The 60,948-nt window shown below is 42.7% G+C and overlaps 1 protein-coding gene and 2 long non-coding RNA genes across 6 annotated transcripts; 1 reads left to right on the plus strand and 2 right to left on the minus strand.

Moving 5' to 3' along the window:
• Positions 1-11,749: 11,749 nt before the first annotated feature.
• LOC121105388 lies at positions 11,750-20,643 on the minus strand. Its single transcript, XR_005837826.1, has 2 exons — positions 19,566-20,643; positions 11,750-12,442 (listed from the first exon to the last, which is right to left on the minus strand). It is a non-coding gene; the product is annotated as an uncharacterized LOC121105388 (long non-coding RNA).
• Positions 20,644-20,665: 22 nt separating this feature from the next.
• LOC103659741 lies at positions 20,666-34,065 on the plus strand. 3 transcript variants are annotated; one of them, XR_005837824.1, is made up of 3 exons: positions 20,666-21,258; positions 23,439-23,610; positions 34,007-34,065. It is a non-coding gene; the product is annotated as an uncharacterized LOC103659741 (long non-coding RNA). The 3 variants fall into 3 exon arrangements; XR_005837823.1 differs by lacking the exon at positions 34,007-34,065 and adding an exon at positions 24,366-25,820; XR_567610.2 differs by lacking the exons at positions 23,439-23,610; positions 34,007-34,065 and adding an exon at positions 21,928-22,136.
• CASP10 (caspase 10) lies at positions 29,146-59,067 on the minus strand. Of its 2 annotated transcripts, XM_008687345.2 has the most exons (8): positions 58,638-59,024; positions 56,879-57,235; positions 55,504-55,597; positions 49,599-49,734; positions 45,501-45,610; positions 37,942-38,050; positions 35,489-35,981; positions 29,146-33,744 (listed from the first exon to the last, which is right to left on the minus strand). In XM_008687345.2, the coding sequence occupies exons 2-8, from the start codon at positions 57,226-57,228 to the stop codon at positions 33,591-33,593; spliced, it is 1,446 nt and encodes a 481-aa protein (XP_008685567.1). In that variant the 5' UTR covers positions 57,229-57,235; positions 58,638-59,024; the 3' UTR covers positions 29,146-33,590. The 2 variants fall into 2 exon arrangements, with proteins under 2 accessions (XP_008685567.1, XP_040497983.1); XM_040642049.1 differs by lacking the exons at positions 29,146-33,744; positions 35,489-35,981; positions 37,942-38,050 and adding an exon at positions 41,285-41,448 and having other exon boundaries at positions 58,638-59,067.
• Positions 59,068-60,948: the final 1,881 nt, after the last annotated feature.

Genomic DNA, 60,948 nt, shown 5'->3' on the forward strand with positions numbered 1-60,948 from the left:
ATAGATGGAAGAGTTAGAGTCACTGATTTCAATTTATATATTCTATAACGTGCTGGTTGCCAAACCTGCCCCCTCTACTCTCGAAAAGAAACTACTGCAGACAAGAACACATATCACTGATCTAGAAAGGAGGAAATGGTGGTAACTGTTGGGCTGTGATGCCAATATCCATGTAACCAACCTAACTTTTTCCATATTTTCTTGGAGGCCTGAGCATAAACAAGGTGAGGGTCCTCCATGTTCTTGCTTCACTATATGCCCATACCCAAGAAATGGGGCACCCTACAGACAAGTGTCAAGAATCATTTAAAAAATTGTTTTATTATAGTAAAGTATGCATAACATAAAATCTACCATTCTAACCATTTTTAAGCGTACAGTTCAGGGGCACTAAGTACGTTCGCACGGCTATACAACCATCACCACAATCCAAGAGCCACTTTTCATAATATAACAACATATTCATTAGGCACAATGCAGTTTCCTTCATTTTTTGTTAAAGAATTATTTTTTTATTTGAGAGACAGAGAGAGACAGAGAGAGAGAGAGCATGAGTGGGGGGAGGGGGAGAGGGAGAGAGAGCAGATCCCTGCTGAGTGCAGAGTCCAATGCGGAGCTAGATCTCACAACCTTGAGATCATGACCTGAGCCGAAACGGAGTCAGACACTTAACGGACTGAGCCACCCAGGGGCCCAATGCAGTTTCCTTTAAAGTTAAATTTAAATTTCTTTTCATTTAAAGCGTTTTTCTTACTTTATCTCTTTTGATCCTTGTCAATAGCCACACTTTTTAGTCTAACACTGGAAGGGTGGGTGTTACAAAGACATTTAGGAAACCACAGTTCAGAAAGTGTGGTGACCGAGCTGCACAGCTACCGTATCTCCATCCAGCACTAGTGACCATTTCTTTAAAAAGGATGGGTGGATTATTCTCTGAAACAGATATTTTCTCTATTTTAAAAGAAGTCACTCCTCACTTTCTGTAAAGGACATTCATTTTACTCGTTCTCCAGAGAGAAGGATTTCAAGAATGTCTGTAATAGTAACAATTACAAAGCATTCAGTTAAAAATGGGCAATGATTTGATTTCCTCAAAACTATTAGTAAAAATAGTACCATACACACCCTCAGTAGGGCAGCGGGCACGCAGGCACAGGCAAGCCCCAGGGGAGACTGCTAAGAAGGCAAAATGTGTATTTGGTGTTGTCCCCACACAGGACACTGTTTCTTCCCCCAGAGGTGTCCCCTCAGACTCACCGTCCATACCCTCTTGCTTCCAAATCCTGCTCTCGATGGACATTCAACTAAATGACAACCCACCTGCTGTATTAGGAGGGTTAACGCGGTTTCTTATTTATCTTTCTTGAGATAGTCTATACAAAACCAAAAGGAAAACAGATATTTGCATTAACTTTAATTTCTGTGCAAATGATTTGCTTATTTGTATAAAGATGTGCATGTTACAATGTTTTCATCTAACTCCATCTTGTAGCCCTTTCCACACCAGTACTTATGAACCATTTCAATCCTTTATTACTCCGTGCTTCCAGGTTAGAGTTTAACAGTGCATTTAAGTCAGAGTTTCTGTGAACCCGCTTGGGATCCTTAGAACAACCGTGCTGAAGAGTGAAAACGCCGTGTTGACCCTGAGGCTGACCCTGGGAGCCAAGGCTGTTTGATTTCCTCACAGTCAGTGACAGTTGGTTAGTGAGCAAAAGGGCCAGATTTTAGAAATGGGTCTTCTGCCACCGGGGTTGGGCATGTTATGAACTCTCCAAATTAGACTTTTTGTTTTCTTTAAAGTTATTCAGAAGGAGATTAAATGAAAGAGTCCTGATGACAGTCATTCCAAATAACATATTAGAGGTGTGGATAAAATTCATATTCACACATTGTTAAACAAACATTGATCAAGCCCTCGTAATTGCTTATAGTTTCACAAAACAAAGAGAAAAGGTCATGAGTAGGCATTGAAGCTAGGTTATAAAATTAACTCTTTTGTGATTTACCATATTGTTTTACAAACTTCCAGTTTCCGAGAGAATGAGTCATCTCTCACCCAACACAACATCTAGGGGACCAGAAGATGCCACCCCAAAATATACCAGTTTGGCACAAGGATTATTTTGAGCTAGAGGCAAATGAGAATCAACAGATGAAGAAAGAAGCCTTCTGGAGCATCCCTTATCTGACTAAAAGTAGAAACTTCTGAGAAATGAGAACTTCCATAAATTCCTCTCTCAGGGAATTTTTATGGCCATGAAAAAGAAGGAAATTTGGCACCAGCTTAGTTTGCCGCATATAGTTACCTTCCTACAGTTTGCTGCTCTTGGGAGCCTAAAAGCCTTTGCCTTCACTTCTGTACATATTATTCTTTGCAAAAATTCTTTGCAAAAATATTATTCTTTTACAAAAAGTCCTGGTTTTAACCACCCTTTTGAGTTACCAGTCACTGAGGTTTCTCCTACTTGATGTGCTCTGATGCATTAATAAACTGTTCTTCTCTTGTTCGCCTGTCTTTTGTTGGTCTAGTTTTCAGGGCCCCAGACAGAGAACCTAGTAGGGTAGAGGGGGAAATTTTTTCCTTTTCTATAGTGCCAACAATCGTCCCCCTGACAGAGCAGAGGAGAGGCAAAGTATCATGGCCAGGCCTGTTGTCACTCCATCTTCTTTCCTTCTTTTATGCAGGGCAGTAAATGAAGTTTTCCTGGTGGCTCGGACCTTCAGCTAAATATCCACGGGTAAGGACAGTTGTATCCCCAAATACTAGAGCATATGCTAGACACATCCTCATACTAATAATAAAAGACAGTGTACTAGTCATGTCTTTTATTTTGTACTTTTGATGCTTTGACATTTTGAAGCTTTGTTGATTCTGGAGAGATTACCCTCCCAGAGTTAGTTAATTCTTAGAGAGAGCAGATAACTTGCCTGTGAGCATGTTTTTCATAAGCATATCAACTAATCCAGAGTCCATATCCCCAATTACCTCTTTTATGAGATCTCTTACTCCAGGCCACTATTCCTCTGCCCTGCTACTCCAGGCCAGGTACCAGATGCCTAGGGACAGCCCCTACATCCTGAAGGGACAGCCCCTACATCCAGCCCCTACATCCCCTTTCAGTTCACTGAAATTATACAAACTAACCCACCCTAAGCCTGATTACCCCGTTTTGCCCACTCCGTCCAACAAAAGCTCTTGCCCACATTTCCCCCTCACTCCCTCTGCGTCCCGAGCAGGCTGGTGCTTTCCCATGTGGACCTGCATGGTATGCCCCTCCTCTTGGGATCTGTGAATATAAACTCTTTCCTTAAGACAATCATTTCCATGTCTGCATGTCTAACCATACCTGATTAAAACAAACCCCAGGTACCCTTAACATCGACACTGGTTTTTTAACATTTTCGACCCCACTCTGTATAGTCTACAGGAGCAGAAGATGAAATTCCTTGAGAGAGAATCATGGCAGAAGGTATGAAAATTAATAAAAGGAAACCTCATTTAAAACGGAGTCAGGAGGCTGAGGGAGAGCTCTCAGCCTTGCCACTCATTGTCAATTGCAAATCCAACAGGAAGAGAAAAATCTTCACATGGATACTACTTTACTATCCCAAACAGGAGGAAGGAAGGCTTTCCTTCTCCCCCAGCAACAGCCCAGCCAATGAGAGACTGTCACAACTTGGCCAATGAGAAGCCACCATACTCCAAACTCCCAATTTAATCCAATGGATTTTGGTTTATAACAGCCTTCCCAACTCCCCCCCCCCCAACCCTTTCTTCTATAAAAGAGCGTTCCTTTCCTTTGTTCTGTGGACTTGCCTATGGTTTTGCCATAGCTTGCTTGTTATGGATTGCAATTCTCTGCTACTCCCAAATAAACCCATCTTTTGCTGGTAAAATAACTGGCAGTTTCATTTTTAAGGTTAACAAAAGATAACTGAAGTGTGGGTAAGAGGGGGTGCAGTAGAAGAGAAAGGACTTGCACTTGTCCACACTGTCCTAGTGAGGAGGGAGATGGGGGAAAATACTTAGTGTAAAGTTAATGTGAAGTTATGATTTACAATAAATATGTAGGCTGTGAATATATATAAATATATATTCACTGTTCCTGGCTCACAGCTCCCAAAACACTTGAAAGTTCTGATAAGAGTATAAGAGCTTATTTTGTTACAATATTTGGTCTTTTGTAATCTGTTCTGAAATTATTTCAGAACCATGAAGGTGAAATGGGTGTCTTGTTATTCATAACAAGCCCCTTTCAACCACAATTGAGTTTATGTTAATCAGGTGACTTTTGGAAATCCCCTAAGGATGGGGGAGCTGGTGGCCAGGGAAACCAACCATGAATACACGGTTGTAATTTGAGTCCCATCTCTTGACCTCTGAGGAGGGGAGAGACGCTAGAGTTTGGATCAATCACCGATGGTCAGTAATCTAATCACTTATACCTATGTAATGGAGCCGCCATAAAAACATGAAAGGAAGGGGTTAGGAGAGCTGCTGGCTTGGTGAACCAGAATGCATCCAAATGCTAGGCCCCAAACTCCACAGAGGCAGAAGCTCTGGTGTTTAGAACCCTTCTGGACCTCACCCTGTGGGACATTCAGTCAGTATCCACAGGAAGTTGAGTTAATGGCTTGGTGGTCTGGGGGAAAACACACATACACACACATACACAACAGAGCTAGAACTGTCCACAAACTACCCTCACTTCTGACACTAACTGCAAGTTGAGAGGGTTCCCCAAAACACCCTCAGGTTTGATCATTGAAAGCTGTTATACTCATGGTTGTGGTATTATTACATGGCTATGGTTGTGTGTATCTTATAAAAGATACAGATTAAAATTATCCAAGGGAAGAGACAGATGGGGCAGAGTGCAGAAGGGTTCCAAAAACTGAGCCTTCAGTTGCCCCCTCCCTGTGGAGTCATGGAGAGCATTAAATCCTCTCAGCAATGAGGTGTGACAATATACACTGAGTACAGCCAATGAAGGAAGCTCATCTGAGCCTCAATGTCCAGAGTCTTTACTGGAGATCTGAGGCCATCAGCCTGCATGGCTGACCTCAGCCTCTCCCTCTGGGAGGTTGAGCTGATACCCACAGCCCCTACCATAAATCACATTTTTAAACTTTCTGGCTTAGTTCAAGTCCCCCAGGTAGCAAAGACCCCTTATCAAGCAGGACATTCTAAGTCACAGAGATTACCTCCCAGAGGCCAAAGGCAAAGGTCAGCCCTGTCTTTGGGCAAAATTCAATTCTTTATTTTATTACATACTTAAGTTGATCAGGGTGCTTGAAAGAAGGTAAGACTTGCACCTCACTCCCTAGCGGGAGGCTTGATGAACCACAGAAGCTGGGAGGACCATTATAGTAGGTCCATTGAACGGGAATGCTTTGAGGAAATTCTCGGGAGAGTGTTGCTTGCAATCCCTGGTATTTAGGGGCAACGTGAATGTGCAGACTGGGGCCTTCATCCCACTTGGAACATGAAGAAGCTAAGAAACTTATTGACATCACCACTACTCTGCAGAGGGAAGCCAGGGAGGAAATGAGGTACAATTCAGGATTTTCTTATGAGACAAAAGTTGCCTGGCTGAAAACCTCTGGTTGGATCCCAACCGGAATAACTGCTTGCCAGGGCCTCGATACTGTGAAGTTCATCCCTAGGGCTGGGAGCTTGATTGTGATGAGCAGGATTCTGTGTTAACTCTCAAAACTCCACTGTAACTGTGGAAAGTTGGAATTCCTCACACATCTGTGTGTGACATTGTCCGAACTTGGATACCTGTCATGACAATAGACACTGCCTGACAAGAGAGAGCTACAGCTAAGCTGAAGGACTTCTGCCTGTTTACCTTCTCGCCCTGCACCACTCTGGGGGTGCCAGAGACCATAGTGTGGGTGGAGAGTGAGATGACAAAGAAAATAGTCCCCTCCCCAACTGAAGGTGTCCTAGCTAGGATTCCCCCCCCTGAGCTGAGGGTAATGGGATCCTTTGACTTCCACTGAGCTAGAAATCTTGAAGTATCTGAACTAAATTTTTAATGGGTGAAAATGAGTCATAATTACTAAATAATATCCTTATAACCAAAAGAGAACCGAAAGCTGTGGGATCTGCCCAATGTCTAGTCAGGGCTGTCACAGAAGCTATCTCACACCATCACTGAAAGTAACGACGGGAGATGTAACATTGCGTGTCAACTATACTTAGATTATAAATGAATGAATGAATGAATGAATGAATGAATGAAGTGATGGGAGAAAAATAAAGGCAGTTCCTTTTGGTAGGCCAATGAGTTCAGACCAATCAATAAAATAAACATTAGTTTTGGAGGGTAGGGGTTGGTGTAAAAAGATCAGCGTCTGCTAGAGCTTAGGGGAAGGCAGGCGAGTAGATGGAGCACAGGGGATTTTCAGGGCAGTGAAATGGTATGATACTGTGATGCATTTGAATTTGGCATTTGACAAAATCACTCGAAGTGTACATTGAATGCAAAGATTGAACCCTAATGTAAAGTATGGACTTCAGTTAATAATAATAATAATGTGTCAATATTGGTTCATCAGTTGTAACAAATATACCACACTAATGGCAGATGTTGGTAATAGAGGAAAGTGTTGAGAGAGAAAGGCTAGGGAGATATATAGGAACTCCATACTTTCTGCTCAATTTTTCTATAAACTTTAAACTATTTTTTAAAAATAAAGTCTTGTGGGGGGCGCCTGGGTGCCTCAATTGGTTGGGCATCTGCCTTCAGCTCAGGTCATGATCCCAGGGTCCTGGGCTCCTGCATCGGGCTCCCTGCTCAGTGAGGAGCCTGCTTCTCACTCTGCACCCCCCACCCCATTCTCACTCTCCCCCCCAAATAAATAAATAAAATTTAAAATAAATAAATAATAATAAAGTTTTGGGGTGCATGATGGCTTAGTTGGTTAAGTGTCTGACTCTTGATCTCAGCTCAAGTCTTGATCACAGGGTCATGAGTTCAAGCCCCGCATTGGGCTCCATGCTGGATGTGGAGCCTTCTTAAAAAAAAATAAAAACGAAAAAATTAAGTCTTAAAAAAAAAAAAGTCTCACAAGTTTCGTGATCCCCAGATTAATGGATAAAGATGACACCGCAGGGGCGCCTGGGTGGCTCAGTCGTTGAGCGACTGCCTTCGGCTCAGGGCGTGATCCCAGGTCCCTGGGATCGAGCCCCACATCGGGCTCCCTGCTCAGCAGAAGGCCTGCTTCTTCCTCTCCCACTCCCCCTGCTTGCATTCCCTCTCTCACCGCCTCTCTCTCTGTCAAGTAAATAAATAAAATCTTTAAAAAAAAAAAAGATGACACTGCAGTGAAGTGAAAAAAGGATAGTCTTTATAATAAATAAGGACAGATCAACTGGATCCAGTCATATAAAAATAAAACGAGCCTTTATCTCCTACCTACAGAAAACTCACCTCCACGCGGATCATAAATCTTAATATGAAAGGGAAAGCAAGGAAGCTTTTGTAAGAAACCCTAAGAGAAGGTCTTCGTGATACTGAAGAAACAAAGCCTCTTAAATAGGATACAAAAAGTACTAACCATAAAGGAAACCTGACCAGCTGGAGTGTTTTAGAATTAAGAGCTTCTGTTCAGAAGCGTGAAGGTAGGCCAGAGAACCGGGGAAGAAATGTTCAGAGACCGAGGAATCTTCCAGATGCGTTGATAAGTGAAGGGGGTGTTGCAGAGCAGTATTAACTAGAAGAAGAAATATTTACACACAGGGTAGTCACCAGAAAACACATAATGACATCTCCCCGGCATCCCAACCCCTTTGATGTCACAGCTCTAAAGTGAAAAACCTTCAAATGATTTTCTGAGGGGAAATTTGCATCTTGCCTTGAGGTGAATATTAACTGACAGATTCACTCAAGCTGAAAACCTGAACTGAGCGTGTTGCCACTTGTGATCATTGTCACAGCCACCTCAGTAAGCCACGCCCCCATCTGTGAGATAACAGAAAATACACATGTTGTATTCGGCTCCTGGCACAGAGCTCCTAAACCCCTTACAGATCCCCAAGTGCCGTGAGCGCTAGGAGCCTCTTCTGTTCTAATGAGGTGACATTAGGTGGGCTGCTGGGTGAGGGCTGCTCACCAGAAAGACCAAGCCGCGATTAGAAGCTTGGAGTTTTCAGCCTAACCCCCTCCCCCAGCCTCCAGAAAGGGGAGAGGGGTTAGAAATGGAATAACAATTGATCATGCCACGAGGAAGCCTCCATAAAATCCCAATAGCAGGGGTTCTGGGAACTTCCAGGCCAGGAAACACATCCACACCAGGAGGGTGACACACCCCAGTGCCATGAGGACAGAAGCTCTTGTGCTTGGGACCCTCCCAGACCTCACTCTGTATCTCTTCATCTGGCTGTTCATCTTTTATCCTTTATCATCTTCTTTAAAAAACTGGTAAACCAGCAAAAGTGCTTCCCTAAGGTCTGCAAGCCAGTTTAGCAAATTAATCGAGCCCAATTGTTCTAGATATTTGTCTTTATCTTATTAATTATTTAAATAGGGGAAAAGAGAGAAATAAATACCATGACTAAGGAAGTAGGGTATTTGGACCTCAAAAATTGAAGCTGTTAAGAGCAACCCCAGGGGAAGGTAGAGCTGAGGGTAAAGGACAGAGCCAGGAGGAAGGATGTCCAACCTGAAAGCTACAGGGACTCAACTGGGTTCTCAGTTGATTGCAAGAGCAACTTGTAATTTACATATATTCAGTTCAAAAGAAAGTATCATCTGGACGTCCCAGTGGCTACTAACCTAGAAAATTCTAGAATAAATTGGTTCCTTCCTAAAATCCTAAATAAGGGGCACCTGGGTCGCTCAGTCGCTTAAGCATCTGCTTTTGGCTCAGGTCATGATCCCAGGGTCCTAGGATGGAGCCCCTAATCAGGCTCCCTGCTCAGCAGAGAGCCTGCTTCTTCTCCTTCTGCCTGCCACTCCCCTTCCTGGTGCTCTCTCTCTGTCAAATAAATAAATAAAATCTTTTCAAAAGAAAATCCTAAATAAATCTTACCAGACGGCAAAGATAGATGCTTCTTTCTGGGATGTGTTCCAAGAAACGCCTCCAAGAATGTAGTGAAAGTCTAATAAAGAATTTTTGGCTAGTGTTCCCTGTGAACACAACTTCTGGAATTTCTGCAGGCAGAACAGACCCAGCAAGTCAATGGAGAGGGTGAGAATCTGAACTGCACAATTCAGCTCTCAGTCCAAACTCTCTGCCTTCCCAAGTAAGGGGGTTAGGGAGTTAACTAGACAGTCTTGAAGAACACTTTCAGTCCAAACATTTAATGAGTGCATAATAATATGCTTTTTTTTTTTTCATTCAGTGTCTTATTTTTCTTTCAGGACTCATCCCCCCACTCACTTCCCCTCTGGTAACCACCGGTTCTCTACAGTTAAGAGTCTTTTTCTTGGTTTCCTTCTCTCTCTCTCTCTCTTTTTCCTTTGCTCATTTGTTTTGTTTCTTAAATTCCACATATGAGTGAAATCATATGGTATTTGTCTTTCTCTGACTGACTTATTTCACTTAGCCTTATACTCTCTAGAGTGTTATGGATTCATGTCGTTGTTAATGGCAAGATTTCATTCTTTTTATGAATGAGTAATATTCCACTGTGTGTGTGTGTGTGTGTGTGTGTGTGTGTGTATACCACATCTTCTTTAGCTATTCATCAGTCAATGGATACTTGGGCTGCTTCCATAATTTAGCTATTGTAAATAATGCTGCTGTAAACAGGGTGCATCCCTTCGAACTTATGTTTTTGTATCTTTTGGGTAAATACCCAGTAGTGCAATTACTGGATCATAGGGTAGTTCTATTTTTAAGTTTCTGCGGAACCTCCATACTATTTTCTACAGTGGCTGTACCAGTTTGCATTCCCACCACCAGTGCAAGAGGGCTCCCCTTTCTCTACATCCTCGCCAATGCCTGTTGTTTCTTGTTTATTGATTTCAGCCACTCTGACAGGTGTGAGGTGATGTCTCATCGTGGTTTTGATTTGTGTTTCCCTGATGATGTTGGCCATCTAGCTTTGACAGTTACTTTTCAAGTTAGGGACTCTTCCTTCCAACTTAAGCTCCATAGCATTTTTTTTTTTTAATGAGGGAGGTGTGTTAAATTATCAAGAAAAATTTTTTCAGGATGTTTGATGTTGATTATAGGATTTTCCTACCTCAGTTTCCTAAAAATAAATAGCTTGCATTATGCTTATAGATTCAGGGCTATGTGCACCTCACAAAATGAGTTGAGAAAAATCTCTTTCTATAGCCTGTAATTGCTTCAACAACAGAAATTTTCTGGTGTACAACTTGACTGTTCTTCTATTTTTGTCACTTATTAAATGGATGTGAGGTATCAGCTTTGTTAGGCGTATGAATTCTTAACATAGATTTATTAAACTTTTTGTTATCATATATATTTTTCCATTTTTGTTGTTTTCTTTTGCCTTATTTGTGAAAGGGAGAGAGTTTAAATTTTTGGATATTGAAACCTATTTATTTTATCTCTGGTATTGATCTCTAATTGGGCACTCGTGAGGATTTTCAGGTAAAACAAAATGGTTTGTGTTTATGAAATTATATCTTTCTATGCAGGTGCAGAAAACTTTTCCCTTCTTCCCTTCTAGGTTCTTTGGCTGACCTAATAATTGAACTGACATAAGACACATTCACAGTAAAAGAGCACATTTCTTCAAATATGAGACTCCTCGGCAATCAGGTAGTCGAGGGTTATATGTCATCCAGAGCTAAGAACCAGGTAGGGGTCTGGAGCTTCAAAGTGGAGGAAGACCATTAGCAGGAAGATGAGCAGAGCAAATGTCTGGTAAGGAAATGTTGGCTGTGCCATGCAGGTAAGTCCTTCCGATATAAAAAGCTATTTCTGGTATTAGCTCTCTTCTCTACCTAATGGTACAGGCCCCCTATCTAACTTTTTTAGGCAGTTAAGGGGGAGGTAAAAAAAAACAAAAAAAAAAAAACAAAAAAAACAAACTTCTCCTGAGTCTGCTGGGTCACAACTGTCTTCAGCTGGGAATAATCCACATGCCAGAGGGGCACATTTTGCAGTGGGCCACTCCACTCCCCTCACTATATTCCTCTGTCAATTTCTCTGTGTTCAAGCCTAAACAGACCTTACCTACACAGAGATAAGAAATTCAATCAAATTTTTAACTGATTTTTTTCATATGTTTAATTTTTTTTTTTTTTTTTTTTTAGATTTTATTTGTCAGAGGGAGGGGGAGAGGGAGAGAGTGCACACGCACAAGAAGGGGGAGCAGCAGGCAGAGGGTGAAGCAGGCTCCCTGCTCAGCAGGGAGCCTGATGTGGGGCTTGATCCCAGGACCCTGGGATCATAACCTGAGCTGAAGGGAGATGCTTAACCGACTGAGCCACCCAGGTGTCCCTGTATTTTAAATCTAAATATCCAATTCAATGATTTGATTTTGACGTACAATGGGAAGTGAGAGTCTAACTTGACTTTTTGTGCAAGTGGTTAGTCATCCCGTGCCACTGACTTAATATTCCCATACTCACTATTGATTTATGCTACCCCTTGCCTTTATGACACCTTTGCATATTTTAGGGACTATTTCTGGGCTATCTACTCTGTTCCATTTTTCTGTCTATGTATCTTCTCTTAGCCTTTTCATTACTACAAGTCTATATTTTATCTGGTCAGTGGAGGGTATAAGTTTAATTTTTTTCTTTATTTTGTGCTCTTTATTTTGTTTTCCTCTTAGATGGCCAGCATAAGCTGTTTCACAGGGTAAAATAAGACTGAGGACAGGAGGCATTTTATTTCTGCTCTTCTCAGGGAGAATGACTCTGATGTTTCTTTGGAGGTAGAGGGGAAAAGGAAGAAGCAGAAAAGTAACAGAAAATGTGAGATGGTAAACAGGCCTTAAAATTCTCTGTTCTTAAAGGCGATGGGCCTGAAAGAGAAGAGTACCTCTGGGTCAAGTCTGTATTCCTGCATGAGACTGATGAGATATTGCAGGTCTAGGCCTTACCTCCCACATGGTAGAAAGGGGCCTGGCTTCAGTAACATGGGGATTTCGGGAATATCTATGCAATAATTTGAGATCATTTATTTATAGACTCACCTCTCAGGAAGGAAGAGAGACAAATAAACAGGCTAAAAGGGATCAAAAGTCTCCCTGGTGCTCTGAGAGTAGGGGCTCGCTGGTAGTGGGGAAAAAGGCAGAGGAGAGTCCGGTCACGCGCTTGGTTTTTGATAAATGAAATGCTGTACCAGACTGCACCTGAAGCCACCAAGGAGCAAGGTCAAATGCTTCACAAGTCTGCTGCAGCGGGAGCTTCACGAGAGCAAGCTCGGAGACATGGGGCGATGACTGCCCCCTTGTCAGCGACATCCGAACTGCGAGGAGTCTCTTGCTTGAAATGGGTGAAAACTGCGAAGCCCGAAGGGAAGGGAAACAAAAAGATGGGATCACTAAGGGAAAGCAAATAAGCCCAAAGCACAATCTGCCCAAGATACCTGAGATTTAAGGAGAAAACATGATAGAAAAGTAAGCTGATGGTGTCTACGAACTCCTAAAAAGGTCTGTTATTAACCAAAAAATAAAAAGCAATTCAGGTGACAAAATAAAGAAATTAGGTGTAGATACCTAACAGTTGAGGAGAAATGCATTTCAGAAGGCAGAAGAGAATAAAAGTTTAAGTGCGCCTGTGTGGGAGTGGGAGTGACTACTCCCTGAAATTACTTCATAAATAACCCTGGGGAACTTTCAGTGATATCCCACATATTCAAGGCATAGTTTTCAAATAGAGCAAGTTCTCTGCTTGTCCCAAAATGTACCTAAGTCTTCTCAGGGCTCTTTTCTACAGCATCTCAACTCCAGCTCAGCTTTGGCTCCTTGATAATATCATGCTATGCCGCCTACCTTTTCCTCTTTTGTCCCCATTAATTGCTGTCCCAGCTTGCAATACTCTCCATCTGATACTCCAGTGTGTGAATCTTCACAACACTGTTCACTTCCTCCAGGAAGCCCACTCTGACTACTCCAGCTTAGGATCAAGTTCTTCTTGCATGTTTATTCAGAACCCCACAGACTGTTTGATGAGAACAAAATGCCCCTTTCCATTGTTCCCCAGGCTAGCCTTTCAACCCTTGTCATGCCTGACACCTAAGGCTGCTGCATCATCATCACACGAAGCTGGCCCACAGGTGGCACTGGCACAGAACCAAAGACTGTCATTCTCAACTCTTCCATCTTTCTGAGCAGGATGAAGCTAGACAACAGAACTATCCATTGATGCACCAATAAACTAAATGACTTTACAAACCAGCATGCTTTCTTGGGGGATGTTCTGTATTGGTTTGATATGATTTCAAATCCATTTGTTTATGGCAAGGATGAAAAAAAATAAGAGTGAAGTAAGCTGTATCAGGCTATCCTCATCTTATCTGTTGTTGTTGATAAGCACTCAGATAGCTCAGCTCCTGAGGGGTGCTGCTGGGGACTTATCAATAAAAACATTAGAGGAGAGGCACTTGGGTGGCTCAGTTGATTAAGCAACTGATTCTTGATTTTGGCTCAGGTCATGATGAGATCGAGCCCTGAGATGGGCTCTGCACTGAGCATTGAGCCTGCTTAAGATCCTCTCTCTCGGGGCGCCTGGGTGGCACAGCGGTTAAGCGTCTGCCTTTGGCTCAGGGCGTGATCCTGGCGTTATGGGATCGAGCCCCACATCAGGCTCCTCTGCTATGAGCCTGCTTCTTCCTCTCCCACTCCCTCTGCTTGTGTTCCCTCTCTAGCTGGCTGTCTCTATCTCTGTCAAATAAATAAATAAAATCTTTAAAAAAAAAAAAAAAAAAAGATCCTCTCTCTCCCTCTGCCCCTCCCCACCTCACCCTGCACACACTCTGTCTCTTTCTTCTTTTTTTTCCTAAAGATTTATTTATTTATTTATTTATTTATTTATTTATTTATCAGAGAGAGTAAGAGAGCACGAGCAGGGGGAGCAGCAGAGGGAGAGGGAGAAGCAGACTCTTTGTTGGGCAGGGAGCTGGACATGGGACTCGATCCCAGGACCCTTGGATCATGACCTAAGCCGAAGGCAGACGCTTAACTGACTGAGCCACCCAGGCGCTCCTCTGTTTGTCTCTTCTAAAAAAAAAAAAAAAGAAAAAGAAAAAAGAAAAATCAAGTATGGCCAGGGGACATTTAGCCTTTACATACTGAGCGTTTGTGAGGACCGTCTGAGAGTGTTCAGTCTGGGCAAGGCAATTCTGCTAATCTAGATAGCACTCCAAAGACTTTGGGGCATTAGCTCCTGCTACAGTAAAAGCAACACTTCCCTGCAAGGGTGAACCATGCAGCAGTCTTGCCCATCAGTACCAGGGCCAATATTCCCAAGCAATGTGCTCCAGCAACAGGGGACTGTCACCTTTGCCCTGGCAGGAGGATGTCAGCTTGCAGTTGGCTAAGCCATCTCTCCCCATTACCAACTTGCATAAAGGTACACCCCAACTCCATTTGGCCATTCTCTCTTTCATCTCCTCTTGCCTGGAACAATAGTGTGACTGAGCTATCATTAATTTGAAGTATACTATTTCTTTATTGGTTTATTAAGGGATATTATCCTGTATGTATATTGACTTGTAAAAGTCCCGCAGTGAACTTACGTTAAATGAACTATTGGCAAAGACAATGTCAGTCTCTGAGCATTAGTTTGTCCCCCAGACAAAACAGGGGAACGATGTACTTGATCGAAAACGTGAGACTCTAGGTTTGGAGAAGAAACAGTAAGTGGAAAAACAAAACCTGCCTACAAATCAAAATGATTTAAGCTGTACATTTATGACTCATGAGCACCTTCAGTATTTACGGAATATTTCAGTGAAAAGTTTACATTTAAAAAAACCAACGTGATTCATTTCTTGTCTCCTGATTCTCTGTTTTTACTCCTAGGCCTTGCTAGATGTTTTCCTAAAGATACAGAAAAGGATTCTACCAGAGAAAAGAAATTAGACACATTGAAAAGACTCCAAATAGTTAAGAATCTGTTGAAGAAAGGCTATCGAGATATAAGTGGAGACTAGAAATAACTGACACTTTTTCAACTAAGTTCCTTCTTTCATTGAAAAATCATGTCACACCATTCTTCTTATTTGTTTTATATTGGTTTTGTGTTTCAAGTCAGAGGGTAGAATGTGCCCTGAAAGAGATCTAGGCGAGCACGTAGCATTTATTTGTTTTCTTCATTTCCTCACCTCTATTCCCCCTCATTCCACCATTCACTTCTTTTTTTTTTTTCTAACTGAGATATAACTGACTTATAATGTTACGTTAGTTTTAGGTGTGCAACATAATGATTCAACATCTGCATAGATTGTGAAATGATCACAATAAGCCTAGTTAACATCATTCACTTCTTGACAGACATGTCTTACAAAGTAAACCTCAGCAGTTGTTTGTGATATTTTTGCTATGTGAAGGAAAGCTCGGGAGTTGGCAAAAAGCCAAGGCCCACCAGTGTAATTTAGGTTAATTGTAAATAGGCATTCCTCCCTTCCCATCTAGGGGCTTGCTAAATTCATTTATGTTGTCAAGTAATTAAAACTCAGAGGTTTTTGTTCTGCTCCAAATTGCTTGCATTTATGAACCAAATATGCCAGTTCAAAATATAACTCAAAATAGCTAGTTAACTCAGAAAAAAAAAATCTGCCATTTGGTCTGAGGCCTTTTGGCTATGGTATATATTTCTTCTTTGTCCCCCTTACCAAATAAGGGGGGTGGGCAGTCTCCCTCGCTTCCCCTGGATCTCAGCTCCCCATCCATCTGCCTACCCCATATCTGATGCGCCAGTGAAACCAAACACAGTCACTACTCCTGACTGAGAACTGTGTCCAGATTCCTGCCCTTTTCCCACCTGCAGCAGACAATTAAATCTTGAGGACCTCATTCAAAATTCTGATCAGTAAAGGGGTTTTTTTTTCTGATTATAAAAGTAGTATATACTCACCACAGATGATTTTGAAAATGCCCAAAAAAATAAAAATAAAAAATAAAAAGTTCAGCAGCCGTCCCTTTACCCATAGGTATCAACTTTGTGTATATGTATAGATGTGAACTGTAATGGATCATGATGAGCGTAGAGTTTTTGGTCAGCTTCCTCCCTGAATTTCACCCCAACCTCCTTTCTCTCTGCTCTCCTTGAAAGACTGGCCCTGAGCAGAGTCCATTCTCCAAGTTTCTGCCTTCTCTCCTCACCTGCCTGGTCCCCATCTGCTTGACTGGATCACAGACAATTTCTTTTTTTTTTTTTATTATGTTATGTTAGTCACCATACAGTACATCCTTAGTTTTTGATATAATGTTCCATGACTCATTGCTTGCATACAACACCCAGTGCTCCATGCAATATGTGCCCTCCTTAATACCCATCACCAGCCTATCCCAATCCCCCACCCCCCTCCCCTCTGAAGCCCTCAGTTTGTTTCCCAGAGTCCATAGTCTCTCGTGGTTCATTCCCCCTTCTGTTTACCCCCCTTCATTCTTCCCTTCCTTCTCCCACTGATCTCCCTGCTATTTCTTATGTTCCATAAATGAATGAAACCATGTGATAATTGCACAATTTCTGAATGGAATTCTCATGTTGACTTGCTACCCTCTGGTGAGTTTATTAAAGTATTTATCACGAACGCTGAGAAATTCACTCTGGCAATGACCAGTGACGTGAGATACCTATGGTTCTTGGGTATAATTCTCCCTCTGAGGAATAGGATCTCTGACTTCAAGGGCCACGAATTTGTTATTGGCCTGGACAACAGAAAAATACCAGGAAAATTCCCAATATTTGGAAACTAAGTAACATATTTCTAAATAATCCATGGGTCAAAAAAGAAATCTAAAGGAAATTAGATAGTATTTCTGAATTGAATTAATATGATAACAAAATGTATCAAAATTTGTGGGATGCCACTAAAGCAATGCTTAGGGGGGAATCTATAGCACCAACTGCATATAAGAAGCAGGGGTGAGGAAGAGCAGCAGGGCAGGATGAAAAGAGGCACACAGAATATTTTGGAGGTGACGAATATGTTCACTGTCTTGCTGTGGTGATGATCTCACAGATATACATAGATATGTTAAAATGTATCAAATAATATACTTCAAGTATGTGCTATTTGTTGTTTATCAGTACACCTCAGTAAAACATGGGGGGGGCGCCTGGGTTTTAAACAGACATGGGGGGGCGCCTGGGTGGCTCAGTCAGTTAAGCATCCAACGCTTGATTTCAGCGCAGGTCATGATCTCAGGGTTGTGAGATCGAGCCCCACGTTGGACTCTGCACTTGGTGTGGCATCTACTTGAGATTCTCCCTCTCCTTCTCCCTCTGCTCCCCCCCCCGCTCTCTCTCTCTCTCTCTTTCTAATAAATAAATAAAATCTTAAAAAACAACACGTCAGTAGTGGCTACACTATCGGACAATGCAGATCAAAAGCAACCACTAAAAGAAAATCAAAAGAATAGATAATTAACCAGCTAGTTAAAGAGTAAGATAGACTTTTTTTAACTACTTAATTTATCTAAAGGAAGTCAGGAAAGTAGAGAAAAGTGAACTGGTGCCACAAATAGAAAACAACTAGAAAAACAGTAGATTTAAACTCAATTATATCAATAATTACATTAAATGAAAATGAACTAAATATTTTAAAGGTATGAAGAACCCAGATTCGATTTTAAAAGCAAAAACAAAGCAAAAATTTTAAAACCTGACAATACATTGTGAGGAAGGGCAAAATACACCATCCCAAAAAAATGCCACTTAGTATATTGATTATTTTGAATTAAAATCTTACTTAAGAAACAGCCAGTGCAAGAAAGATACTCTGACCCTCCTTTGTCCCCCTGACGGCAGAAAATAAATCTCTGATGTGAAAAGTACCCTCCCTGTACCAGCAGGTAGAGAGACATTCTTTTCACTAGAAATAGAGAAGTCAGGGCCAAAAAGATTATATAAACAAATCTTACTACTTTCTCACTAATCTGCTACCTCAATCCCAAACTTCTTTGTTTTGTCAATTCTTCACAAACTTATTGTTTGTCTAAAAGGTGTAAAAGCTGTCTGCTTTGGTCACTCCTTTGAATCTGATATTTTCATGAGCTCCCATACATACAAAATTGACTTTGTTTTTTACCTGTTCGCCTGTCCTGTGTCAATTTAATTCTTAGACCAAAGAACCTAGAAGGAAAAAAGGGCAAAATTTTCCTCCCCTACAACTGCTTACAACAGACACATTTCAAATGTAAAGACACTGAGATCCTGAAAATATAAGGATGGAAAACTGTATCATTATACTAATATCAAACCAAGTAGACCTAGAAAAAAGTGATCAGAACTAAAAAGAGAAATAGATGATCCATGATTATAGTAGGAGGTATCTGTGCGTCTCAGCAATTGACAGTACAGAGAAAAAGCATAGAGCTATTGGCAACTTGAATAATTCAATTAACAGTCTTGACATAAATGACAAAATCGATTAATCAAAAGCTAGAAGGATAAGCATGTTACCAGAAGAACAAAGTGTCCAAAGTAGATACCACAGGGAGAAGAAGGTGGGGTCTGTGGGATCTCCCACTGGTGAACAGATGCTGTGTGTCCTTCTTTCCCAGATAGGATATCTGCTAATTCCCATTCCTTGTGTCCAACTAGAAAAACCACCAACTTCCTGCCAATTGTTCATAATCTGGTCCAATCCACACTTTCCAATTTTCCCAGATTGAGAAGGCACATGTACATCAAAACTCAAACATGAAAAAACTCCTTAATATTATCCTAAAATCACTGATCTCTACACAAGACTTATTCTAGAACTCTCCCTCAAGAGTCTGGGCTTCTGTAGCTAAATCACCACGTGGGCACTTTAGATGCTGTCTGTCACAGCAAGCTGGCCTTCATCATAAAGGGCACCAAGTTCCTCCCTTCAGTCATTTCTGAATGACTCTGACAATTTTTGTCATATTTCCTATTTATTTATTCTTTTATTTACTTAATTTTTAACTGACTCACTTTCTTTCCTTGAATAAAAATTTACATAAATGTTATTTAAAAAGAAGTTTTATATCGCTACCATAAATGGAAAAGCATTACATTTGCTACAGAAGAGAAACTATAAGAATAAATAAAGTGAAAATGTTGTTATAATTAAACTTCTAGCTCGATACTACTGACACCTTTCTCCTTTGTCAAAAAGGGAAGTTAGCATGTTTTGAAATATATTAAAGATAGATTAGCACTGATAGTGGATTTTTTTTCCCTTGATGTTAGAGAATTTTAAAGAGAATGATTTTTCACTCTGTGATCCACTGTTGTTTAATGCATAATGACTATGCACCGTCCAGTATCAGCAGTGGGCCCCAGGCGAGAAGGGAACATTGCGTGAGCTCATTGGCCCAGGTATCAAGAACATGGGTAAATAGCGCCCCCTCCATTCATAACCCAGCCTGTAGGTAACAATAATGGACTCATAAGGCATCAAGAGAGTGGGTAGGTCCCAAACAGTACCTTTCTCAATCAGCCCCTTAGGCAGCAGAGTCCAGCACTTCTCTTAAGCGCATCTTGGAAATTCCAGGCTCATCTCAGTGGTCCCAAGGTTTGAGTGCCAACTGTGCTTCAGCTGCCCAGGCCCAGCCCCACAGTCTGAAAGTGGATGTAGCCCAGGGGCCACTCCTAGAAGGAGAGATGAGTTGAAAGTGAGTTGAAAGCCAGTATCAGCCCTTCAGCTGGGCTCTCTACTAACACTTGACCTGTAGCCTTCCATCTCTGGGGAAGGATCTAAAGTTGCTGATCGGCCACCAGGGTCAGCATTCCCGAAGCCGACTGTTAGGGAAAGGGGCCTGGTCCTTCACCATCTGGAAAGCAGCTGGGTGTTGTGGACTGAGTCTGGACTTTGGAATCCGACCTGGATCTGGATTCAAACCCTGACTCTGCCTCTTGCTGAGGATCCGGATACCTTCCTTTGTTTCACTCAGCCTCGATCTTTTCTGGTGGGAAATAGGAATGCTAATGACTTCTTGATGAGGTTGCTGCCTGTTGAGCGGGGATGAGTAAAGCAGTTATCTGTGGTGTTTGAACACATTACCTCACAGAGAGCAGATGCTCAGGAAGTGCTCGTTCCTTTGCCCTCCGGCAGCCGCTAGCCACCTTCTCCCCTGAAGCTGTCGAGATGAGGAGCTCAGGGTGGATAACCAGCCACGGATCGGACCTGACACCACGTGGCAGGAACTGTGTGACTCACCCTCTTCCAAACCTTTGCTCAGGCCCCTGCCCCTCCCTCCAGGAATGCCCTCCTCCCACCGAGAGTTGTCTCGTGCTCGTGCTCGCGGGACACTAGGTTCTTACCTCCCTGCACAGACAGTTGTCATTTATCAATTATTTTTGTTTCTTTCGAAAATAACCTCCTCCCTGAAAAAGCCCACCCACATATACAAAGCAGTCGTTTATCATTGTATTTATGTATTGAAGCACTGATAAATAAATAAATAAATAAATGCCTCTTCCGTGACCTCTTCAATACGAACTTGAGAGCTCACACTATTACTTTGATTCTTTCTATTTTTGTGCCTATAAAGCCATCACGATTCTTGCTCTGCCACTTACCAGTTGCATGAGCTTGGGCAAGTCACTTCACAGCTTGGTGCTTCCGTGTCCTGACATTAATATTAATGTTAATATTAATTCCTTTGAGGAATTTGAGAGTTATTGCAAAAATCAAATGAGTTAATGCATGCAAAAGACCTAGAACATCTCCCGGCGTACAGAGTAAATGCCTAAGAAGTGTGAATATGCACATATATCATACATGCTGTTTTGTTTGCAAATGCAGGGTCAGTATATTACGCCAGAATCAATCCACGCACTGCCTCTCAGCTCCAAATCCACTCTCCTTCCACCTGGCTGGCGACGCTGTGGCTGAGCCCAATGAAAATGGCTCCTTCGCCGCCGGTACAATTTTCGGTTTTGTTCCTAGAGGGCGCTAGAGAGCGCAGGGCGGGGCAGAGGAAGGGCTTCTCTTTCAAGTTCAGCGTGATTTTCTTCCTGCTTCTAAGGCACAGCTGCCAGCAACTTGCAGAAGACCTAGTGGCTCTCACACTTCGGAGAATGTTGTCGGCGTGCCAGCAGGAAGCCTGCTCACCAGCCTCCACTGGCACGCTGCTGACGACCTCTGACCCGTGACACGCCCGTGAATTTCTCTACGGTCAGTGGGCGCAGCCACATCTCCAATCCGTTCTGACTCTCAACCTTGGAGTGGGGAGGAGTCTTCCGACAGTCTTCCTTCCAGGGGTATTCTCCCTCAGCCCTAAAGGGATTTTACTTTGAATAGTTAACTTTCTTTTACTGGTTAATAATGCTTCCTATTAAATTGTCCATTTCAGATTACAGGTGTGGTTTCCGTCTCTGACTGGACTCTGAGTATCTTTATCAATATATATATGGCTTACGGTTTGCTTTCTTTTTAGTTATCAAGATATAATGGGCATCTTTTTCATCTTCCCAAATGTCACTGCCTCTCTTTTAATGCAGTTTTGTGTCTGATTACACAGAAGATTTATACTTTTATGTGGTCAAATGTATCTGTCTTTTCTTTTGTGACTTCTAGGTTGTATGTGTTGCTTAGGGAAACGTTCTATGGTCTTTTATTGCCTGTATTTCTCTTAATGCCTTTATAGTTTTGTTTTAACATTTGTATTTTTGGAGTTTTGTGTATCTTGGAGTTTTGTGTGTGGTCTGAGGTAGGCATCTAACTTTATTTTCTTGATGGCGGAGAATCAATTGTCCTAATACCATTTTTTTAAATTTATCCTATCCTTTCTTGATCATCTTATTATGTCACTTTTGCCAAAAAGTACCTTTCTTCTCTCCCCAGCCAGATTATACTTTCCCAGAGGGCAGGGGCGTTTTTTGCAGCCCCACGTTCTCTAACTACCTGATACCTGGCGGAGCCGAGTACCTGTTGGTTGACGGTGTGACTGATGAGAAAGCTGAAGGAGAGCTAGCGCATTTCTAGTGCAGCAAAGCAGCACACGCAGAACTCAGAGCTACGAATAAATAAAAGCTGTTCCCCAGTTTTCATGAGTGAATGTGTTTGTGGTTTGTGTTTGTATTTTAATTATTAAACAATTCTGGCAGAGCACTGTTTTAGGTTGGAGCATAGGAAACAAAGGATGGGTAAGATCTGGTTCCTACCCGCATGAAGTCTGCAATCCCTAAAAGCCTGTCAGTAGGGGGCTCTTTAGATCACTGATGATACAGGCGTATAATGGAACACAGGCCGCCATAAAAAGAATCAGGGAGACCTGTATGTTCTGATACAGAATAGGCTGTCTGAGATATCTTAAATTTAAAAACCCAAGGACGAAACAGTCCGCTAGCATTTAGGAAGGGGAAAATGAGAGAAAGACACAGACACATATGTGTTTATATAAGAAAAAAAATATCTCTGAAGGATATTCAAAATATTGGAAACAATAATTACCTCTGGGGGAACCTGGCTGGCTCAGTCAGAAGAGCATGTGACTCTTGATCTCAGAGTTGTGAGTTAGAGCCCCACATTAGGTGTTGAGATTACTTAGATAAATAAAAAAATTTAAAGCAACACCTCTGTGGAAGGAAGTGGGGATTTGGGAGATGGGAATCAGTGAGAAATCTACTTTTCTCCGTGTGTCCTTTTGTACTGTTTAAATGTTTTACCAGATGCTTGTGTTATATTCCCAAATAAAGAAAAGAGGAAATTTTTTTTTAAAGATTTTGTTTATTTGACAAAGAGAGAGAGAGAGAGCAAGCAGGGGGAGCAGAAAGAGAAGCAGACTCCCTGCTGAGCAGGGAGCCCGATGCCAGACTCCACCCAAGGACCCTGCGATCATGACCTGAGCTGAAGGCTGACGCTTAACCGACTGAGCCACCCAGGTGCCAGAAAATAAGAATTTTGAAAAGATGAAATGAGGGGGCGCCTGGGTGGCTCAGTCGTTAAGCGTCTGCCTTTGGCTCAGGGCGTGATCCCGGTGTTCTCGGATCCGGGATCGAGCCCCACATCAGGCTCCTCCACTGGGAGTCTGCCTCTTCCTCTCCCACTCCCCCTGCTTGTGTTCCCTCTCTCACTGGCTGTCTCTCTGTCAAATAAATAAATAAAATCTTAATAAATTAATAAATAAATAAAAGATGAAATGAGATAGACACATAGATACATGAAACAAAAGTGTGAGCAGTAAGAGGGAAGAAGGGTGACAAGTTAGGAATTCTAAACTCCACAGCTCCAGAGGCACCTGGAAGCATCTGAGCAAAGGCAAACCGAAGCAAGGAAGTTGTTGAGATCTGTCTGTTTAGGGCCTGACATATGTTCTCTGACTGCCACTGAATTCACTTCCTTGTCCTTCCCAGAAATTATAATCTCCTACCGAACACAGAGCAAGAAAGGGGGCACCTGGCTGAGTGCACGCATCACATAGAGGGATCCCAGACCTATGGAAACTGGAGCCTGAGGAGGTCAGACCCGCCTAACTTCTGCACATAGCTGTGCTTTCGATTACTGGCAGAATGAATCACCTCTCTTGTAAGTAATAGAACTATTTTAATCTTTAACTTAGGCCAAGCCCATTTTTTTACAGGCCTGAAACTGTTCATAAAATTGGCTTCTCCTCGACATTTCAGGGTGATAACTCAAGCAAGGGAGGACAGGCTCCCATCTCCAAAACCCAAGATGGGATGCAAACCACTCGTATAGGCCTGCCCCCTGTCTCTCAGGAAATATTTTCACAAGAGCAATATGGTACAGACAGGAAGGACAGGCCGCTGCACGTGGAGGTCAGCCAAATGGAGCTGAAATTTGGTTCTTCTCCATTTCTAGTCGTGTGACCTTGTTTATTATTTAGCTTTTCTGAGCCTTGATTTTCTGATCCATAAAATGGGCACAATAACACCTCTCTGTCACTCTCACAAAGTCATCATTTTCAGCGTGGGCAAGCAACTAGACCTTAGGGCTGAAGTTGCTAATTTGGCAGCAGCGAGAAGCACCTAGACAAAACTGGCTCACCGTCTCCTTGAAGGGTGGCCAGAGCTGGAGATACAGGCAGACATGAGTAGAGGGACAAGGATACTTTTAAATGGTAGAATAAGCAGAAATGTAGGCTGATCAGATGTAGAACTGAGCTTCTGATTGTGCCCTCTCGGGATGGAAAAATGTCAGCAGCAACTGGGGTGGGAATGGGGGTCACAGATGAAGAAGGTTGAGTCTGCATTTGAACCTGATGTATGAGAGAACAGGTTTGGGGCACTCAGAGGCATCACAAGGGGGTTTCTTATCCGCAGGCTCGCTTCCTGTGCCAGACTAGACATGCAACAACGATGGCTCTAAAAAGTGAGCCAACGCCCCTCCTTCCTGTCTTGGCAACACAAGTTAGATCACCGCCACAGAAATAACTACCACCAAAATACAGACAGGTATGGGGTGGAAGAAACTCAGTCTGCCCCAACCAAGAGGGCAAAACCACCCTGTGTACCTGACCTGGCCAAAGAGAGATCACCCCGTCTGGTGACCAAATTACATTAACCAGCATCAAAGCAAAACGAATTTTTTTTATGTTTTTTTAAAGATTTATTTATTTATTTATTCATTCATTCATTTATTTATTTGAGAGAGAGAGAAAGAGCACGAGCAGAGGGGAGGGGCAGAGGGAGAGGGAGAAGCAGACTCTCCGCTGAGCAGGGAGCCACACAGATGGGGGGGGGGCAACGCAAAAAGATTTTAGAAGAAAGAGAAGAAATAAACATGACCGGTGCAGCTGAAGCCCCTGCATCATTCCCCACNNNNTCCCCAAATCCCAGACCCACCCCAGGTAACAGCCAGAATTTGTTTATCACACCCATGCTTATTGTTGTATTTGTACACCATGCGTACGAATGTACAAGCGACCTGCAGGACTGTCCGGGTTTTTCACACTGTGTAAATTGTATCATATTGCATATGCTCTTTTTTTTATAGACTTTTAATTTCATTTACCATTTGAACAATTTAAAGTGAATAGTTCAATGGCATTTGGTGTATTCACAGTGTTCCCATTCACCACCACTCAGTCCCCGAAAGCATCGTGCTGCCCTGCATGCCTATGACTGACCCATACAAGATTGCCAATATTTGTTCCTGACTTACGGAATGGCAATTTCAATGGTTCGGCCTAATAATCCCAGTTCATTTTGTTTCACTGTTTGATGAGTATTCCTTTATGTGACTATACCCCAATCCATCTAACCTCCTGTCAATGGATATTTAGGTTGCTTAAGCTGCTTCCTTTTTTCTTTCTCTCTCTCTCTTACAAGCAATAATGCTCTGAAAATTCTCCTCCGTGTCTCCCAGCACATGTGCAAGAGTTTCTTTTGGGGCAGAGACCCAGACCTGGAATTGCTGGTTCATACTATCCTCACCCGTACTTGCTACTGATGGGTTTTTAAATGTTACCGATAGGACAGGTGCAAAATGGTGACTCATCGTGGCTTCAGTTTTGCAGTTCTCTGATTATCGAGCAGATTATGTTCCCGTTGGTTTACTGCTCATTTGTATTCTTTTCTTTTCACCAATGGTTCATATTTTTTTGCCCATCTAACTGAACTGTTTATTTTATAGAATTGTAGAATTTATATATTTTTATATATATAAATTCATTTTATAAATATAAATTCATTTATATATATTTACATATCCCTTGTCAGTTATATATGTGGTACATACCATGTCCCAGTCTGTGGCTCATTCTTTAGCTTTTCAATGTTGTTTTTGATGTTTTTAAATTGTTAAAAGGAGAAAGGGCATTTTTGCTTAAATTCACAAATGACAGATCTATAGGGAATTAGTAAAGAAAAAGGTGGCCATATCCAAGAAAGAGCTCTAATCTTTTAGTTTGAGACCATAGAAAATTCTTTCACAAAACTCTGGGCTGAAGGGTACACGGATCCGACTTTGTGCAACATTTTTCTTCATGTTCTTTTGCATCTCTGAGGGCTTCAGGTAATCTCGAAGGAGCTAGGGTTGGGAAGAGAAAGGCACAGGCTGTGGACCAGAGGCAGATACTCTGCGCACCATAAAAATGATGAATCCCAACCTGGCCTTTCAAGTCATTCCAGAGCAAGAGCAGGAGAGTACAACAGTGTGTTGATATTTCTTTCAACACATAGGTTATGAGCCTCAGATTTTACTGTTGCCCAGGCCCTGCAAACGTTGGATGAGGCTGAGGATGGGAGGAGGAGAGGGAATATGGGGGTCAAGAGGAGTGCAGGGGGTGTGGTCAGTGCTTCAGGCGGATCTCTTCTGATCCATTTTAATCCCCCTCTGCGTACCCCCACACCCCATCCCCACCTGCCAGCCAGTCTGGCCAGCTTGCCAGATTGTAGGGCGTTTTGCTTCTCAAGAGTCACACGTTTGTGTGAGGAGAGTACACCCTCGGACAGATGAGGGAACAGAAGGCAAGCTGAGGACAACGCACAAGCTGACAACCCCCCCCCCCAGGTAGGACATGTGTGACACCCCTCAGGCACTCCTGGGTCCCTTAAAGCTGAGGGAAGGGAAAAACAAATGGTTAACTGACAGAAATCACAGTCCCCAAGACAGGAGTCTCCCTCAGTTTACAAAATGTCTCAGTGATTTACAAGAAAAAAGCACTCTTATCAATAGCCTAACTTCCAGAGACCCATAGACTCAATTTCCTGGAGCCCTAACATCACCCACCTGGTAGGGTTTTGGAATATAGGTGAGGTTCCGTGGAGTGCAGTCCAGAGCCGAGGGCCAAGAAAGAATTGTTGAGACGTCCTTGGTGCAAAATCGTGGTTTATTAAAGCACGGGGACAAGACCCGTGGACAGAAAGAGCTGCCGCACCAGGGTTTTGAGGGGTGGCTGATTATATACTTGGGAGTTTGGGGGCGGTAAGGAAAAGGGAGGTTTTAAAAGGATTTTCATATATTTAAGAAGACTCACAGGATAGAGGCCTTGCCATTGTCATGTTAGGGTGGTTTTTCCCTCTAGCAAGGCATTAACAGTAAGATAGTTGGGAGCTTCCAGAAGGAGCATTACACCTTGCCAGCTTCAAGTACCTGTCAGTGGGCTGCAGGTTATAAGAACATTTAATTGTATCTACATTTCCTTCTGGAAGCTAGGTATTGATAGAAATGCTAAGACATTTGTAAACTGAGGGAGACTCCTGTCTTTTAGGATTGTGATCTCTGTTAACTATTTGTTTTCCCTTTCCTTAGCTTTAGGGCAGCCAGGAGTGCCTGAAGAATGTCGCCTATATCCCATGGGGGGTGGGAAGGAGGCAGGGTGGGGTGTCAGCTTCTGCTTTGTCCTCAGCTTGCCTTCTGTTCCCTCAGCACATCCACAGTGATGTGGGAACAAAGGTAGAGAAGGAAATGTAAATAAAATAAAATTTCCTTATAACCTGCAGCCCATTGACAAGGACCTGTAATAGGTAGAGTATAACATTCCTCCAGGAAACTCCCAACTGACTGAATGTTAATGCTTTACTAGAGGGAGACACAACCTTAACTTGACAATGACAAGGCCTCGAATATCTTTAGGTCCTCTTTTACATACAAAACTTACTTTGAAAACCTCCCTTTTCCTTAAGTCCCCCAACTCCTAAGTATATATAATCAGTCACCCCTCACAACCCTGGTGCAGCAGCTCTTTTTGCCCATGGGTCTTGTCCCTGAGCTTTAATAAAACCACCATTTTGCACCAAAGACAGCTCAAGAATTCTTTCTTGGCTGTGGGCTCTGGACCTCACCGCACCAAACCTCACCTATATTCCACAACTATATCAAGACCACAGGAAGTGCCTGGAAGTTTGAGGTCTCCCACCCGGGGCCGCTCTCAGCAGAGGATGGAGGGCTGAGGGAGGTTTTCTGACTCCCTGTAAACGGAGAGCCATTCCTGAACAGCTCACTTGCACACGAATCCTCCTCTCGGGATCTGATTCTGAGCACGGGACACAAGATCTGCATTCAGGGGTTTTGGTTGTTTTAGTTTTAGTTTTGAAGGAAGAGAAGTTACAGCACGCTTTGTGTGCTGAGAGGAATGATCTGGTGAGAGGGGACAGTTAATAGAGCAGGAGAGAGGAGGAAGGGCTACAAGAGTGGTGTCCTCAGAGTGAGCAGGATGGGACAGCCCCGCACCAGAGCCAAACTGACTCTTGGGAGAAGCACAGACCGGACGGTGCACCCGCTGCTGACAGGACAGAACGCGGGGAAATGCGGTTAGGGAGCAGGTGGATCACGGCTCGGTGGTGGCAGGTGGAAATCTCGGATTACTTACCTTAGTGAGGCCACTGAGACCATCAAAGTAAAGCGAGGAGAGTGGAGGATGACACAGGTCTGAAAATTCAAAAGAAAGTGTAAAATAGACTGAGAAAGCAGAGGGTGACATAACCAGGGAAATGTTACAGGATTGCTGAGAACCACCGAAAGCCTGTTCGAAGTTTATGGTCATTGGTTTTAAATGAGAACGGTCTGCAACACTGTGTATTTTTACACCCGCCTCTACCAGAAATTCCAGTACAAACATGGGGGTAAGTGGGCATATGGGATTAACCAGAGCTTGGATCCTGCCCCATGAGGAGGACTGCGGGAAAGGCAAGGGTGTTGAGGGTGGGTGTGAGCGAGTGCGGTTAACGACACATGGGACTCCAGCTGGACAAAGAGGGAGGGAAGAAGTGAGGGGTAGTGCTGGCACTGGAAAGACGGCAGATAGGGTTAATGGACTAACCAGAGGCCCCCGGGGCACTGAAGGCTTTGGCGGGAGGGTCCTAGAGAAAGTGAGATGGAATGGTAGCAGGCAGCTGTCAGGGAGGCCTGTCTGCAGCTGAGCTGTGGGTGGAGGTACAGATACTGGTAATGACAGAGTTGACTGGATGCAAGACTGGGAGGACACGGTAGGTGAGCTGATTTAAAGGTGGTGGGGAAGCTCAGGGACAAATGCAGAGCATACATCAAAATGGAATCATAAGGGAATTAACTCTTCTTTGTGTGTTCTTCTACTTCCCAAATATTCCAAAATGTGCATATGTTACTACATAAGCAGAAATCAAAGATATTACTCAAAGGTAAAAAGGAAAAAAAAATCCCTTTTTTTTATTGGTCAGACAATTCCTACTGCCCACAAGTAACCCGTCCACAAAGCTCATAAAGGCATTCCCACTGTACAGCTGTACAAGTACTTCCAGGCACCTTACAGAATCATTTAAAATGAGTCCAACGAGAGATCTGAGTTTCACAGTGTATGTACTTTGTTTCAAGAAATGCCTACTTTTAAATACATACAAATTTGTATCTGTCATATCTGCATCTGCATTAAGAAATCCTGAAATTATCTCTGGGATTCAGAGGTGGGAGGATTGCACATTTGGTAGGTAGAAATGCAGGGAAGACTTATCCTCAATACCTTTTTGTATTCTCTTTGAGCAATGTAAAGATATTATTTATTCAAAAATAGATTCAAAAAGTAAAAATTCATACAATTTAAAAATTTTAAAAGAGGAAAAAGCCTCTTTTAAAAATTCACATATGCAGAAGTTATGTTACAAAGTGGTTGTTTATACTGGCAAATCAGTCTTCCTTTAAACAGGGAATTTCTCCTAATACTTTTTAAAAAGGATTCCATTTTCAGAAATTTAGCTGCTGTTTAAAGACACAAAGGTGTCTTTACCACAAATGCGATATTTTTACCACATCGTTAAAGGCGAACTGCAGACTTCTGAGAGCCAGACCCTACCAGAAACAAAGTTAAATAACTTGTCACAAGCAACATGTACTTCACCGCAAGTTGGTTACAATTGTTTGGCATGGCTCCAGAATTCAGAATGCAAGGCAGGGCGTTTAAGTACAAAAATCACAACAGGGAAAAGGACAAATAAAGGCGTCTCACAGTGAAAGCAGGTGGTAAGACTGCAAATCCTACACTAAGAGCTGCCAGACGTTAGTTAAGCCCTTTGACACTGAAGATTGGACCACGGGTTCTCCAGCTAGGGCTCCTCCAAGCTCTCAAACCCATGACTTTGTGTGTAGTGTGAGTTCCCTCCACTGAGAGGTAAGCAGGGGCGGAGGGATGGTGGACTAGGAGTCTGTCACGGCTTAAGGGAATGGACTGGAGCAGGTTTCAGATAGATTAACTACTGGTACCCAACAAGAGATCTGAGGACTGCTAGCCCCGGGAACCCCAATCCATGCTATATTAAAAAGTTCAGGGTAAAGTTCATCACTTCCTGAGGGCACCAGGATGCGGACACAGTTGTTTGTCAGTGCTTAAGTACGAAGTGAGCATGCAGGAGAGCCAGGATCCACCTCTATTAACTGAAGATTATCACCAAAAAGGAAATGAAGCATTTCAAACCGAAGGTGGAAGACTTGTAGACCCTGAGAAGAAATCCCCAAACATCCAAGGACCCAAGAATTCCAGGTTAAGAACAACGTGACTAAATCACTCAGGAAGTATCGGTCCTGGAAGATTTTAGGACTCAAATATGGCACACAAGTTATCTACAAAATGAGGTCAGCTTCTCATTGGGTCTCCCTCAGTGGAGACAGGATCACTGATAAAGGGCTGCTGTTCAGTGGTGCCCCGCATAGTGTTATATTGGTCAGTGTCTGTTCTGACGCATCAGTAACCACACTGTATCAGTTGCTTGTATGTCTGCATTACCTGAGCTAAGGGGAACCCTGGTGAGATCAAACCTGCCCACCAGCGGGGTGAGGCCCTGCAGCAGAGGCCAGGAGGATGTTGTGGTGACTAGTATCTCTAATAATAGTCAACACCAGTAGCATCATTCTTAAATAACATTGGCATAATATTCTATGAAAAGTTTCCATGTCCTTCATTTTGTTTGATAGAAACCAAATTTTTGAGGGAAAAAAAAAACAGAAAAGAAAGAAAAAATTAACCACAGCTCTTGTAGGTTGAGCACAACTAAGCAAAATATATAGAAACCTCACTTGGTCTGAGCATTTCTTGAATTAATGTCTGGGCAGACGATGGCTGTAGCCACCGCCAAATACCAGTGAACAAATAGCCTCCCGTATTTCGCTCTAAATTCACACACACACACACACACACACACACACAGACAAGGGACAAGTGTGTACACGCTCCATTTAGGAGAAATGACTGAAGGATGGGTGTGCTCCTGGTGTCCACATAGGCCCGTGACTTCCAGTCATCAATGCCTAGTGACTCCTGGTGTGCCTGCCAGAGAACTCTGACAAGAAAGCTTGTGGGCTCGTTTCCTGATTCCAGAATTTAACCCTGCATAAGCACTAAGTTCCAGCACAGCAGAAATATGGAATAGACCCACAGGACCGGGGTACTTCAGCATCGAACCCCAAATGCTGCTGCTGAAGGAGAGTTCCTTAGCGGTGTTTTGTCCGGCTGGATTCAGAGCCCAGAGCTGGCCTGTTGCTGCTGGGGACACTGTGACTCAGTGAGGGAAGAATCAGCGTTTCACTCAGAGGACATCGGTGGGGACTGCTACGGTTGATGAGCGGCTAAAATTCAGCTGGAATTAGACGCAAAGGAACTCGCACTCTGCTGTTTCCATTGAGGTTAACGCCAGAGGATCTGCTTCCTACAGGCCTTATGTGTATCTCACAACTGGATTTAAATGGGTATATATATATTTACAATATACATACATTATATATTCCCCTAAATCCTCATCTGCAATAGGTAACTTTTCTCTATTTCATAGATAAGACTCAAAAAACTAGCTCGATTTAGTGTCTCAGAGCAAGACAGTCACAACGCCAAAAGGAAACCCAAGACTTCCCTCTCGATTCTTTGCTTTTTGTTTTGAACCACACCATCCTTCACTTGCAGAGAAGCTTTTGTGAAATGGCCAAAAGCTGTGTATATTCAACTGGGCAAAGATTGTGATAACCATCGGTTAGCCTTGACTTGTATAAACACGAGTTCTGGAAGATCATCCTGACATATGCGTTAGACTCCTTTCCTTGGTCAAGCTACAGTCAAATCCATATAATTACTAGCTCCATCCACATAATTACTATTATAAAAAGCTTCTTGTGAATATTTCTCAGAGCAAATACACTATAAACTAATGCGACTTTCACAAGAATAACTACAAAATCAGGCATCACTGAGAGTGATTTTTCTTCAGCCCCTGACATCTTTCATGAACATCTCATATCCAAGGAAATGTTCCTCCAGCCCTGCTATGTCCCATGACATTCCAGTTCACTCAAGTGGGAAAAAATCCTGTAAACAATGACCATCTGGGGAACTGTAGCAAATCACTTTGCCTCCTGGGGCCTCAACTTCTTCATCTGGAAATAAAGGCCTTAAGGAGAAGACTTTCAACCTCCCTCCTTCAGGAGCTGAAAAAGAAATTCCTCTTGAAATTGAAAAAAAAAAAAAGTTCACATAAATAAAGATATTCAAAACCTTAATGTAAAAAGTATCAAGGCTTCCAGATAGAACCACACCCCCCAAGGCACAGCCTGACAACTCTCTTAAGGAGAGAACAACATCCCCTGTGAACAGCTTCAGACCCTCAGGCTGGCTTCCTCCTCCATCCTTTGGGCCAGAGGAACAGAGCACGTGGGGGACAAGGTAGGGGCTGTTGACCACAGTCAGCACAGTGCAGCCACTGAGAGAACCCCTGGCAAAGAGAGACATGCTGTGATGCAGACTGAGTCCTGACTCAAGCCTCATCGGAAGCCAGCACCACCCATCTGTGTGTTTTCAGATGAATGAGACAACAAAAACCCTTCTTTGCTTTAGCTGGTTTGATGTGGGTATTCTATCATCGGCATCTGAAAGGTTCCGACCAACATGGGGTTTAACCTCAGGCCGTAAAGCCTCTGCTCCCAGAGTGGCTGAGTGTGTCTCTCTTCATTCGGACTGTCATCATCTTAAGAGCCGAACCTGTTCCCAATCAAAGAGAATCAATTCCTGCAGGAATACCTTCCTTACGCTAAAGCAGGAAATGGGCATCATATAGACCAAATTTTCACCTAGGTAGATGTGCGGGAGAGGAGCCTTAGGAAGGGGAGAGCAGAGAAGATCAAGGAACCATGCATGATCTCTACCATTATCCAATGTCCAAAACAAGGCCATGCAGAGGGGATGCAGAATGATAATAAGGGGTGCTCATGTAGAGAGGAAATAGAAGCTCATCTGAGGCTAAGAAACCATGGTTCTTAGAGCTCAAAGGAATCTTAAAATATACCTGCGTTCCATCCTTTACTTCATGGATGCACAAACCAAGGCCAACTGCTTTTTCTCAGGGCATACAACTAAAGCCAAGACTACAATCCAAAGCTTCAAGAAAGAAAGTGTTCTAACATTCAGACTTGTCAAAAAGAAAAAAAAGATTTTGCTTGCCTCAGAAAATAAGGTATTTCCAGTTATCAGAATGACAGATGCAGGCCAGCTCACCGTCTATCACTGATTCCTGTGATGGCGGGGGCGGGGGGGGGGGTGGATTGGAATGGATGACCAAAGCTTCCTTTCAAGCCAAAGAATCAATGAAAACTCTCTACTGTTCAAGTTTTTCCTGTGGCACAGGGAATACTAGCTTTCTCCGTAGTGTGAAAGCAGGCTGGGGCATTTGTTTCTTTGTTCCTTGTCTGTCTGCTTGTTGACTCACATCATTGTTGACAGCAGTGAGGATGGATAAGATATCTTCATGTCTGCAGGCAGATACGAAAAAATATTTTCAATCAGGAGACAGAAATCACATCATAGAGAAGTCACAGAAAGAAACCCTAAAACATGTGGCTTCTTCCTAGTTTAACAGGCCAAGATTCTAACTGGAGTCCTGCCAAATATAAGGAAATGCTTATTTCAAAGTTGAAAAAAGAAATGCTAAATCATATGAAGTTTTTCAGTTCTACATTTAGTGTTTAAGAACACTGTAACAGTCACATCTTTTATTTTCATTCTTTTTTTAAGATTTTATTTATTTATGAGAGAAAGTGAGAGAGAGAGCACAAGCAGGGGCTGCAGCAGGCAGAAGAAGAGGGAGAAGCAGACTCTCCACTGAGCAGGGAACTGGATGTGGGACTTGATCCCAGGACCCTGGGATCATGACCTGAGCTGAAGGTAGGTGCTTAACCGACTGAGCCACCCAGGCGCCCCTCACTTACTTACATCTTCATTACCTCTCTTCCTCTCACTGGACAATAAGCTCCATGAAAGATTCTGTCTCTCTTGTCACAACTGTACCCCGAGTTCCTAGCTCAGCACCCAGTACAGTAGGCACACACAAGACCTTGATAAACACTGCCTTGTCCCTGAAGTCATAGGACATTGGTCTTCGACAGCTACAGTGGGGATGGAGGGATTAGCGAAGAAGAGGGAAAAGCTAAAGTTGACTCAAGATTCCAATCCTGAGTTCCCAATTCTGAATTCCCAGAAGAGCATGATGACAATTCCTAGAAATGGGGATTCAGGAGTAGGAGGCTGCTGGAGAGGGTTGAGCAGATGAATTCAGAATTAGGCATACTGAACATGAGCTCCAAGGGCAACACAAGGGTAGGATGTCTGGCATGCTGCAAGAAATATACAGAACTGACCTGAAGAAGGAGATTCACTCAGTCATTCATGGGTCCAGCAAATATTTATCAAGCTCAACAACACAGAAGGTATTGGTCAAGTATGAGGCTATAAAGCTGAATGAAACAACTGTGCTCTCCAAAACTTCAGAGATTAATGGACCAGAGATGGCAATTTGGGAGACATTTTCACGGAGACCAGTAGCTTCCAGGGATAGCTAAGGCTGCCGAGAGCTACAGAGAGCCGAGAACGGGGTCCAGGGCTAAACCATGGTGAAGGCCCATTTCCAGAGCAGCAGGTAAGGAGCATGCGGCAGATCCAGGAGGAAAGTCGTGAGAGCAGCGGCAGATCAAAGGTGTTATAATGCCGAAGGCAACACACAGGCACTCAGTAAGTATGAGACACTGACAAACGAACAAATAAAAGGCCCTCCTACCTTAACTCATACTGTTCCCTCTGCCCTGCATGCCTTTCGTCCCAGTTATTTACCCAACATCTATCTGTCATCTCTAGAAGCTCTTCCTGATCCTTCAAATCTGGGTGAGGTACTAGTTCTAGGTGTTCCCATAACACCTATGCTTTACAATGTGTGTTGACCACAGGGGCTGCTCTTCCCCCATCTATTTTTTCTATCCCTCTAGACTGAGCAAGCAGGGACTGTGGTTTTTTTTAAATTCTGTTTCTTCCTTTCCAGTTATATGCTGGTACTCAATAGAGTTTGTTGGATGGACAGGTGTTTGGATGGACGGACAATGGATGAATGGACCGATGGATGGACTGATGGATGGGTGCATGGGTGGGTGTGTGAATACATAGACAAACAGGTATATAGACAGATGGATAAAGAGGTAGGTGGAAGGAACAACTCAAAACTCTCACCTTGGGACCAAGCTCTTCAGATGATTACACAGAGATTGAATATACCAGCTGCCTTTCTCCACGTGCCGAAAGGACACATAGCCAGGGACAGTGGCCAGGCCAAGAAGGAAATCTGCCTCATCAGGAATACTGTCCTGAAGGGAGGGGGATACACGCTCAGGGTTTACAGCATCTGCTTCAATGAACACAGGAGGCTGTATCTCTTCACCTTGACAGGCCTGGATAAAAAAGAGTTTGGGTTTGTGAGCCAGTCCAGGGCACTGCTGGGCTGTGAAGTGAGACGTGATCTCCTGAATGGGAACAAGGGTCCCATCTGAAGAGTAGACAGCTCCAAACTTCCCATGGGTCAGAACACAGAACACGAAGCAGTCTCCATCAGCATGGCCTGGATGACACTTATATTCCTGCAGAACCTCGTCCAGATGTCCTTTGGTCACATTATGATATACATGCACACTGAACCCAAGCCACTCAAACACATGCCTCAAGTGCTCTGTAAAAAAAAAGGAGAGAAAGGGGAAATGATAAAATGAAATGAAATTGAGTGGAATGAAATAAGATGAAGGGATGAAACAATGTGAACAGTTATAAAACTTGCACAGCAAAGAGCCTGAAGCTTGGAGTTTTTTACTTTCACAACAATAAAATTTTACAATTTACTACCTGCCTTCTTATAGTACCCACAGTGCTATCTCGATGGTCCTGAGAGCCAGCAGAGGCCCAACTTTCATCCTACTTCACAGAAAAGGAAGCCAATGCCCCGGGACTCTCCCACAGTCCCCAACTGGTTAGTGGTGGAGCCAGAGCTCAAACACAGGTTTTGTCTAGCTGACACACCATGCTTTCCCCCAAACCACAGAGTCCTAAATGCTCAGGGACTCTTGTCGCTCTTTCGACAGGCTGGTGACACCCCTGCTATGGTCTAAATGTGTGTATCCCGTGAAAAGATACTCAACATCACTCATCATCAGTGAAATACAAATCAAAACCACAATGAGATACTATTTCACATCTGTCAGAATGGCTATAATTAACAACACAAGAAACAAGAGGTGTTGGCGAGGATGCGGAGAACGGGGAACCCTCTTACACTGTTGGTAGGAATGCAAACTGGTACAGCCACTCTGGAAAACAGTATGGAGGTTCCTCAAAATGCTAAAAATAGAGCTACCCTACGATCCAGTAATTGCACTACTAGGTATTTACCCAAAGGATACAAAAATACAGATTCAAAGGGATACATGCACCCCAATGTTTACAGCAGCATTATCAACAATAGCCAAACTACAGAGAGAACCTAAATGTCCACCGACTGATGAATGGATAATGAAGATGTGGTGTGTGTGTGTGCATAAATACATATATTTATGGATTATTACTCAACCATCAAAAAGAATGAAATCTTGCCATTTGCAATGACATGGCTGAAGCTAGAGAGTTATAATGCTAAGTGAAATAAGTCAGTCAGAGAAAGACAAATAACATATGATTTCACTCATATGTGGAATTTAAGAAAGAAAACAGATGAACATATGGGAAGGGGAAAAGAAAAAAAGGAGAGAGGGAAACAAGCCAAAAGAGACTCAACACTAGAGAACAAACTGAGGGTTGATGGAAGGAGGTGGCCGGGGATGGGCTAGATGGGAGATGGGCGTAAAGGAGGACACTTGTTATGATGAGCAGTGGGTGTTTTTTTGTTTTGTTTTGTTTTTTTAAAGATTTTATTTATTTGAGAGAGAAAGAGCATGAGAGGGGAGAGTGTCAGAGGGAGAAGCAGACTCCCTGCTGAGCTGGGAGCCTGATGCGGGACTCCCATCCTGGGACTCCAGGATCATGACCTGAGCCGAAGGCAGTCGCTTAACTAACTGAACCATCCAGGCGCCCTGAGCACTGGGGGTTGTATGTAAGTGATGAACCACTAAATTCTACTCCAGAAACCAATATTGCACTGTATGTTAACTACCTAAAATTTAAATTAAAAAAGGTTTGTGTCTCCCCAAAATTCATGTGTTGAAATCCTAGGCCCCAAAGTTAGGGTATGAGGAAGGGGGGGCCTTTGGGAGGAGATGAGGTCGTGAGGGTAGAGCCCACAGGGAGACCCCAGAAAGCTCTCTCACCCCTTCTGCCAAGTGAGGTTGCAGCACAAAGACTGCCATCTAGGAAGTGGGCTCTCACCAGGCATCAAAATGTCAGAGCCTTGATCCTGGACTTCCCAGCCTCCAGAACTGTTAAAATAAATGTTTGTTGTTTATAAGCCATCTCATTTAGGGTATTTCGGTAGAGCAGTCCAGGTGGACTAAGACACCAGGGACATACAAGAGGCCAGAAACATTTATGATATCATCCTGACATTTAAATGGAAAATTAAAGTTACAGAAAGAAAACGTGAAAATAAAAAAGTGATTTTTAAGATCCCCCACTTGCATTTGATATACTGTTCCCGATTTTCTTACCAGCATCTGTATTAGTCCCTCGTCTATCGGACAGCGAGGTGAACTTGTGGTTATTGACAACAACACAGTGGCCTCTGTGTTTCCGATCCATCCTGTACACACCTGCCTCCTTGAAAGAAGAAGAGGTAGAACCGCTTACTAGGGAATCCTCATTTTAAGGGTTTAATGCTTCTAACCAACCACTCCGTTTATCAGGACCAAAGGCTGCGAGCTCTCCAGATTCTGGTCCTGGCCTGGAATTAATCCCTTAGGTCTAAGGTGGAACGCCAGGTACGGATTAAAATTCCGACTTCACTTGGTTTGACTGCAGACTGTCAGCAGCGTCAAATAACAGAATATGTGCTTTAACTTTGGCAAATCAAGAGCTTATGCAAAAGTATCTTCCTTTTTGGATCAGCAAAGTGAAGAAAGCATAAGTAAGGATCTAATGAAACAACAAGTCTAGCAAATGCTTATCACTTGTCAGATGGTAAGATCCTAGACTGATCTGACTCCTCTGAAAACAGAGAAGTCTCTCTGGTAGAGATCACAGTGAGAAGTTTAAAATACACATAATTATTTTTGAAGGCTATTTTTAACAGCATGTGATGACAAATAAGCTGAGTTGGCTTCGGTGGGGCCTCTGTGTGGCTAACATGATCTCCCAAAAACATTGGTATGTCTTTGATCCAAGCAGAAAAGAAGTGGCTTCGGTCGACAGAAAAGAAAATTCTACCCGGAAATAATCTGAAGGCTCTGTATGGCTGTGAGGACGACAGCACCGCCTCCACGGCCAAAGGCCAACACAGTTCTGAGTGTCTCAGAAAAAGGTGGGAAGGTCAGAGATAATCACAGAGAGAGGAAGAACAATGACAGAAACAGCTCCGAGCCCTCACAGTCATGAAGGGATGGACCCTGCGGGAGAAGACCTGAAGAACCCTCTACACCTCTGTGCTGGTTTCGGAAGGTAGAGTGCCAGTAGATGCTCACAGCATCTCCATGGAGACCAGCATTGCTCTGCCGCCTGCAAGGAGAAGTTCTCAGACTCTTCAAATATCCGTCCCCAAACATTTAGCTGTCCTGACAGAGGATGGGGTGGGAGTCAAGATCCCATGAATCTGCTCAAGTGTTTTTGGCAGAAAGCTTGGGTGGGCTTTGGCAGCATTTATCTGTTACTGGACATAGAGAGGGTATGCGAACACCAAGAAGCAGAAAGAGGGGAGACAGGGGAAGCCCAGAGACCCAGTGTGGGCAGGGCGAAAATCAGCCCACAGCCCAGGGATTGATGTAGTCATGTCTTGGGCACTGGCTAAAGATTGCATTGCTCGGAAGTGTTCTTGCAAACTCCCTGGTTCTTCTAAATAAGAATCCACCGCAGAGATGAAGCCAATGATGGGTTGTCATGTGACAGTACAGGAAAACGAAACTTGAAGCTTTTCTTTTCTCACACCCTACAAGTTTTCAGTAGAATCCAGTGATCTCTGAGGCCTGAGTTAATTATTAACTATAGTTAAGGGCCAGTCCTGGGTACGCAGCTCAGGCTGAGTGCATCCAGTTTCCCCAGACCATAGAGCATACCTAGAGGACGCCAAACCGCAGGTGCACAGAGCACCTGTAAATTCCTCCTCACCTTAGGAGAAGGTAATGCTCCAGAGAAGTCATGTCCGAACTTCCAAAGCACAGAATTGCAAAACCTAAAGAAACTCTTACTTTTCAGAGAGGTGAAGCCATTGCCTGAGCTCCTGGAGCTACACAGTGGTAGAGGTAGGTCTTTGAGCGGGAGCCTTGGAGTCAGACTGCTGGGTTCAGATCCCAGCCTCACTCCTTTCTAGTCATGTGACCCTTCAGGAAAGTACTAGACCTCTTGAGTCTCCACTTCCTCACCATTAAGCAGTAATAACCATGGTACCTATCTCCAAGTGATTGAAGGATTCAATGAGATAAGCCCTAGAAAGTTCTTAGAACAGGGCCTGGCCCGTGACAAGTGCTCAGTAATGGTAACTCTCATCAAGATTGTGTCATGCAATCTCCCACTTAGGCAGAAAGAAGAGATTCCTAGAAAAGTGAAGTGTTTGGACTCCGAAGTTTAAATTTCCAGAAAAAGAAAAAATAAATAAAATAAGGAATGGCCTCTGATAAACTTTACATATCACAGAGAGACTACACCAAAGCCCTGTTCATAAGCCATTCAGCCCTGTAGCAGATTCTGGAATATTTTCCAAAACGTCATGGTTTTTGGGCAAGGATTCAGGTCACCGAACATACCAGCGACCTCTCTCCCTCTGGACTCTCTCCCTCTGAAAAGTACAAGCAGCATATGGAGCCCCACCTCACCAGATGTTTCCACAGAATCAGCATTCTGCTCAGTCATGCTGGCCTGTGGGTTTCAGCCGAACCAGGGTTTCCCATCCCTCCTTCCAGAGGGTGAGCTCATTCTGAAGGGTGGGGGGGAAAGCAATTGCCTGCATTCCCCAGATGCTATTGCATAAGGGTTTCAGAGTAGAAACCACCCATCCCTCTCCATCCTCCCACAGAAAAGCCTGGTATAATCCATGCCTGAACTGAGATCAGAAATGAATTCTCCACTTATTTGTTAACCTTCACCTAAGTCACCTCAAATTGCTTGGTATATATCAGATATTCCTATTCCTGCCATACCGATCCAAGTTATGTAAAGTGTGTTGGAAACATCTACCATTTCTTCTTTGAAGGCTGATCTTGCCAGGAACCCTTCCGTTGAGGAAACAGGAAATGAATGAAACACAGGAAATCCACAGCTAGGATGGGGGCCGGAGGCTGGACTTGATGCAGAGAAGGACAGATACCTTATCCCCAGCCACAGAAAAGGTCAGCGACGAGTGACAACAAGAGAACTGACTCTCTGCTTTCAAAGGAGGAGGTTCACAAAGACACAGTGACAAAAATAGGATGTATGGCACACACACAAGGATATTTATTCACTGCATTATACGGAATAACTAAAGACTGGAAATAACCCGAATGTCCAGCAACAGAAAGTGCAGGAAAGAACTGCGGCCCATGTGCACAGTGGAGCAGGACGCAGAAGACGCTGTACACGTCCCCATGAGATACTGTTTCATGAGGGAAGGAAAGTGAAGAAGAGTATTTTAATGGGCTCACTCTTTTATAATGAAGGGGAGATATGGTTGGGTGGGGTTTTTTGCCAAAAGTAACAATAGGATAAATAAAAAATAAACTAAAAAAAAGATGACAATGTATGGGGGAGGGGAAGGGGCAGGAATGTAATGCGGCCTCCGAGTATACTCTCTTGACAGTTTTGACTTCAGTCCTACATAAATGTTCTAGATCATTAAATACAAAACTGAAACAGCACCTGCGCTCTCATCGTTTGAGAGAGGTGACCAGCACGGCGCCCCCAAGTCTCTAGGGACGCCTCCCTGCTGGAGCCCTCTGAGCTTCTGGCTACAAGAGGGGGACTTAGCTTCAAGCCAGACCAAAGCTGCACCGCCTCGCTCCCAGGCTGCACAACACCAGAATTCCCCGACTCTGAGGGAACAAAAACGCAAAAGAATTTCGGTTTCACTCTCCAAAGCACTTCCGGCCATTCTTCCCCCAAGCCACCTTTTCCTTCCTGCAAAATGCTAGCGTTTCTCTCGGCCACATCCAAGGGCCAAGCAGGCTGTTTACTGGGTTGGTCCACTTGGTTCTGCAAGCAGCTGAGCGAACTTCCTGGGACTAAAGGCAACACAGATGCCTCCCCAGGTCCTGCCCCAGGTTTTCTTGATTTGTCTCCTTCCTTGTGCTGATAAAACCAGCCTGAACAGGGACGAGAGATAAGCTTTAAGGTCCACCTGGCTCTTTCTCTGAAAATGCTGCATCATCTGTAGACACCCCCAAATCTCTGTGTCAGAGAGGAAGGAATGAATGACCTGTGGCCACAGTGTACTGTTTACAACAATAAGGGCCCAATAAAGCTTTAACAGGAAGCCATTGTTAAGTCTTCTCAATAGAGAGACGTGGCTCTCCTTAAGAAAATCCTAATGCCACACTCAAAAATACTGATTTGGTTTTTAATGTTAAATTCATTAATTAGTGATTTGGTTTTTAATGTTAAATTCATTAATTAGGGGATACTACTTGTTTCTTCTCATTTAATGCAATGGTTGGCAGTGCTCTTTTACATAAGAAAACCTGCCAGGTGCAGACGAAACTTGGTATGATTTCCCAAGTTTCATTTTATCCAGGGGCAGGATTGCCTAGATAACTTTTAAGACACCTTTCAACCCCGAGAGTCTAGGAGAAGGTATGTAATGTGAGGTGCTCCCATGCTCCCAGCACCGCGACAGCTACCCCCCTTTATCAGGCCATGGCCAGAGTGGAGTCCAAGGTCAGCAAAACAGCTACACTTCGGAACCATGGTTGAGCCACACCCCTTACAAACTACTGAATTTCTAAGGCAAAGAGCAAAGTCCTCTGTGTGTGTGCGTGTGTGTGTGTGTGTGTGTGTGTGTGTGTATTTTCTACACGCACCTAAGTATCCGAGCATACATAAAACTAGCTGAAAAAGTGGGTGGGGAGGATTATATTTAATGGGCAAAAAAAAATTCTGGGGAGAAAGAGGGCTCTTGCATACAACACCATGCTGACCGCTGACTCATAAACTTGGAGAAAACAGTGGAGTTTGAAAATCATTGCTTTTTCAACCAACAAGGTAAATACTGAATCACACTAGAATCATCAATGGATACTCAATCTAGGGGAAATTCTTAATGCAGAGTGGGATATTTGTATGGTCTTAAAATGTCTCCCCACCAGTTGCCTATTAGTTGCAAGGGAAAAATAGTAACTATGCAAAACAAACTGTATAGTGAAGAAATCAGACAACATCTTGACCAAATAATCAAAATTAGCATCACAAATGGGGAGCATATGGACACCACTGCTTCCAGATGGGACACCCTGAGAAGGGTACATCATTTAGGTAATATTCTGGTGAGAATGTATAGCTTGAAACGACTCATAGGCAAACCACACACCAAAAATGTGGAAAATTCTATTTTTTTTTTATAAAAGATGGTAGTGGGGATGACTGTATTCTTCAAAAACGTCAATGTCATAAAGAAAAGTTGTAGAAATGTTTAAGATTAAGGGAAACTAAAGAGACATGATAATACCATAATGATCCCAGATGAATTACGCACTGGAGGAGAAAAAAGCTATAAAGGATATGACTGGATCAACAGACAAAACTGAAATGTAGCACTTGACCGTGGTGAAAGTATTGTATGGGGGCGCCTGGGTGGCACAGCGGTTAAGCGTCTGCCTTCGGCTCAGGGCGTGATCCCGGCGTTCTGGGATCGAGCCCCACGTCAGGCTCCTCTGCTATGAGCCTGCTTCTTCCTCTCCCACTCCCCCTGCTTGTGTTCCCTCTCTCGCTGGCTGTCTCTATCTCTGTCAAATAAATAAATAAAATCTTAAAAAAAAAAAAAGAAAGTATTGTATGAAGTAAACTTTCCTGGCATTGGGATAACAGTACTACAGTTCTGTAAGAAAAATTTCCTTATTCTTAGGAAATACACAGTAAAGTATTCAGCAGTAAGAAGCAATGATGTGTGCAAGCTACTCTCAAAAATGTGAGAAAAAAAGTATGTGCTGGGGTGCCTGGGTGGCACAGCGGTTAAGCGTCTGCCTTCGGCTCAGGGCGTGATCCTGGCGTATGGGATCGAGCCCCACATCAGGCTCTTCCGCTATGAGCCTGCTTCTTTCTCTCCCACTCCCCCTGCTTGTGTTCCCTCTCTCGCTGGCTGTCTCTATCTCTGTCAAATAAATAAATAAAATCTTAAAAAAAAAAAGTATGTGCTTACATAAATAGATAACAGAGAAAGCACGCAAAGGTTAATACACACGGGGTAAAAGTCAACAACAGGTAGGTGAATCTGGTCAAAGAGTACACTGTGTTGTTATTATTATTTGCATTCTTTCAACTTTTCCTTAAGATTGAAATTATTTCCAAATTTAAAGATTAAAAATGGTAAGTGTAAAAATATGAAATCATGAAAGTAGTAAAGAAGCTATCAGAGAATTTTTTTAAGAATAAAAAATAAAACTTCCACGGACCACCCAATTAAAAAATTGGCAAAGGACTTGAACAGACATTTCTCCAAGAAAGATAATACAAACGGCCAACAACGAGCATATGTAAAGATGCTCAACATCACTAATCATTAAGGAAACGCAAATCAAAACTACCTCGAGATACCATCTCACACACATTAGGATGGCTGCCATTGAAACAAGAAAATAGCAAGTGTTGGCAAGGATGTGGATGAATTCTTATGCGTTACTGGCAGAAATGCAAATGATGCAGCTGCTGTGAAAAACAGTACGGAGGTTCCTCAAAAAATGAAGTAGAGAATTACCATACGATCCAGCAATTCCGCTTCTGGGTACGTGCACACAGGAGTTGAAAGCACAATCTCAAAGAAATATCTGTACACCCATGTTCATAGCAGTATTACTCACAAGAGCCAAAAGGTGAAAGCAACCCACACGTCCACTGAAGGACGAACGGATAAACAAAATGTGGCCTATACACACAGCGAAATATTAGCCTTAAAAAGGAAGAAAATTCTGACATGGATGGACCTTGAGGACATTATATTAAGTGAAATACGCCAATCACAAAAAGACAAATACTGCATGAATCCACTTATATGAGGTAAATAGAGTAGACCAATTTATAGAGATATAAAGTACAATGGTGTTCGCTAGGGGCGCGTGGGACAGGGGAATGGGGAGTTATTGGTTCAGTTTTGCAAGACAGAAAGAGTTCTGGATATTGGTCATGCAACAATATAAATGTACTTAACAGTACAGAACTGTACATTTAAAAATAATTAAGATGGTAAATTTTGTTGTCTTTTACCACAATTAAAAGCACCAAAAAATTTCAAGGCCAAGATAACTTCATTGATGCTGACTGATGTTAGCAAAATAAAACTGCCCAAATCTGCTGGGAAGAAACTAAGTCCCGGGGAAGAACGTCATGTGTGGCTCCCAAGGATCATGATCATGCTGTTAAGAAACCGACTGCAAATCTCCCAGTGTTTCCGCTGTGCTCACCCTTCTAGTGCTGGGCACTCCTGTCCTTTGGAAAGGACAGGCTACATAATTTGTGGGGCTCCATGCAAGATGAAATGTGAGGCCCCTTGTTCAAACAATATTAAGAATTTTTAAACAGTGACCACTGAGCGTTAAAAAAGCAGGGGCCGTCTGGGACTACACAGGCTATATGTTCGGGAAGCTGGCCTTGATCAAATCGTATAGATAAGAACAGAAGCATTTCACAACAACCCAGTGGTGTACTGGGGTCAACGCAAACCAGCTAGTGAAAGCCATTCGTCAGATTTTCAGAAATTCTGTCATGGAACTGATGTCGTGTTGGTAGCATGAAATCAGCCACGGTGGGAACGTTTACACCAAACACTACACATCAGGGTCTCTCTCTCTCTCTCTCTCTCTTTCTTTTTGGGGTGGGGTGTTGAGGGTGGAGAGAAGAGCTGGTGGTTAAACATTTACCCACACACCAATGAACCTACCGGTAAGGCTTCTAACAGCTGTTCAATATGTGAATGGGAAAATGGTCCTTCCTCTCTTTGATGCAAAGACTCCAGTTCCTGGTCTGTGGGACGTGTCACTACCTGGGAGGCTGCAAATAGAATCACAGTAAGACAAAAATCATCATCTGACTAGTAGCAATCCAAGATAACCAAGCATCGAAGGAAATTATTTTACAGGCACATGAAGATTTGTAGTGCCATTTGCTTAAAGAGGCCTACACATACACCTAGGGGAAAAAAAGTGTGAACTTATACATTGTTTTTATCATTATATTCTCATTCCTTTTATTATATTTTATTTCTTATTATATTTACGTTTTTATTATTTTTATAATTTTATTATCCCTTAAAATTACTATATGCTTTACTAAATACTATTTCAGAACTTATGGTATTTAATGCATCAGATATTGGCCAAGTAGAGATTACAAAAGTGTTACCTCAAAAAATAAAGCCAGAACTCAGACGATAGCAAAAAAGATAAAGAAAGAAGAAAAGAAGGAAGGAAGGAAGGAAAAGAAAAAAACATTCAAGAAAAAAAATTCAAAAGTGGTGATTAAATAAATGTTATGTACATAAAATGTATTTCAATGGAACCATTAATAAGAATGACCTATGTCTGTATTATGTACATGGGGAAATGTGAGGTCTCGTAGGTGGGACTAAACTAAGTTTATCGAATATGATTAGCGTGATTTTAATTAAATATATATTTATCTGGCTTTCTACACACACATACATACACGCACACACACACACACAAATTGTCTTTCTATGTATACTCCAAACAGCAAACAATGATTATCTCTGGGGAATGGGCTGGCAGTAGATAAACTCTGTATTATCATTATTTGAATTTTTATTTAATTTTATTATAATTATGCATTATTTTTAATAAGAAATTTAAAATACTAAAGCAAACGCCAAGGCTCAAGAAAGCAAGAAGTTAACCTGGTGGTCCTTAAATAGGGCTTGTGTCCTCATCAGATACAATGGGCTTTGTCTTTGGATCACGTTCACTTGCGGAAAAGTCACCTACCATCTTCTCAGTCCTTTAGTCCTTCATCCTAAATGGAAGAATTAAGCCCAAGCTCTTAGGACTATACTAAGTCAATACTGAAATACTAACTGATATCTATGATACAGCACTAAATATGTATTTGGTCTCTGACCTCTTCTTCCTGGCACAGAGCTCCTAAAACTCTTGGAATCTCTGAAATGCTCAGTGTCCCTTGCTATTAAGATGCTACTGAGACGGCTGGTGATTGGGGCTCCTGGGTAGCCTCTGGAGGGGGACGGGCGGGGTACCAGAGGAATAAACCCGCAGTCAGAGGGTTGGAACTTTCTCCACCCTGCACTCAGACCTCTGGGAAGGGGAAAAGGGCTAGAGGTTGAATTAATCATAATGGCCAATGATTTAATCAATGAAGCCTCCGTAAAAATCGCTAACTGAAGGGGCTTGGAGAGCTTCCAGATTGGTGAACATGTGGAGATGCTGGGAGGGTAAGCCGCCTGGAGGGGACCTGGAAGCTTTATGCTCCTTCCCACATACCTTGCCCTATGCATTTCTTACATTTGGCTGTTGCCGAGTCAAATCTTTTTATAATAAACAAGTAAGTTAGTAAGTAAACTGTTTTTCTGAGTTCTGTGAGCTGTTGCAGCAAATTACAGAACCTGAGAAGGGGGTCATGGGAACCCTCAGTTTGTAGCTAAATCGGACAGAAGTCATGGGTATTCTGGGGACCTACTAACTTGTGACGGGTGTCTGAAGTGGGGGGCAGTCTTAGGGCACTGAGCCCTTAACCTAATTTAGTTAAGGTCTGTACTATCTCGGGTCAGTGTCAGAATTGGATTAAATCATAGGACACCCAGCTGGTATCTACACACACTTAGAGAATTGCTTGGTATGGACGAATCCTACCCATCCATGTCAGAAGTGTTCCAGAAGTGCTGGTGTGATAGTAGCAGAGGAAAACAAGTTTGGTTGGTTGTTTTCTTTTGACACCCAAAAGACATCACACAGCAGGTAGGTTGTAGAAAAGAAAAATCAAAATTAGAATTCTTCTTCTGATATAAAGCTCAGGTCTCAGGACTCACTGAAGCATTTACTGCATAAACACTACAGAGTGCCTTCTCCAGAGTTCAAGTATACAAAATCATCTGACCACCGCTCTGTTTATTTTGTGGGGGGTACTAACTACAGGAAAATGGCAACGTAATCAGAAAAAAAAATCTCTGCATTCAGCGTTCAGTGAGGATTCTAAATGTACTTTTATGTACTTCTTTTTTTTTTAAGATTTTATTTATTTGTCAGAGAGAGAGAGTGAGTGAGAGAGCACAAGCGGGGGGAGGGGCAGAGAGAGAGCAGAGTAGGGAGCCTGATGCTGGGCTTGATCCCAGGACCCTGGGATCATGACTTGCGCTGAAGGCAGGTGCTTAACCAACTGAGCCACCCAGGCGCCCCCTAAATGTACTTTTGACATCAACTCCCTGCTTTTTATTTCTCACTTGATAACTTTGGTTAGAAGAATCATTTTTATTCTTCATAACTTTTACTTAAGTTATGCATTTATTCATTGCTTTAGTTATTTTTTGAGATTTTATCAATTTAACAACAGGATATTTTGTTTCTCAACTCATTTTGTATTTATAGAATTCTTTTTTTTAAGACTGTATTTTTTTATTTATTTGACACAGATAGAGAATGCACAAGCAGGGGGAGTGGGAGAGAGAGAAGCAGGCTCCATGCTAAGCAGAGAGCCCTATTTATAGCATTCTTAGAGAGAAGCTTCCTTTTAACTGGTTTCGTTTTTAACCAAAGATATTTGCACACCAGATTGACTCACTGACTTAAAATATGGGTGTGGTATAAAAGCTTCATGAATATACTCATGCATTTTTTTTTTAAGACTTTATTTATTTGACAGAGAGAGGGAGCACAAGCAGGGGGAGCAGCGGAGGGAGAGGGAGAAGCAGGCTTCCCGCTGAGCAGGAAGCCTGATGCAGGGCTCGATCCCAGCACCCTGGGATCATGATCTGAGCTAAAGGCAGACACTTAACTGACTGAGCCATCCAGGCGCCCCTATACTCATGCATTTTTATTTTAGCTCTTGTTTAACAGTGGAGAAATGGGACCTGGAAAAACATAAATACTTAGCATATTGATACACGGTAAGGTAACCAGGTTTGATTTCCACCTTCTGCTATTACCTTTAGCAATACTACCTTTACAAGACAGGATTTAAAAAAAAAAACAAGGAAATAAAATTCTTCTTCTCTGGTAGTAATTTCTGAGAATATGAAAGTTTTCATGACTTTCTGACAAACATATCCATAGCAACATGTTTTATTCTATGCCAGACATGCATTTTATAGGAATTACTTCATTCGATCCTCAAAACACCCATGAGGTAGGTACTGTTATTATCCCCACTTTACAGATGGGGAAAGTGGAAGGTTAAGAAAAGAACTGCTGTCCCATTAATAAGTGGAGTCCTGGCAATCTGACTCCATAGACCTTATTTTTAATGCCTATGCTACCCTGCCTCCTTTTTTTTTGTTATTTCATTCAAAACAATTTTCTATACTCTCAGCCCCACGTAAGAATGAGGAAAAGACATTTAACTAAAACTCCTTTTCTTCCCTAGAATATAAACTCCAAGATAGCAGGAGCTTTGCTTATATACACTGCTGTGTCTCCAACTTCTAAACCTGTGCCTCGTTCAGAGTATGCATTCAATAAGTATGTCTTGAATGAACAGCTGAGGAGAAAGTTCTGGCTTTCCTAAAAGAATATTATCAGAGTGATGAGTATAGGACCAATTAGTTTCAGAATTCCCATGGTCTTGGGCGCCTGGGTGGCTCAGTCGGTTACGCATCTGCCTTTGGCTCAGGTCGTGATCTCAGGGTCCTGGGAACGTGCCCCACATTGGGCTCTCTGCTCAGCGGCGAATCTGCTTCTCCCTCTCCCTCTGTGATCTCTCTTGCTTTCACTCCCAAATAAATAAATAAATCTTAAAAAAAAAAAAAAAAGAATTCCCATGGTCTTGTGCAAGCAAGCAAGCGTAAGCTAGTTACCTTTCTCTCTTTTATAGTTTTCTATCTTTCTCATAAGGTTAGGTACAACTCTTCTGCAGAGATCCTCCAGTAACCTCAGATTATCTTCATCTATTAGACCTTGTTTCTCCAGATATGCCAGGAAACTTAGAGAGGTCTGCAAGAGAATCAATGGAGTCACATGTACTTGCCTTCTGATGATCCATTCATTCTTTAAACATTACCCGCATGGCCTCTAGAGACCAGGTTTTGCCATGATGAATAAGGAACGGTGTTTGTCCCTGCGGAGGGTCAGCAGTGTGGGGGAAGAGGCGTTACCGAGTAAATTATCTATATGAACAGCAAATACCAAACATACATAACTCACTACATCCCTACAGGCAGTGCTTGCTGAACCTCAAGAACAAGCCAATAAGGCCAGATACTATATAACCCCCGTTTTATTTTATTTTTTTAATTCAAATCCAATTAATTAACATATAATATATTATTTGTTTCTGGGTATAACCCCCATTTTAAAGATGAGATAACTGGGGTTCAACAACTTGTCCAAAGTCACAGAGCCAATAAGCGGCAGAGCTGGTATTTGAACCCTGGCAGTCTGATGTCAGAGTCTCTCTTGTTAGCCATTGAGCTACACTGCCTCTCACTCACAGCTATAAATGATATATTAGATTGGGGGGGCGACAAAACAGAGGCACCAAAGAAACGAGGGGCAAATATTTAGTATTTTAAAAGAAAACAAATTTCTTAAATGCTGCTGGGAAAAATGGCAAGTTGGCTAGTATTATTTTAATATTGAATTACATATGGGGCGGAAAGCACCATAATCTTTTCAGTGAACAGGGCTTCTCAGCGTATGGAGCCGGTTATGAAAAAATCTATACGCATGAACTTACAGGAGAGCCTACAGGAACAGTGATTCATCGGAAGTGAACTCTGAACACTAGCTCACTGCGTACTTGAGCGCCAGCTGGGTGGGAACTGGGAAGAGGTCTCCAGACATACTGGACGGTTGAATGGTTGAAAAGGGACAGTATGTTCAGGAACTCTGAGAAGGAGGCTTGAGTACAAACCCTGAATAAGAACTAGGTCAGTGCTGGACCAGTGGGCTGGTGTGGGACCGTGCAGGAGCACACACATACAGTATGCGAGGAGTCTGGCATGTGCCCCATGCATCAGGGAATGCCAGTAGTAGCTTTTAAGAAGAACAGTAACATGAACACATTTGTTTTTGAGTAGAAGTCTTGAAATAGGTTAGGGGAGGAAGGGGATTAGAGAGAAAATATTGGCAGCAAGATTAAATACTCTGGCAAAGACATGATCAAGACCTGGTCTAAAGCCAGTGGTGGAAACAGAGGAGGCGCCGGATTTGAGAAACATTTCTGAAACAGAATTGGTGAGTTGTGGAGATCAGTTGGAGGTGGATGAAGAAATGAAGAATCGAAGATGATTTTCGGTGGTGACACCACTCATTTATTCATCATTCATCTACATCACAAAGCAGGCTTCACACAAGCTGCACATGGAAGGGGATTCTTGAAGGATGACTAGGTCTTCATTGCCAACACGGAAAAAAACATTCCTTTGCCAAGGCAAAGTAGACCACATGTGGAAGTGATGTGAAACTAGAAACCTGGTTATGAGGAGGTTCATGTTGGCTTCAGCAAGAAGTTTCATTGGAATGAAGGAAGCTGAAGTCATATTGAAAGGCACTGAAATGTGACCCAGAGTTGAGTTAGTGGAGAAAGAGTGTATACAAACTATCCTTTCAAGAAGTTTGGCAGTAGGGGGAAGGAGGAGACAAAGCAATAACATGAGGATGAGGAAGGGTTACTGAGCGCGCGCGTGCAGTGTTTCCAAATAAGGCACTCAAGATGGCAACAACCAAGGGAAAGTCCAGAGTTACAAAATCTTACTTGATTTCTGTTCTCATTCGATCAAAGAGAGATTATAAACTTTTTTCAAAGATTTTTAGTTTTTTAAGTAATCTCTACACCCAGTGTGGGGCTTGAACTCACAACCACAAGATCAAGAGTAACATGCTCTACCAAATGAGCCAGCCAGGCACCCCTGAGAGATTATAATTTTTTAAGAAGTTCCAGAGACTTGGGGCGCCTGAGTGGCTCAGTCGTTAAGTGTTTGTCTTTGGATAAGGTCTGGGATCAAGCCCCACATCAGGCTCCCTGCTCAGCGGGAAGCCTGCTTCTTCCTCTCCCACTCCCCCTGCTGGTGTTCCCTCTCTCGTTGGCTGTCTCTCTCTCTGTCAAATTAACAAATAAAATCTTTAAAAAAACAAAGAAATTCCAGAGACAGGGAGGACAGCCGAAAAGGCAAAGAAGAGTATGTATGCCCACCTGCAGCCCTAGCACAGCAATAGCTTAGCCAGGGAATAAAGCAGAAGAGAGAAGGGGGTGCAGAAAGATTCATCCAGAGTTATCAGCTGGGCAAAAGGGTCAGAGGGAATCCACCACACAAAATTCTGTGGTAGGTCACATGCAAATGATCTCTCACTGAACCTTGAAACAGAAACCCCATTTTGACAGCAACCTACCAGGAGGGAAAAAAAGGGACTAAGACATGATTCTAGAAGCAATGATGGAAATTCTTCATACTTTGAAGCAAGTTTGTGAGCTGTCTGGTAAATGACACTTTCTACATACACGCGCGCACGCACACACACACACACACACACACAATCGAAACGGAGTCCGTACTTTAAGAACACCCTCCCAGTAAATACTAGCAGGAAGTATCTGAAAGCTCCTGTTCTGCTTCTTTGCTAAGCGAGTAGATTTGGGTGTGGTTTCCTTTACATCCAACATTCATTTGATTACTACCCTGAGAACGGATTTCCGGACTGTTTTTGGGTCTCTCAGAATGTGTGAAGGCAGCTCTACTGCTATGAACTTGTACAAAAGTTATCAAAACGGAATCCTAGAACACTCTACAAAGGTCATTTTTCTAACTCGAGAGAGATCGTGTGAATTTAGGACCTTTCCTTTTTGAGTGAGGGAAGTTCAGGCCCTCCCCACCTGGCTGCTGAACCATTTATTTCTGTGACAAAATCTTTCGCAATCGCAACAGCAGATAACGCAGCCTAATTAAGCCCTGGTACGGAAACTCATCTGGGTCGCTCAGAGATTGTCCTTCCCCCACTTCAAGAACATCCAAAAGAGATCAACCTGGATCACCTAGGGTATAGAACTCAGCCACAATTCTCACATGAAGAAATAGATCTCCTTTGGAATAAAGCTGAGATCATTTGGAACCCAAACAGTGTACTTTTCCTGCATCTGACCAGGTATTCCCACAGTTCTGTGCCACAGGGAAATACAGCGATTGCTCCTTTTACTATTGTACTGAATGAGAAAGGAATAAAATCATTTGGCTACTTGAGCACGGGCCTTCCATGACTTAAAAGCTCATTCAGCAGGGGGCAAAACGTTTGTTATGCTTCTGGGCACAAACCACAGATGCCTGCAAGCTAAGGTCCAAGACCCTTGGAGGAAGTACAGGAAGAAATACACTCCCCAGGTTTTCCTAGGAGAAAATCACGGTTTCGTGTGGAGCATACCGGGGACTCCTGCCCATCTCCTCATCTGCCACCCCGTCGTGGGGAGTAGAACTCCTGTTCTCACCTACAGGGACAGCTATAACCACAGAGACTGGTTTCATTGTATTTATAGACCCAGAGACTGGAAAAATTGTCAGAGGCTACTCTAAGCTGGAAGAGAATATTATCAGAATAACCTGGAGAGCTTTTCATACTACAGGAAATCTCTTCCAATGCAGAGACATTTGGCCTCTGAACCGAGCTGCCAGGGTGCAGGAAAAACGGGAGACAGAGGCGCGTGCTGAACTGTACCGAGCACACAATCAGCAAAACTCAGACTTCGGGAAGTCTACCCGCCAACTGTCCCGTGCTTCTTCAACACATAAAGGTTAAGAAAAAGAAAGGGAGGGTTTGGAGGGAGAGGAGTTTAACCTGTAGATTGAAAAACACTCAAAAGAAAAAAAACTGACCAAGACTAAACTTGACATCTAGGGTAAATGCACAGGGAAATGATAAAACCATAAAGAAACGTCAGAACACGGTTACTATAAAAGCCAGGACAGCGGTTCTTCGGGGTGGGAAGGGCTGTGATTAGAATGCGGGAAATGGAGGGGCTTCCAGAGTGTCTGGCAAAATTCAAATTCTTGACCTGGGTGATGGTTTCAAAAGGATGAGCCTTATAATAATTCATTAATCTGTACATTTGTTTTATGTCATTTTTCTACACTTGTGTTTTGTTGGGCTTTTTTTTAAGAATAAAAAGATAAAAAGAGAAGAAAAAAGGTGTAAAAAACAAAAACAGAAATCTATCAGAACTTCCAGGGGCTATCTACGGGAGAAAATTAGCAGATTCTGACGAGCGGCAGTGTGTATAAGAAGGTTAGCCGTGTACCTTTGCCTATCCCATCAAGGTGGTTTAGTTCAGCTGCTAATCTCTCCAGTGATTCATTGCAAAAGCATATAAACGGAAAGGGTTCAGGACATTTTCTCAGAAAGAGAAAAGGAAGACTATATCATCCCATTCATGTACGCTTTCATTCAAAGCACGATTCTGTAACAGATTCTAAACGTTCTGGGCCTATAATGATGAGTGAGACTCAGTCCCCAACCCCACAGAACCCACAACCAACGTCTGGAAAAAAAGGAGCCTCAAGAGATGACTAATCAAAAGACACAGAGGCTAAAACCCCTGAGGGCTCTAAAAGGGGAAAAAAGATCTCAAAGATTGTGAGCAATGTAAACAAAATGAACCTACTCAGGTCTACAGGTCGGACACCAGGAAACATATTTAATGAATTACTTACATAGTCCTCATTTAACCTACCCCATGTAAAACAGCTTCCCAATCCTCAGTGACTTTTCTAAAGACCAAATTTATTTGTCAATAATATCAGCTGATCTCAGGAGAATGTGATAATGGGAGGGGTACGCGTGCCATGTGGAGCGCGGGTGATACTCGCATTCCTAAATTGCATGGGGGGGCGGGGAGGTTCATGGCTGTTCACTTAGTACTACATTTTGTAACTTCCATACACGTTACTTGTTTTTTTGGGTGTCACCAGATGTTACATAACTTAAAATCTAATAAAAATAGCCGCTGAATAGCACAATTATAAAGTAATGTTAAAGGGTAAAATTTGAAAAGTGGCCCTTCCCAAGCTAACTAACCTCCTTGTTACAAGTTGATATTACAATCAAAAGAAAAACATATGACGTTTTAAGGCCTGGAAGAGAGATCGGCTGCTACTTTCCTACCCTTAAATATGACCCATACAGCAATAATATTAATAGACAGCAATTATGTTATTATTAAAAATACTACTGTTAGTTCAAAACACCTGGACAGCCCTCTACAAAGCGCATCCTCAAACGTATGTCTCATTTGATTTTCACAAAAACCCTACATAGGAGATAATGCAAAGTTCCTCAAAAGGACACTTAATATAGATGATCAATGACTCATTCCCACTCTGCCATGATTTCCTGCCTTCTCATTTCCACACGTTTCTCTACGGTAAAACATGGTAGGTGCCAACAGCAGTTAACCATTTACTACCTGATTACTAGGTGCCAAATTTTACCCACATTATGTTGTCTAATTCTCCCAACAGTCCTGGAAGGAGTGTGATTGTCCAAAATAGGATGTATGAGAAAACGGAGACTCAGAAAGCTTCAATCCCTCACCTCACATCGAGGTGTTAGAACCAGGACTAGAATTCAGGCCCATACAGCACCAAAGTCCATGTTCCCAAGCACTGTATGACGTCATCTCCAGCAAGTACAAACCCTTTCTGAAAACCCCATCCAGCATATTCTCAACACTAATTATAGCAGTGCTCACGAATACCCCACCCTATACGACCCACTTACCATCTGGATTTTGGGAATTGAGTCCCTCAGAAGGAAGATCATGTCCTTTAAGTTCTCTGAGCCGATGCCTTCTGACAGTTCATAGAGCAGGTTTCTAAGACATACATCCAAGAGAGACAAATAAAACCTCACACTTGCAGAGGACAGCACAGTAAATCAAGTGCTTTTTTATAAATATTTTCTCTCATGTGAATGATCACAACCTATGAATAGACAATTTTGAATCCCACTGTAAAGATTCAAAACAAAACCCTGAGCCTTAAGTGGCCTATTACATTAATATAACACAATAAGGGGGTGCTGGGGTAGGGGCAGTTGGTTAAGTCTCAGACTCTTGATCTCAGCTCAGGTCATGATCTCAGTGTTGTGAGATCAAGCCCTGCATTGGGCTCCACACTGAGCGTGGAGTCTGCTTAAGATTCTCTGTCTCCCCCTCCCTCTGCCCTCCCCCCCACCGTCCCCCCGCGCCCACTTGAGCACACACTCTCTCTCAAAAAATAAGATTAAAAATAAAATAAAATTTAGAAAGATAACACAATAAGCAGTAGAGGTATGCTGAAGGATCAACTATACTGTGTTATATATTTGCAAGTTGCTAAAGAGTGGGTTTTAAAAGTTCTCATCACTCACATACACACAAAATTTGTAACTATATGTGGTGACGAACGTCAAATTTACTATGGCGATCATTTCACAATAGATACATACATCAAATCATGATGTTGTACACCCAAAACTATTATAATGTTAGAGGTCAATTATATCTCAATTACAAATAAAAAATCTTAAGTAAATAAAATCATGTTACCTAAGGTCTGACCCACGATAGACCTGTGCCCGTACGTCACACCATGGATAATATGTCTGTATTTTACCTCTCTGGGTTTCACCCAAAAATGTATGAAAATTTAAAACTGGACAAGGTATAAATGGTGTCCTTCCCTACCCCAGAGACACATCTCCTTTGTCATTCTGCTTATGTGGCCGCAAAAATGCATACATTCCCTCTTCTCATGAGTCCCCACAGTGACTCACAGGAAGAAGGGTTGTCTGGGAATGTGGAGGGTAAAAAAGCGAAGGCCCTGCTCTGCTGAAGCGGGCTTCCTGGGGCAGTGAGAAGCCAACCAAGGGAAGCCACTGCCAGGCCCAGAGCCGGGCTTTGAAAAGCCTCGCTGACCTTCCCAGCTCTCATCTCATGAGTACCGGACGCGCGGCGAGATCTGGTTTAGAAGCACTGTGCCATCCAAGGACGTAGATAAAAAGATCTTAATCCCAGCCTCTTTTCAAAGCCCCGTGGCCCAAACGAACACTAACTAGATGGAAAGCACCCCCCACCCCACCCCCGGCCCCATCTTGATCACAGACCCCTCCTCACCTGAACAGAGAGACCCTCCTTCGGGTAGGCAGCAAACTCTCCACTTGCTCTTTGCTTTGGCTGAGGTACCGCAGCAGCGATTTCTGCTTGATTATGTAGAGGAGTTCTGCTAGGAAGAAAGGGTCTTCCTCACTCAGCAGCTCCTGGGCCAACAGATGATCAAAAATGTCTGAGGCTGAGCTGGACTCCTCCAGGTTCTTGTGGGAGATGCAGTCTCGGCAGAGAAACTTTAAGCCCTCCACATCTTGGTTCCCCAGCTTTGAATCAATAGTCAGAAGCTTCCCGCGGAAGCTCGATTGACCATTATTATCATCTGAAGGGAAACTCGAACTTTGACCTTGAGATGTCATGGCCAGCCTGAAAGAGACAGAGGTGGGGCAGCACATGAGAGAGGAAGCATACATGGAACCCCAACTTATCGGGCCTTCTCCGTTCCAGGCAGGAGACTTTCCCAAAAGGGCTGAAAAATAAAAATTCCTGTGAGCTTACTTCAAAAACCAATCGCCAGAAAAATGAGCCCAACACTTGTGTGGCGACCCTCTTGGAGGCCTGGAGGGAGCTTTTTTGGAATCCAATTTACTTTCATTTCTCCCAAATCAAAATGTCCCTGGTGAGAGCTAGTCAAAAGGGATGCTGACGAAGCACAATCTCTCCCCATTAGAACTCTTCATTCATTCCCACCAAAGGGTAGAAATAGTGCTTAGATTTATGCCTTTCATTTTAGAAATAAAGCGGTCTGGGGGTTTATATTTCACAAGTGTCCACTAATCCAAGAACAACCATAATGGACAGGTCCATATCGCACAAAAAGAGAAGCCATAATCCTAGACCCCAAAAGAAAGGGTGGTTTTGGACAAGAGTTGCCCAAATCAATGAAGGAAGTCACAAATTACCTAAATTAGTATTTCCACCAGATCAGTTCATAAAGTTCATATGGTATTTTCTACACTAAATTCCATTCTAATCAGAGGAGCAATGAACTGATAAAATTTTTCAGTGTAATATTATTTATTCTGTAAAGCCTCAAGGTATATATTCTCTTTGCAAGACTTGGCTATTTAGAAACAAGAAACCACTTTACAAAGGAAGGAGAACGTAACAAAAAACATCACTAACAAAGAGTGGTTAGATCTAGGTGGTAGAAATACAAATACTATAAATTCTCTTCTCGGCTCCTGACCGAGTTTCTTGGATTTTACGCAATGAACACACATTACTTTTTTTGTTAGAAAAAGAAAATAAGGGGCGCCTGGGTGGCTCAGTAGGTACAGCCTGTGACGCTTGATCTCAGGGTTTTGAGTTCAAGCCCCACATTAGGTGTGGCCGCTTACTTAAGGAGATAAAGAGAGGGAGGGAAAGGGGGGGACAGAGAAAGAAAACAGAAAATGGTATTTTTAATGTGATCATCCATGGGGTCTTCCCTTCTGGAAGTAGTCTGTGATACCAGAAACCAAATGAATGGTTTCTTGGAGACGGCTTCCCATTCTAAGTTACCTACGTTTGCCTTGCAGTTTCCCAAACATTCCAATCCGTAGTCGGCCAGACTGTTTCTATTTTGGGACTAGCATATTTCCGCCTGTAAAAGTCTCTGTTGGAGCTTTCTGGGGCTTTTTAAACCTTCATTTTCCCTAGCACGGCTAGTAAATCCACGCAGAAATAGTGCCATTGCCGACGAGAGTTTCTGCAAGTGTCTGTCACTAAAGCAAGGAACAAGGCTAGAGTGTAAGAGCTCAGCAGGGGAAAGGTGCTAATCACATACCTTCAGATCCAATTCCGTTGACCCTCTGGAGGCAAATGGTTCCGGGAGACACTGCCTGAAAATCAAGTTTTAAAGAAATTAGAATCCTCCGCGTAATCCAAGTTCCAGCGAAGTTCCCATTTGCGCGGGAAGAGAACGCAAGACTTGCAGCCTCCGCAAGGAAAACGGGATCTTCCGGTTGGGCAGCTTTATAAATTATTTCCTGCCTACGTCATCGCTGCCCCGGCTGCCTTTTCCCCTCCCTTTGCGGGTTTGGGGTAACTCTGACAAACAGCGCCTCCTAAAGGCAAGAGTCACAACTTTCCACAACGGGACAGCTCCAGATTTTCCTAGGTTAAACCAAGGGCTCCTACAAATAAACTTTTGAAAGGGACTAAGTGTTCTTGCCATTCCCTTGGATCACTGAGATTGATGAAAGAAAGAGAAGAAAGAAAGAAAGAAAGAAAGAAAGAAAGAAAGAAAGAAAAAGAAAGAAAGAAAGAAAGAAAGAGAAAGAAAGAAAGAAAGAAAGAAAGAAAGAAAGAAAAGAAAGAAAGAAAGAAAGAAAGAAAGAAAGAAAGAAAGAAAGAGAAAGAAAGAAAAGGAAGAAAGAAAGAAAGAGGAGAAAAAGGAGGGAGAGAGGAAGGGAAGAAGGAAGGAGAGAAGAAAAAAGAAAGGAGAGAGAAAGAGCTTATTTTCCTAACCATCTCCTTCTCCAAACTCTCTTAACCTTTAAAATAAAACCCAAAAACTTGAGAAATAATGGTCAGCCATCTTAACCCTTTCTCAAACATTTGCATGCGCAAATAAAATTTTAAGGCAGAAAAAAGGGAGGGAGAGCTGAACTATAAATCCATTTGGAGGTATTTGCAGGGAACTCAGCAGACAAAACTGATGAAGTCTTTGGCCTCACAGCACATTCAGTGCAGCAGGAAAGACTTTGAAGACATTATTTCTAAGAATAAAAACAATACCTAATACTTACATGGCAACTACCATTTTTTCATTTAATCATCCCAAGGCTCTAAGATAAATACTATTAGCATGACCCTCTTTTAAGATGTGAATACTAAGATACAGAAAGGTTAAGTAATTTGTCCAAGATTATACGGTAAACTAGTGGGAAAGCCAAAATTTAAGCCAGCAAATCTGACTCTAAGTCACTACACTGCAATTCAGCTCATTCAAATGTGCAGAGCTCTGATAAGTACAGCATCTTAGAAAGATATTTTATCTCTGAAAAAAAGATTCATGGTGGCTTATTAACAAATATATTAAAGTGCCATTTTCATATCCTTGGCATCATCCGGAGAACTTCTATATTTAAGAAAGACAAGCCCTATTACTCAGCCATAAAAATGAATGAAATCAGGGCACCTGGGTTGCTCAGTCAGTTACGCATATGCCTTTGGCTCAGGTCGTGATCCCAAGGTCCTGGGATGGAGTCCCACATGAGGCTTCTTGCTCAGTGGGAAGCCTGCTTCCCCCTCTGCCTCTGCTGCTCCCCCTGCTTGTGTGCTCTCTCTCTCTCTCTCTCTCTCTCTGTCAAATAAATAAATAAATAATCTTTTTAAAAAATTAATGAAATCTTGCCATTTGTGAAAACATGGATGGACCCAGAGGGCAGTATGCTAAGTGAAATAAGTCAGAGAAAGACAAATACCATGTGTGATTTTACTTATATGTGGAATCTAAAAAACAAAACAAATGAACAAACAAAACAATAACAGACTCATAGGGAACTGTTGGTTACTAGAGTGGGGGTTGGGGGACACCTAAAACAGGTGAAGGGGACTAAGAGATACAAACTTCCAGTTATAAAATAAGTGAGTGATGGGAATGTAACATGTAGATAGGAAATATAGTCGATAATTACGTAATCACTCTGTATGGTGACATGGTAACTAGACTTAACATGGGGATCATTTCATAGTGTACAAAAGTATCAAATCACTATTACGTACACCTGAAACTAATAGGATATAGTATGTCAGCTGTACTTCAATTTTCAAAAAGCCTACGACTTAAAGTGTACTATGGGCAGAGCAGTTCAATCGATTTAGTAAATCGGTCAAAAGATACAATTGGTTGGTCCTGGAAACAAGTGCGAAAAACCAGAATGTGGCTTTGAGTGAGGAGGAGATGATTATGTGTGTATGACGTCTACAAAATCCCTACAGACAGGCATGAGCACCGAGATAGGGACTTCCATTCATTATTGGAATTTTTGCCATTTGGAAAAGTTCTTTGCCATTACTAATAATAACTAAATGGTTCAGAGAAAAAGAAAGAAGCAAGGACAGACAAGTCCTAGCGGTGATGGTTGCACAAT

Source organism: Ursus maritimus, unplaced genomic scaffold, assembly GCF_017311325.1.
Source record: "Ursus maritimus isolate PB19 unplaced genomic scaffold, ASM1731132v1 scaffold_1, whole genome shotgun sequence".
Lineage (NCBI taxonomy): Eukaryota > Metazoa > Chordata > Mammalia > Carnivora > Ursidae > Ursus > Ursus maritimus.

Excerpts from the sequence above, each read along its gene's own strand:
- CASP10 (XM_008687345.2), bottom strand. The coding sequence starts at position 57,228 with ATGACATCTCAAGGTCAAAGTTCGAGTTTCCCTTCAGATGATAATAAT. Across the intron at positions 55,598-56,878 it reads AGGAGGGTCTCTCTGTTCAG|AAACCTGCTCTATGAACTGT; the intron begins GTGAGGAGGGGT and ends TGTATGTCTTAG. Across the intron at positions 33,745-35,488 it reads CTGAAGAGCTTGGTCCCAAG|ACATGAAGATATCTTATCCA; the intron begins GTGAGAGTTTTG and ends ATCTGCCTGCAG.